General features: G+C 43.6%; 2 protein-coding genes, 1 non-coding gene and 1 pseudogene across 3 annotated transcripts; all 4 read right to left on the bottom strand.

Annotated features, from left to right (window-relative positions):
• Nucleotides 1–31,588: 31,588 nt before the first annotated feature.
• On the bottom strand, nucleotides 31,589–32,227 carry LOC147981134 (uncharacterized). Its single transcript, XM_087515878.1, has one exon. It carries the CDS (start codon nucleotides 32,225–32,227, stop codon nucleotides 31,589–31,591), a length of 639 nt encoding a protein of 212 aa, XP_087372004.1.
• A 23-nt stretch (nucleotides 32,228–32,250) lies between these two features.
• Nucleotides 32,251–33,099, bottom strand: LOC147981133 (uncharacterized). Its single transcript, XM_087515877.1, has one exon. It carries the CDS (start codon nucleotides 33,097–33,099, stop codon nucleotides 32,251–32,253), a length of 849 nt encoding a protein of 282 aa, XP_087372003.1.
• Nucleotides 33,100–33,768: 669 nt separating this feature from the next.
• On the bottom strand, nucleotides 33,769–33,849 carry TRNAL-CAG (transfer RNA leucine (anticodon CAG)). The gene has a single exon. It is a non-coding gene; the product is annotated as a tRNA-Leu (tRNA).
• A 391-nt stretch (nucleotides 33,850–34,240) lies between these two features.
• Nucleotides 34,241–40,418, bottom strand: LOC147981132 (E3 ubiquitin ligase BIG BROTHER-related-like; annotated as a pseudogene).
• Nucleotides 40,419–72,089: the final 31,671 nt, after the last annotated feature.

Genomic DNA, 72,089 nt, shown 5'->3' with positions numbered 1-72,089 from the left:
TATATAAAAATAATCCCACATATTTGGAGAGTGTTCAATCTTATGATTTTGTTGATAAAAGTGGGCTTGGAGAGGTCATGACTTTATTTGATAATAATCCCACTATTTTGGAAGAGTGTCAACTTTGCATTCATGTGGATCATAAAAAGAAAATTTTATTTGATAGCTATATTGTTGAATTTGATTATGATCCTACATGTAATTATTATGAGAGAGGAAAATATGGTTGTAGAAATTTTCATGTTGCCAAATTACCTCTCGTTATGTTAAGATTACTATTGTTTCTTTCCTCTTCCTTGCATATGCTATTTTTTGCTTGTCTTGATAATTTGTTTGCATATAAAATGCCTATGCATAGGAAGTATGTTAGACTTAACTTTGTTTTTCACATGCTACATGATGCTCTCTTCGTGTTTCAATTACTATCTTTCGTGTGAGCATCGTTGAAATCTTAAGCCTATCTTAATGGCTATAAAAAAAGAGCTTGTTAGGAGGCAACCCAATGAATGAATAAAATTTATTTTTGTCTTTTTCTTTCTGTTCTTGAGTGTTTGCAAAATTATGGTACTATTATGATTGTGTTTCTTATGTTTTAATTAGTGTTTGTGCCAAGCAAAGCCTTTGGAATCATGTTGGGTGATAGTTGATTTGATCTTTTTGAAAAAAAGATTTTTTTGCACCCAGTAAAAAATTATAATTTCACAGAAGTGCGATAAAATCTCGATTGTTGTACACAAGATTGATATACAAATTGCCCATGTTGTCCTAATTTTTCAGAATTTTGGAGCTACAAAAGTATTCGAAGTTTTCAGATTGCTACAGACTGTTCTGTTTTTGACACATACTGTTTTCTTTGCATTGTGTGCTTATTTTGATGAATCTATATATGGTTTGTATTGGAGGGTATAAGCTATTGTAAATTTGGAATACAATAGATATAATGCAAAAATAAAATATGAATGGGTTTGCAACAGTACTTAGAGTAGTGATTTGCTTTGTTATACTAATGGATCTTACGAAGGTTTGGTTGAGTTTTGTGTGATTGAAGTTTTCAAGTTTTGGGTGAGATCACGATGGATGAAGGAATAAGGAGTAAGAAGAAAGCTTGGGGATGCCCATGGCACCCCAAGTTATTATCCAAAGAGGAACAAGCAACTAAGCTTTGGGATGCCCCCGAGTGGCATCCCCTCTTTCTTCTAACAACAATCGGTATTTTACTTGGAGCTATATTTTTATTCGTCACATATCATGAGTTTTGCTTGGAGCGTCTTGTATTATATGAGTCTTTACTTGTTTTGCTTTTTATTCTGTTCCTATTTGAGAGAGCCAAAATTATGCTATGATTTGTTAGAATTGCTCTATGTGCTTCACTTAATTTTTTGAGCTATGGAATTGCTCTAGTGCTTCACTTATATCTTTTTGATCACGGTGTGCTTTAATATTTTTGAAGAAATGCTCTCATGCTTCACTTAGATTTATTTGAGAGTTAGTAAATTTTTAAGAAATTCTCTCATTCTTCACTTATGTCATTTTGATAGAAGAAATTTTTTATGCTCATGTTCTTCACTTAGATTTGTTTGAGCTATCAAAAGAAACATATGAAATTAGTCCCAAAGTGGTAAATATTCAAGAGGGGTATAATAAAAACTTTCATGAAGATCATTGGACAAAATAAACTTGATTCTTTCTAATAGTTTTGCGGTATGATGATATAATATGTGAGTCATGTCGATGAGTAATTATGCTTTAGTAAGAATATTGATGTTATGGTTTGTGATTCCTTATGCAAGCACAAAAGTCAATAGCAATTAAATTACATCCTACTTGTGGTGCATTATTCGGTGTTAGTTATGCTTAATGCTTGCTTATGATGTTTTTCATTTCTTGGTTGGATGTTTCTCAATCTTTTGCTAGCCTTCACTTATACTAAGTGGGATTACTACTTGTGCATCCAAAATTCTTAAACCCATTTTTTGCCATATGAGTCCACTATACCTACCTATATGCGGTATTTTCATGCCGTTCTAAGAAAATTTGTAATCTCCAAAATAAATTTCCTTTTTGTGTGCTAGTACTGCTCATGAAACGGTAGGGGTGGCTGATATTTTTCCATGAGAGATGTGTTATTCTCAAGATGAGTGTTTATTCACTTGTCATTGCACGAGAGTACGGCAAAGGTATTAGGGATGCCCAGTCCAGAAATGAAAAATGAATTTACTTTATGTTGTCAAATAATAAATTCCTTGGAAAGTGTTGGTATGGATGGTACCCATGGATTCGGTTAGCCGTGGAATGTGAAAGTATGGTGGAAAAAGGAATAAACTTTATTTTCTATTTGGGAACCGCCTATGATATATCTAGCATGGAAAGTATTGGGAACTACTCGATCATTTTCGTTGACAGGAAAGGCATGCCACCCAAAATGTTTTTATCTCTATCTTTTTTTCGAGCTCTGGCACCTCTACAAATCCCTACTTCCCTCTGCGAAGGGCCTTTCTATTTACTTTATGCAATTTTTTTTATTTGAGTCTCCATCTTCTCTTATAAAGCACCAACTAAGAGGCACTATGATCATACTTGAGCATTGGGTGTAGCTAATATGCGAGTGTGTTTCATGAATGGATCAATAATTGAGCATAATGGGCTAGGGATAACTTGCTTTAGTGTTGATATTTTGAAAGACATGGATTGCTTGTTGGTATGCTTGAGTATTGAAACCTTCATGTCAAAACTAGACTATTGCTTTGAATCATATAAAAGTCCAAATATCCATGCTACAAAAGAAAAGAATATGTGATCAACATGTTAGGCAGCATTCCACATCAAATTCTGTTTTTATCATTTACCTACTCGAGGACGAGCAGGAATTAAGCTTGGGGATGCTAATACATCTCCAACGTATCTATAATTTTTGATTGTTCCATGCTGTTATATTATCATTCTTGGATGTTTTACAATCATTTTTTAGCAACTTTATATCATTTTTTGGGACTAACCTATTGACATAGTGCCCAGTGCCAGTTGTTGTTTTTTTGCTTGTTTTTTACTTTGTAGAAAATCAATACCAAACGGAGTCCAAACGCAACAGAACTTTTCGGAGAATGTTTTTGGACCAGAAGACACACGATGGGCCAAGGATGCACCAGAGGCCCCCAGGCGCGCCCTGGTGGGTTGAGCCCCCCTCGGCCGCCTCCCGCACTGCCTCTTTGCTCCATAAATACCTCGAAAATCCAAAAACCTTAGGGGAGTCGACGAAACGCAATTCCAGCCGCCGCAAGTTCCAGAAACCATAGATCCAATCTAGACACCATCACGGAGGGGTTCATCATCCTCATTGGTGCCTCTCCAATGATGTGTGAGTAGTTCATCGTAGACCTACAGGTCCGTAGTTAGTAGCTAGATGACTTCCTCTCTCTCTCTCTCTTTTGATTCTCAATACAATGGTCCCTGGGAGATCTATTTTATGTAACTCATTTTGCGGTGTGTTTGTTGGGATCCGATGAACTTTGAGTTTATGATCAGATCTATATTATCCATGAAGGTTATTTGAGTTTTGATCTCTTATATGCATGATTGCTTATAGCCTCACATTTCTTCTTAGAATCTTTGGTTTAGTTAGGCCGACTAGATCGATCTTTCTTGCCATGGGAAGAGGTGCTTTGTGATGGGTTCGATCTTACGGTGCTCAATCCCAGTGACAGAAGGGGACATGACACATATGTATCATTGCTATTAAGGATAACAATATGGGGTCTATTCCTACATGAATTGATCCTGTCTACATCATGTCATCATTCTTATTGCATTACTCTGTTTTCCATGAACTTAATGTTGGGGAACGTAGCAGAATTTTAAAATTTTCTACGCATCACCAAGATCAATCTATGGAGTCATCTAGCAACGAGGGAGAGGGGAGTGCATCTACATACCCTTGTAGACCGGTAAGCAGAAGCGTTCAAGTGAACGGGGTTGATGGAGTCGTACTCGTCGTGATCCAAATCACCGATGATCCTAGTGCCGAACGGACGGCACCTCCGCGTTCAACACACGTACATCCCGGGGACGTATCCTCCTTCTTGATCCAGCAAGGGGAGAGGAGAAGTTGAGGGAGAACTCCGACAGCATGACGACATGGTGGTGATGGAGCTCGTGGTTCTCCTGCAGGGCTTCGCCAAGCACTATGGAGGAGGACGAGGTGTTGGAGGAGGGAGAGGGCTGCGCCAGGGGAAGGGTGCGGCTGCCCTCTCTCTCCCTCACTATATATAGGGGGAAGGGAGGAGGGGGAGGCGCCCTAGGGTTCCCTAGGGGAGAGGCGGCGGCCACAGGGGAAACCCTAGATGAGTTTGGGCGCCCCACCCCCTAGGAAACTTACCCCCCAAGCCGGGAGGGGCGGCTGCCCTAGGGGTGGCGCCCCCACCTCTCCTGGTTACGTGAGATGGGGTGGGAGGGGCGCTCAGCCCCTTAGTGGGCTGATGTTCCCTCTCCCCTTGGCCCATAAGGCCCCCCAACGCTTGCCGGGGCCTCCGAAACCCCTTTCGGACACGCTGGTCATCACCTGGTACCCCCGGAACAATTCCGGACTCCAATACCCTTCGTCCAATATACCGATCTTCACCTCCGAACCATTCCGGAGCTCCTCGTCATGTCCGGGATCTCATCCGGGACTCCGAACAACCTTCGGTAACCACATACTATTTCCCATAACAACTCTAGCGTCACCAAACCTTAAGTGTGTAGACCCTACGGGTTCGGGAACCATGTAGACATGACCGAGACAACTCTCCTGCCAATAACCAACAGCGGGATCTGGATACCCATGATGGCTCCCACATGTTCCACGATGATCTCATCGGATGAACCACGATGTCGAGGATTCAATCAATCCAGTATACAATTCCCTTTGTCCAGCGGTATTGTACTTGCCCGAGATTCGATCGTCGGTATCCGATACCTTGTTCAATATCGTTACCGGCAAGTCTCTTTACTCGTTCTGTAACACATCATCCCGTGATCAACTCCTTGGTCACATTGTGCACATTATGATGATGTCCTACCGAGTGGGCCCAGAGATACCTCTCCGTCACACGGAGTGACAAATCCCAGTCTCGATTCGTGCCAACCCAACAGACACTTTCGGAGATACCCGTAGTGCACCTTTATATCCACCCAGTTACGTTGTGACGTTTGGTACACCCAAAGCATTCCTACGGTATCCGGGAGTTGCACAATCTCATGGTCTAAGGAAACGATACTTGACATTAGAAAAGCTTTAGCATACGAACTACACGATCTTTGTACTAGGCTTAGGATTGGGTCTTGTCCATCACATCATTCTCCTAATGATGTGATCCCGTTATCAATGACATCCAATGTCCATGGTCAGGAAACCGTAACCATCTATTGATCAACGAGCTAGTCAACTAGAGGCTTACTAGGGACATGGTGTTGTCTATGTATCCACACATGTATCTGAGTTTCCTATCAATACAATTCTAGCATGGATAATAAACGATTATCATGAACAAGGAAATATAATAATAACTAATTTGTTATTGCCTCTAGGGCATATTTCCAACAGTCTCCCACTTGCACTAGAGTCAATAATCTAATTCACATCGCCATGTGATTAACACTCATAGGTCACATCGCCATGTGACCAACATCCAAAGAGTTTACTAGAGTCAATAATCTAGTTCACATCACTATGTGATTAACACTCAATGAGTTCTGGGTTTGATCATGTTATGCCTGTGAGAGAGGTTTTAGTCAACGGGTCTGCAACATTCAGATCCGTATGTACTTTGCAAATCTCTACGCTATATTTGGAGCCATTTCAAATAACTGTTCTACTTGGAGCTATTCTAAATTGTTGCTCCATTATACGTATCCGGCATCTCTACTCAGAGCTATCCGGATAGGTGTTAAGCTTGCATCGACGTAACTCTTTACGTCGAACTCTTTATCACCTCCATAACCGAGAAACATATCCTTATTCCTCTAAGGATAATTTTGACCGCTTTCTGGTGATCTACTCCTAGATCACCTTTGTACCCTCTTGCCAGACATGTGGCAAGGCACACATCAGGGGCGGTACTCAGCATGGCATACCGTATAGAGCCTATGACAAAAGCATAGGGGACGACCTTCATCCTTCCTCTTTCTCCTGCCGTGGTCGAGCCTTAAGTCTTAACTTCATACCTTACAACTCAAGCAAAAACTCCTTCTTTGACTGATCCATCTTGAACACCTTCAAGATCATGTCAAGGTATGTGCTCATTTGAAAGTACCATTAAGCGTTTCGATCTATCCTTATAGAGCTTGATGCTCAATGTTCAAGTAGCTTAATCCAGGTTTTCCACTGAAAAACACTTTTCAAATAACCCTATATGCTTTCCAGAAATTCTACATCATTTCTGATCAACAATATGTCAACAACATATACTCATTAGAAATTCTATAGTGCTCCCACTCACTTCTTTGGAAATACAAGTTTCTCATAAACTTTGTATAAACCCAAAATCTTTGATCATCTCATCAAAGTGTACATTCCAACTCCGAGATGCTTACTCCAGTCCTTAGAAGGATTGCTGGAGCTTTGCATACTTGTTAGCATCTTTCAGGATCGACAAAATCTTCTGGTTGTATCACATACAACCTTTCCTCAAGAAAATGATCAAGGAAACAATATTTTGACATCCTATCTGCAAGATTTCATAAATAATGCAGTACCTGCTAATTCCAACAGACTCTTAGCATCGCTACGAGTGAGAAAGTCTCATCGTAGTCAACTCCTTGAACTTGTTGGAAAACATCTTAACGACACGTCGAGCTTTCTTAATGGTGATACCTACCATCTTTGTCCGTCTTTCTTTTAAAATCCATATGTACCCAACAGCCTTACGACCATCAAGTAGTTCTTCCAAAGTCTACACTTTGTTTTCATACATGGATCCTCTCTCGGATTTTATGGCCTCGAGCCATTTTTCGGAATCCGGGCCCACCATCGCTTCTCCATAGCTCGTAGGTTCATTGTTGTCTAGCAACATGACTTCCAAGACAGGATTAAGTACCTCTGAAGTAGTATGCATCCTTGTCATCCTACGAGGTTTGGTAGTGACTTGATCCGAAGTTTCATGATCACTATCATAAGCTTCCACTTCAATTGGTGTAGGTGCCATAGGAACAACTCCCTGTGCCCTGCTACACACTAGTTGAAGTGATGGTTCAATAACATTATCAAGTCTCCACGATCCTCCCACTCAGTTCTTTTGAGAGAAACTTTTCCTCGAGAAAGGACCCGATTCGAGAAACAATCCCTATTGCTTTCGGATCTGAGACAGGAGGTATACCCAACTGTTTTGGGTGTCCTATGAAGATGCATTTATCCGCTTTGGGTTCGAGCTTATCAGCCTGAAACTTTTTCACATAAGCGTCGCAGCCCCAAACTTTTAAGAAATGACAGCTTAGGTTTCTCTAAACCATAGTTCATACGGTGTCGACTCAAACGGAATTGCGTGGTGCCCTATTTAAAGTGAATGTGGTTGTCTCTAATGCCTAACCCATAAACTATAGTGGTAATTCGATAAGAGACATCATGGTATGCACCATATCCAATAGGGTGCAGTTATGATGTTCGGACACACCATCACACTATGGTGTTCCAGGCGGTATTAGTTGTGAAACAATTTCCACAATGTCTTAACTGTGTGCCAAACTCTTAATTCAGATATTCATCTCTATGATCATATCATAGATATTTTATCCTCTTGTCACGATGATCTTTCAACTTCACCCTGAAATTACTTGAACCTTTCAATAATTCAGACTCGTGATTCATTAAGTAAATATACTCAGCATCTACTCAAATCATCTGTGAAGTAATAACATAACGATATCCACTACATGCCTCAGCACTCATTGGACTGCACACATCAAGATGTATTACTTCCAACAAGTTGCTTTCTTGTTCCATCTTACTGAAAACGAGGCCTTTCAGTCATCTTGCCCATGTGGTATGATTTGCATGTCTCAAGTGATTCAAAATCAAGTGAGCCCAAACGATCCATCTGTATGGAGTTTCTTCATGCATATATACCAATAGGCATGGTTCACATGTCTCAAGTGATTCAAAATCAAGTGAGTCCAAAGATCCATCAACATGGAGCTTTTTCATGCGTTTTATACCAATATGACTCAAATTGCAGTGCCACAAGTATGTGGTAATATCATTACTATCTTATATCTTTTGGCATGAACATGTGTATCACTACGATCGGGATTCAATAAACCATTCATTTTAGGTGCAAGACCATTGAAGGTATTATTCAAATAAACAGAGTAACTCTTATTCTCCTTAAATGAATAACCGTATTGTGATAAACATAATCCAATCATGTCTATGCTCAACGCAAACACCAAATAATTATTATTTAGGTTTAACACCAATCCCGATGGTAGATGGAGCGTGCGATGTTTGATCACATCAACCTTGGAAACACTTCCAACACATATCGTCGTCTCACCTTTGGCTAGTCTCCATTTATTCCATAGCCTTTTATTTCGAGTTAGTAACACTTAGCAACCGAACTAGTATCTAATACCCTGGTGCTACTAGGAGTACTAGTAAAGTACACATATAATGTATGTCCAATACATACTTCTGTCAACCTTGTCAGCCTTCTCATCTACCAAGTATCTAGGGTGGTTCCGCTTCAGTGACCGTTCCCCTTATTACAGAAGCACTTAGTCTCGGGCTTGGGTTCAACTTTGGGTTTCTTCACTAGAGCAGCAACTGGTTTGTTGTTTCATGAAGTATCCCTTTCTTGCCCTTGCCCTTCTTGAAACTAGTGGTTTTACTAACCATCAATAATTGATGCTCCTATTTGATTTCTACTTTCACGGTGTCGCGAATAGCTTAAGGATCATATCTATCCCTGATATGTTATAGTTCATCATGAAGCTCTAGTAGCTTGGTGACAGTGACTTTGGAGAACCATCACTATCTTATCTGGAAGATTAACTCCCACTCGATTCAAGCGATTGTAGTACTCATACAATCTGAGCACATGCTCAACGATTGAGCTTTTCTCCTTAGTTTGTAGGATTAGGAAACTTGTCAGAGGTCTCATACCTCTTGATGCGGGCACTAGCCTGAAATCCCAATTTCAGTCCTTGAAACATCTCATATGTTCTGTGATGTTTCAAAACGTCTTTGGTGCCTCAATTCTAAACCATTTAGCATTACGCACTGAACTATCATGTAGTCATCAAAACGTGTATGTCAGGTGTTCGCAACATCCATAACCGACGTTCGAGGTTCAGCTCACTGAGCGGTGCATTAAGGACATAATCCTTCTGCGCAGCAATGAGGACAATCCTCAGTATACGGATCCAGTCCGCATAATTGCTACCATCAACTTTCAACTAAATTTTCTCTAGGAACATATCTAAAACAGTAGAACTAAAGCGTAAGCTACGACATAATTTGCAAAGTCCTTTCGACTATGTTCATGATAATTGAGTTCATCTGATTATTTCATGAACTCCCACTTGGATAGACATCCCTCTAGTCATCTAAGTGATACATGATCCGAATCAACTAGGCTGTGTCCGATCATCACGTGAGACGGACTAGTCATCATCGGTGAACATCTTCATGTTGATCGTATCTTCTATACGACTCATGTTCGACCTTTCGGTCTTCCGTGTTCCGAGGCCATGTCTGTACATGCTAGGCTCGTCAAGTCAACCTAAGTGTATTGCATGTGTAAATCTGGCTTACACCCGTTGTATTCAATCGTTAGAATCTATCACACCCGATCATCATGTGGTGCTTCGAAACAACGAACCTTCGCAGCGGTGCACAGTTAGGGGGAACACTCTTCTTGAAATTATTGCGAGGGATCATCTTATTTAAGCTACCGTCGTTCTAAGCAAATAAGATGTAAAACATGATAAACATCACATGCAATCAAATAGTGACATGATATGGCCAATATCATTTTGCTCCTTTTGATCTCCATCTTCGGGGTGCCATGATCATCATCGTCACCGGCATGACACCATGATCTCCATCATCACGATCTCCATCATCGTGTCTTCTTGAAGTTGTCCCGTCATCTATTACTTCTACTACTAAGGCTAACGGTTTAGCAATAAAGTAAAGTAATTACATGACGTTTATGTTGACACGCAGGTCATAAATAAATTAAGACAACTCCTATGGCTCCTGCCGGTTGTCATACTCATCGACATGCAAGTCGTGATTCCTATTACAAGAAAATGATCAATCTCATACATCACATATATCATTCATCACATCCTTTTTGGCCATATCATATCACACGGCATATGCTGCAAAAACAAGTTAGACGTCCTCTAATTGTTGTTGCAAATTTTTACATGGCTGCTATAGGTTTCTTAGCAAGAACGTTTCTTACCTACGCCAAAACCACAATGTGATATGCCAATTTCTATTTACCCTTCATAAGGACCATTTTCATCGAATCCGATCCGACTAAAGTGGGAGACACAGACACCCGCTAGCCACCTTATGCAACTAGTGCATGTCAGTCGGTGGAACCTGTCTCACGTAAGAGTACGTGTAAGGTCGGTCCGGGACGCTTCATCCCACGATGCCGCTGAATCAAGATAAGACTAGTAACGGCAAGTAAATTGACAATATCGACGCCCTGCTTTGTGTTCTACTCGTGCATAGAAACTACGCATAGAACTAGCTCTGATACCACTGTTGGGGAACGTAGCAGAATTTTAAAATTTTCTACGCATCACCAAGATCAATCTATGGAGTCATCTAGCAACGAGGGAGAGGGGAGTGCATCTACATACCCTTGTAGATCGGTAAGCGGAAGCGTTCAAGTGAACGGGGTTGATGGAGTCGTACTCGTTGTGATCCAAATCACCGATGATCCTAGTGCCGAACGGACGGCACCTCCGCGTTCAACACACGTACAGCCCGGGGACGTCTCCTCCTTCTTGATCCAGCAAGGGGAGAAGAGAAGTTGAGGGAAAACTCCGACAGCACGACGGCATGGTGGTGATGGAGCTCGTGGTTCTCCGGCAGGGCTTCGCCAAGCACTATGGAGGAGGACGAGGTGTTGGAGGAGGGAGAGGGCTGTGCTAGGGGAAGGGTGCGGCTGCCCTCTCTCTCCCTCACTATATATAGGGGGAAGGGAGGAGGGGGAGGCGCCCTAGGGTTCCCTAGGGGAGGGGAGGCGGCCACAGGGGAAACCCTAGATGTGTTTGGGCGCCCCCACCCCCTGGGAAACTTGCCCCCCAAGCTGGGAGGGGCGGTGTAGGATCGAAAGTATGTCTAGAGGGGGGGTGATTAGACTACTTGACCAATAAAAACTTAAACTTTTCCCAATTTTATAGTTTGGTAGATTTTAGCTACTTTTAGGACAAGTCAAGCAATGATCACACAATTCAAGCAAGCATGCAAAGAGTATATAGGCAGCGGAAAGTAAAGCATGCAACTTGAAAGAATGTAAAGGGAAGGGTTTGGAGAATTCAAATGCAATTGGAGACACGGATGTTTTTGGCGTGGTTCAGATAGGTGGTGCTATCCTACATCCACGTTGATGGAGACTTCAACCCACGAAGGGTAACGGTTGCGCGAGTCCACGGAGGGCTCCACCCATGAAGGGTCCACGAAGAAGCAACCTTGTCTATCCCACCATGGCCATCGCCCACGAAGGACTTGCCTCACTAGCGGTAGATCTTCACGAAGTAGGCGATCTCCTTGCCCTTACAAACTCCTTGGTTCAACTCCATAATCTTGTCAGAGGCTCCCAAGTGACACCTAGCCAATCTAGGAGACACCACTCTCCAAGAAGTAACAAATGGTGTGTTGATGATGAACTCCTTGCTCTTGTGCTTCAAATGATAGTCTCCCCAACACTCAACTCTCTCTCACAGGATTTGGATTTGGTGGAAAGAAGATTTGAGTGGAAAGCAACTTGGGGAAGGCTAGAGATCAAGATTCATATGGTAGGAATGGAATATCTTGGCCTCAACACATGAGTAGGTGGTTCTCTCTCAGAACATATGAGTTGGAAGTGTAGATGTGTTTTGATGGCTCTCTCCACGAGTGAAGAGGAGGTGGAGGGGTATATATAGCCTCCACACAAAATCCAACCGTTACACACAATTTACCAATCTCGGTGGGACCGAATCAACAAACTCGGTCGGACCGATTTAGTAAACCTAGTGACCGTTAGTGATTTTCGGTGGGACTGACATGCAACTCGGTAGGACCGATATGGTTAGGGATAGGGCATAACATAATCTCGGTGAGACCGATTACACAAACTCGGTGAGACCGATTTGGTAATAAGCTAACCAGAGAGTTGGTCAGGTAAACTCGGTGGGACCGATTTGCTCTTTCGGTGAGACCGAAAAGTTACAAAAAGGAAACAGAGAGTTTACATTGCAATCTCGGTGGGACCGATCCGCTCTTTCGGTGAGACCGAAAAGTTACGAAAAGGAAACAGAGAAATTGCAATCCCATCTCGGTGAGACCGAGATCCCTATCGGTAGAACCGATTTGCTTAGGGTTTGGCAGTGGCTATGACATATGAAACTCGGTGGCACTGGGTTGAAAGAATCGGTAGGGCCGAGTTTGGCTTTGGGTTTAGGTCAAATGTGGATATGGGAAAGTAGCTGAGGTTTTTGGAGCATATCACTAAGCACATGAAGCAAGAGGCTCATTAAGCAACACCTCATCCCTCCTTGATAGTATTGGCTTTTCCTAAAGACTCAATGTGATCTTGGATCACTAAAATATAAAATGAAGAGTCTTGAGCTTTTGAGCTTGAGCCAATCCTTTGTCCTTAGTATTTTGAGGGTTCCACTTTCACCATCCATGCCATGCCAACCATTGAGCTTTCCTGAAATAATCATCTTGGAATAGCATTAGCTCAATGAGCTATATGTTGTTATGAATTACTAAAACCACCTAGGGATAGTTGCACTTTCAATCTCCCCCTTTTTGGTAATTGATGACAACATATAGATCAAAGCTTCGACAAATGATAATAAGAATGAAATATATCGTCGCTTTGAGAAGTATGTGATAAGTAAGAGCTCCCCCTAAATTTGTGCATATTTTAAAATTTGCTTTGGACTACAAATGCACAAGGAGTTAGAATCATGAGTTACTCTTCCATGTCACATACATCTTGGTGGAGCGCTCAAAATGATAAGAATTGAATACATGCACTCATCACCAAGAAAAGTGAATGATCACATAAGATAGATAGGATAATATCAAGCATGCATAAGTGTAGCTTATGATCAAACACATGATCATCATTGTCTCACAAGCATATCATAGTATCTCAACCAAAAGCAAACAAAGTTTGAAAAACCACCAAATAAAGCAAGAGAGAATAAAAGCAACTCTCTCTCTCTCTCTCGAAGCCTATGATCTATACATTTTTCTCCCCCTTTGGCAACAAGTTACCAAAAAGTTCTTAGAAAATGCATAGTGCTAGATCGATTCTCAGGCTTGATCTTCTGGTGGTGGTGGAGTCTGGATCACTCCAAGGACGAAGGCTTCTGTAGAAGTGGTTGGAGCTGGAGTTGAAGTGGATGCTGGAGCTGGTTGGGCTGGTGCTGTGGCTGGAGCTGAGGTGGTGGCTCTGGTGTCAGGAACTGGCACTGCAGTTGACCTCTGAGCTCGTGGCACTCTGGCAAATGCATCAGTTGTAGTCTTCCCTTTCCTCTCCTGCATGTCATCTTGAAGTTGCTCCACTGCAGACTGAATCTCTGTTACTTTGACATCCAAGTCATAGAACTTTTGTTCTACGATTCTCTCTAAGCTCTCCTGATTCTGAGTGGGGGTGGCCAGTCCTTTCTCAATCCTCAGTGTGGATGCAATCAAGTAACTAAGCTGCTCCTGCTTGGTTTTCAAGAAATACTCAGATGCCTCCTCTTGAGTTGGCATCTTGGCAGCTTTCTCCTTGCTTGCCTTCTCCTTCTTAGCTTGTGCTTGAGCTAATGATGGTTCATTCTCATTCATGACAACTTGATTGTCTTCAAAGTCTGGATGGATAGGCAAATGTTCCTTGTCTAGCAAGTATGTGCCTGTGCCCATCTTTGAGTTAATCAACTCTTGGATCTGAGGGGCATAACCACAGCTCCTCTTCTGATCTGCTGCAGTTCTCTTGATGGTCTCTACCATGAGGCTCATGACTTTGAATTTTTGTGGCACATCAAAGATATGAAGCAAATTTATTGCATGGCCTCTGATCATCTTGTGATCACCTGACTTGGGAAATAAAGTGTGCCTCAGAATCCAATTGATGGTTGGCAGCCCTGACAGAAGATAATGTACTGACCCAAACTTGAAAATATCAAGTGCCTTGTTTGGGATCTCCTTGTACATGTTGGACATGGAATTGTGATCCATCTTCTTTCTAGCATATATGTCCAAGTCATCTTCATTTTCCTCTGGGGCATTGATGAGCTGTGCCCACTCAGCAACAGTTGATTGGTACCTTGTACCTTCAGACATCCACACAATTCTGCCATCTGGATAGAAGTGTGCTGTGGAGTAGAATTGCATGATCAGCTCTTCATTCCACTTTGTGAGCTTCTGCCCAACAAAGTCAGCTACTCCACAAGCCTTGAAGCTGTCTTGCACTCCAGGATAGTGCTCTTCATTATCCTTGATGTACTCCCAGTCTACCCATCTCATGTCACAAACGATAGGCTTCTTATCAAGCAAAACTGTCTCATAGAAGTCCTGCTGTTCCTTTGTGTGGAACCTATAGTCGACAACAGTTCTTCTCCTTGAAGCATACGGGTCTACTTCTCTCCATTTCCTCAGCCCTGAATCTCTTCTAATTTTCATGTCCTCAGCCACAGGATGAGCATCGTTGTGGTCTGGGATCTTGGGCTTTAGCTTTCTGAGCACTTGTCCTTCTTCTTCTGCAATGTCAGGCACTGGGGCCTTGTTCTTCTCAGCAGCTGGTATGATCCTTGTATTCCTCTTTGGAGCTGACTTGGCCTTTGATGCAGCCTTGGGTGCTTCCTTGGGCTTGGATGCAGCAGCCCCTAATCTTATAGCATCACCCATAAGCTTTGGTGCCTTAGGTGCTGGTGCAGCAACCTCTTCTTCCTCTTCTTCTTCTTCCTCAGAAGAATGTTGTTCAAACTCAGCCATGGGATCAACCTTCTTGCACCATCTGCCCCTTTTCCTTTCCTTCTTTCCTTCAGCAGCAACTGGCCCTTTGGGTGTAGGCTTTTCAGGAATCTGAGTTGAGGCTCTGGCCTTTGGCATAGGCTGCCTACATGCTGGCCTTTTGACTTTTAAGCCTGGCTTTGTGCTCTGTCTTGAGCCATACTCCTTTTTGAGCACTACTCTCTTGGAAGTGGCTTCCTCTTCTACCACATAATCCTCATCCTCTGAGTCTGAGGTTCTCTTCTTCCTTTGTCTGGTGGCAGCTTTTGGCAAGTTGCTAGGGGTGCTCCTGCTGCCTTCATCTGAAGAACTGGAGGGACTAGTGCCCTCACTCATGTGCACTTGTTGTTCTGACATGTTCTGGCTGTCACTCTGATCATACATGATGAAAAAGCTGACTGCTGACCCTGTGAAGAGTTTATAGATGAGGTAGAATAGATGAGCATCACAAAATGCAGAGATTTTTGCAAAAGAATGATTCAAAATCTAAGTTTTAGTTTCCCATAGAAATCATTTCGGATCTACCGATTTTTAAACTCGGTGATACCAAAGCAGTTTTGGAACCTAAACTAGTGAACTCGGTCAGACCGAGTCACAGTTTGGTGGCACCGAGACTGCTAGGGTTTCACAAAGTTCCAAAATCGATCACACCGATTAGTAATTCTCGGTCAGACCGAGTCTCACTTGTGCAATGGCATGAGCCAAATCGGTGGGACCGAGTTTTTAAACTCGGTGGGTCCGAGATGGTTTCGGCGGAAACCTAACCCTAAAATTTTCAAATCAAACCTATTCTACGAAAGCATTGACTGGATAGGAGTGTTTCAATCGTGGCTAGAATCAATAAGATCACAATGTGCTAGGAATCAGATTGGGAATAGCACAAAGATCGAGTCCATACCCTAGTTCGGGAGACTCGCTACGGCGGCAACGGCGGGGTTGAATTCCGTTGACGGCGATGGAGATCAGCGACTGGAGGCGGCTGGCGGCGAGAAGACGATCCGGAGACCACGTTGGCAGAGCGAGCTATCGCGCGGGCGAAGGGGTTCAGAGAAATTTCCAAATTTTTGCCCGTGTCTATATATAGCCTGACCCTGTCGGTGTGACCGAGTGGAACAACTCGGTGGCACCGAGACGCAAAACTGTATACAGTTATTGCAACTCGGTGTGACCAAATGGTTCGAATCGGTTGCACCGAGATCGAAAACATAGATCGACTTAATGATCTCAGTAGGACCGAAAGTAGGATATCGGTCAGACTGAGAATCACAAAGAAGTTTTGGAAGTTTAAGTCTATGAAGAATCGGGGACTCCGAGTGCTCCTCACACAGAGTGGTTCGAATCTGACTTGATCAAATTTTGTGATGTAGCATGAATAGAGTTTGAGACGAGAAAAGCATAGATAGCTAGAGGAGGTTCTTAGGCATTCTTGTCCATCCACTTGGCAAGAGAAAAGAAAATCAATCAATCAAAACAACAAGTGGATGTCCTCGAATGAGTAAAATATGAAACCAACATGCTCACACAATAAAATGGCAATTGAAATATGTGGCAAAGCATGCACAACCAATTCTAGCATCTATCAGGCAATTGGCGATGACTAGGTCATCTATATATGAGTATATTGACATAGGAGTCAAATGAGAACATTTGATCATAGGTCATACTCATCGTTTAAGCTCAAGTGGGGTTACCACTTTTACATAAAGCATTGTTGTGTTCACATCATTAGAGTTGCTTTAGCTCAAGTCTTAGAGTAAAGCTCCCCCTAGATGTGATATCCCCCCTAAGAGGGATGAACTAACCTTGGGTTTTGTCGATGATGACTTCATGTAGATGTTGAAGATGTGGATGCTCAATGTTGATGTAGATCACTTGGAGCTATCCGTTGGAGTGAATTGCACTTTCAATACCTACATGGGTTAGTCCCACAAGGAACAAACAAGGATATCCATAGACATAGAGTGATGCACACACAAGATGATGTCCATGAAATCTTTTAGGTTACCTTGTCCCTTGACTTACCAACAAGAGGGTTTGTGACTCCTTGAACTAGTGCAAGATGTGGAAGTTGATTGCACTTGTTTTTGCCAAAATGATAAGAGTAAAGTATGTTAGCGGAGTCACCCTCAAGAACTCTCTAGTTCTTCTTCTTTTGGATCCACACCATCTTCATGGGAATCCTTGGAGTTGTAGTCGTACTTGATGAAGTGGAACTTGAAGTAGTTTTGGGAATCCACTTGACTAAGGTCTTAGGAGCTTCTTCAAATGCATCAATTTCCTCTTGAAGCTTGTCCTTGCCTTTTTGCTTGTAGTCTTGTGGTGGAAGATCATCTTGAGCTTGTGTCCCCTTGAAGGAAGTAGGATCATACTTCTCTTGTTGAGGTACAAACTTCGTCTTGGGGTATTGATCTTCTTCCCACTCAACTCCATTGGCATTGAACTTTCGTTCAAAACCAACACCTTGATTCTTCCGGTGCCTTCCTTGCTTGCGTACAATTTCCTCGAATTGTTTACTCCCGGCAAGGCTTTTGTACACTCCTTTCTCTATAATTCCCTTCAATAAGATATTTTCTTGCTCAAGTGTAACTTGGCTAAGAGAATCATTAGTGGAATCAAGAGAACTACTAGAAGCAACAATATTGGAGTTAACATGATCATTGTTACTACTAGAGGAAGAATATTTCTTGTTATTGTTACTAGACTTGACTTGAGGCATGTAAGTGGATAAGAGTAAACGCTTGGCAATGTAAGAAGAACTTTTCTTGCGGATATCATCATTGATTGCCTTTAAAAACTCATGCTCTTGCTCAAGATTGAGCTTTTCAAAGCGTAACTTCTCATGAGCTCTTAAAAGTTCTCGATGATCTTCGAAGATAGTTTCATGAGCTAACTTAAGAGTGTTTAGTTCTTTACTTAGAGCCTCAATCTTCTCCTTATCATTGTCATTCGTTTTATCTTGATTAGCATGATTAATTGACGTTTCATCATAGTATTCATCACTAGAGTTGTCAACAAGTAAATCATCATCACCTAACAAGTCATCTTCATCACTATTGAAATCGACATACTCGGGGTGTGTTACCTTAGGACCTTTGGCCATGAAGCATCTTCCAATTCCTTCATGTGGTGAGTCAAATATGTCGTAGGAGTTGGTTGACACAAGTGCTAGACCGGCAACACCTTCATCTTGAGTATATTCGGAATCGGAGTGATAACTTCTCTCGGAGTGGTTGTTGGAGTCGGAGCCGGATACCCATTCACCAACATGAGCTTGATGTCTTCGTTTTATGTAGCTCCTTGATGACTTTTCCTTTCTTTCCGAATCCTTGCTTCTCCGTGAGTATCTTCGTTCATAACGATCATCTCTACTCCTTCTCTCTCTTGATGGTGATTCTTCTCTTTTGCTTCTTCTTTTTGGAGAATCTTCTCTTCTTTTGTAGGGAGTCGTGCACTCATTGGAATAGTGTCCGGGTCTTCCACAATTGTATCAGTTTCGCTCTCTACTAGAAGATCTTTTGTCATTGTAGGACCTTGACTTGGAGCTTCTATCTTTGCTTCTACTCTTGTAGAACTTGTTGAAGTTCTTCACCATTAAGCTCAATTCTTCATTGAAGGTTTGTTTCTCATTTGATGATGTGGGGGCTTCACATGAGGCTTTGTAAGCTCCACTTGATTTGTTGTGAAGTTCCTCCTTATCCTTGAGTGACATCTCATGAGCAACAATTCTTCCAATGACCTCCGTTGGCTTGAGATCTTTGTAATTTGGCATCATTTGGATCAATGTGCACACGGTATCATATTTTCCATCCAAGGCTCTTAGGATCTTCTTGATGATGAATCTATCGGTCATCTCTTCACTCCCTAAGCCGGCAATCTCGTTTGTGATGAGAGCAAGCCTAGAGTACATTTCAGCGACACCTTCACCATCCTTCATTTTGAACTTGTCAAGTTGACTTTGAAGCACATCCAATTTGGATTCCTTGACGGAGTCAGTACCTTCGTGCATATCAATCAAAGTATCCCAAATTTCCTTTGCATTCTCAAGACGGCTGATTTTGTTGAATTCTTCGGGGCACAATCCGTTGAAGAGAATATCACAAGCTTGAGCGTTGTATTGCAGCATCTTCAACTCTTCCGCGGTAGCTTCACGGTTTGGTTCTTTCCCATCAAAGGAGTCACCTTGCAAACCAACACACGCAATAGCCCAAACGGCGGGGTTATGTCCGAGAATATGCATTTTCATCTTATGCTTCCAACTAGCAAAATTAGTGCCATCAAAGTAAGGACCTCTACGGTGATAATTTCCCTCGCTAGACGCCATACTCTCCTAGGTTGTGAAACCAAGGCTAAGACCACCAAAAGCTATGGAAATCAAAGCAAATGGAGACCAAAGCTCTGATACCACTTGTAGGATCGAAAGTATGTCTAGAGGGGGGTGATTAGACTACTTGACCAATAAAAACTTAACCTTTTCCCAATTTTATAGTTTGGTAGATTTTAGCTACTTTTAGGACAAGTCAAGCAATCATCACACAATTCAAGCAAGCATGCGAAGAGTATATAGGCAGCGGAAAGTAAAGCATGCAACTTGCAAGAATGTAAAGGGAAGGGTTTGGAGAATTCAAACGCAATTGGAGACACGGATGTTTTTGGCGTGGTTCAGATAGGTGGTGCTATCCTACATCCACATTGATGGAGACTTCAACCCACGAAGGGTAACGGTTGCGCGAGTCCACGGAGGGCTCCACCCACGAAGGGTCCACGAAGAAGCAACCTTGTCTATCCCACCATGGCCATCGCCCACGAAGGACTTGCCTCACTAGCGGTAGATCTTCATGAAGTAGGCGATCTCCTTGCCCTTACAAACTCCTTGGTTCAACTCCACAATCTTGTCGGAGGCTCCCAAGTGACACCTAGCCAATCTAGGAGACACCACTCTCCAAGAAGTAACAAATGGTGTGTTGATGATGAACTCCTTGCTCTTGTGCTTCAAATGATAGTCTCCCCAACACTCAACTCTCTCTCACAAGATTTGGATTTGGTGGAAAGAAGATTTGAGTGGAAAGCAACTTGGGGAAGGCTAGAGATCAAGATTCATATGGTAGGAATGGAATATCTTGGCCTCAACACATGAGTAGGTGGTTCTCTCTCAGAACATATGAGTTGGAAGTGTAGATGTGTTCTGATGGCTCTCTCCACGAGTGAAGAGGAGGTGGAGGGGTATATATAGCCTCCACACAAAATCCAACCGTTACACACAATTTACCAATCTCGGTGGGACCGAATCAACCAACTCGGTCGGACCGATTTAGTAAACCTAGTGACCGTTAGTGATTTTCGGTGGGACTGACATGCAACTCGGTAGGACCGATATGGTTAGGGTTAGGGCATAACGTAATCTCGGTGAGACCGATTACACAAACTCGGTGAGACCGATTTGGTAATAAGCTAACCAGAGAGTTGGTCAGGTAAACTCGGTGGGACCGATTTGCTCTTCCGGTGAGACCGAAAAGTTACAAAAAGGAAACAGAGAGTTTACATTGCAATCTCGGTGGGACCGATCTGCTCTTTCGGTGAGACCAAAAAGTTACGAAAAGGAAATAGAGAAATTGCAATCCCATCTCGGTGAGACCGAGATCCCTATCGGTAGAACCGACTTGCTTAGGGTTTGGCAGTGGCTATGACCTATGAAACTCGATGGTGCCGGGTTGAAAGAATCGGTAGGGCCGAGTTTGGCTTTGGGTTTAGGTCAAATGTGGATATGGGAAAGTAGCTGAGGGTTTTGGAGCATATCACTAAGCACATGAAGCAAGAGGCTCATTAAGCAACACCTCATCCCTCCTTGATAGTATTGGCTTTTCCTAAAGACTCAATCTGATCTTGGATCACTAAAATATAAAATGAAGAGTCTTGAGCTTTTGAGCTTGAGCCAATCCTTTGTACTTAGTATTTTGAGGGTTCCACTTTCACCATCCATGCCATGCCAATCATTGAGATTTCCTGAAATAATCATCTTGGAATAGCATTAGCTCAATGAGCTATATGTTGTTATGAATTACCAAAACCACCTAGGGATAGTTGCACTTTCAGGCGGCTTCCCTAGGGGTGGCGCCCCCACCTCTCCTGGTTACGTGAGATGGGGTGGGATGGGTGCTCAGCCCCTTAGTGGGCTGAAGTGCCCTCTCCCCTTGGCCCAAGGCCCCCCAACGCTTGCCGGGGCCTCCGAAACCCCTTTCGGACATGCTGGTCATCACCTGGTACCCCCGGAACAATTCCGGACTCCAATACCCTTCGTCCAATATACCGATCTTCACTTCCGGACCATTCCGGAGCTCCTCATCATGTCCGGGATCTCATCCGGGACTCCGAACAACCTTCGGTAACCACATACTATTTCCCATAACAACTCTAGCATCACCGAACCTTAAGTGTGTAGACCCTACGGGTTCGGGAACCATGCAGACATGACTGAGACAACTCTCCGGCCAATAACCAACAACGGGATCTAGATACCCATGATGGCTCCCACATGTTCCACAATGATCTCATCGGATGAACTACGATGTCGAGGATTCAATCAATCCAGTATACAATTCCCTTTGTCCAGCGGTATTGTACTTTCCCGAGATTCGATCGTCGGTATCCGATACCTTGTTCAATCTCGTTACCGGCAAGTCTCTTTACTCGTTCCTTAACACATCATCCCGTGATCAACTCCTTGGTCACATTGTGCACATTATGATGATGTCCTACCGAGTGGGCCCAGAGATACCTCTCCGTCACACGGAGTGACAAATCCCAGTCTCGATTCGTGCCAACCCAACAGACACTTTTGGAGATACCCGTAGTGCACCTTTATAGCCGTTGTGACGTTTGGTACATCCAAAGCATTCCTACGGTATCCGGGAGTTGCACAATCTCATGGTCTAAGGAAACGATACTTGACATTAGAAAAGCTTTAGCATACGAACTACACGATCTTTGTGCTAGGCTTAGGATTGGGTCTTGTCCATCACATCATTCTCCTAATGATGTGATCCCGTTATCAACGACATCCAATGTCCATGGTCAGGAAACCGTAACCATCTATTGATCAACGAGCTAGTCAACTAGAGGCTTACTAGGGACATGGTGTTGTCTATGTATCCACACATGTATCTGAGTTTCCTATCAATACAATTCTAGCATGGATAATAAACGATTATCATGAACAAGGAAATATAATAATAACTAATTTTTTATTGCCTCTAGGGCATATTTCCAACACTTAATACGTTAGGTGCATGCTGGATACCGGTCAATGTGTGGAGTAATAGTAGTAGATGCAGGCAGGAGTCGGTCTACTATTCTTGGACGTAATGCCTATATAATGATCATTGCTTGGATATCGTCATAATTATTTGAAGTTCTATCAATTGCCCAACAGTAATTTGTTTACCCGTCGTATGCTATTTTTCTCGAAAGAAGCCACTAGTGAAATCTACGGCCCGGGGTCTCTTCTTTATCATATTTGCCTTCGAGATCTATTTTTATTTGCTTTTATTTCCAGATCTATTAATCCAAAATCCCAAAAATACCTTGCTGCAATTATTATTATTATTTATTTTATTTCGCGTGTCTGCTAGATCTATTCATCCAATCTACTACAAATTTATCTATCTTTTTCCCGGGAGGGATTGACAACCCCACTTACACGTCGGGTTGCAAGTATTTGTTGTTTGTGTGCAGGTACCGTTTACATAGTGTTGCGCGGTTCTCCTATTATTTCAATAACCTTGGTCTCATCACTGAGGGAAATAACTACCGTAGATATGTTGCATCATCCCTTCCTCTATGGGGAAATACCGACGTTGTTCAAGCCGCATCAGTATCACTCCTTTTAAATTTTTTGCCTTGATGTTCATTTTTTCTATGAAAAAGGCACCTTAAGATAATGGACCACCTTTTTTATACTATGAAAATGTGGCCCAAGCTCCCAGACGTGTATGAACAACCATTTCAAGATCTCTGTGTGACATTCAACCCGAGTTTGAGGGTTCCAAGCATTTGTGTGTAGCAGTAAGGGAAAAATGCTACATCCATAACTTTCCAATCGAAAATATATAATGCCTCAAAAGTCCATATTTGAGGCATCCATGCATCACAAGAAGCGGTGGACTTCCTCAGACTCGAGAACAGAGCTCAACTGCATGTGTACAAGTGTCCCAACTATAAACTGGCAGAATGCTTTAGGTGTGATCTTTCCAGCACGAGCAATACACCACCTTGAAGTGTTAAAAAATATGTCATCGGTATGTGTGGAAAGGAGAACATTGTTTGGATTGGAAAGAACAAAGTTACTCCATTGTAGCCTTAATAGATTGAACATCTACTCAGTTTCCCAAAGGACCGCCTTGAAGGGGAAGATAACTCATTCTTTACAGAACAAGCAATCCACCGCCTTGAAGGAGAAGATAACTCATTCCAGGTACATACTATTTATTACCACTTGTTGACATAATTATTGAAGTATCCCCTTTTGTGTATTAATAGTTCATGCCACAAGAATAGCAGGATGTCCGAAATGTGATTGGCATTGGAATATTATGGCACGACACATAGGGATGTGAGGCTGGGCTAGTATTTTGTCTGCAGAAGCCTTTCATACTTGGCATAGAAAAACTGGAAGTGTTATCAACATTTACTTGGGAGTTATTCTCAATGACTCATCGTAAAGAGGTGAAATGCCAGTCACTTAGTTAGCATTAAGAAGTCAGTAGTACATAACAAGTGTTCTCTAATCTTAGTTTTTCTTATACTTTTGTTTATGATTTTGGACGAGAGATGTTAGAGAAGAATGAGAAGATCAACTCATTAGTAGATAATGAGTTTGTTTTGAAGATGAAGCTAATATAACTATTACAAGATGTGGTATCAGTCCTTTTAAAGTTGTTTCCTTGATGTTAATTTTTCTATGGAAAAGGCACCTTAAGATAATGGACCACCTTTTTGGTACTATGAAAAATGTGGCACATCCTCCCAGACGTGTATGGATGACCATTTCAAGATCTATGTATGACATTCAACCTCAGTTTGTGCGTTACTGCGTTCTAATCATTAGTGTGCAACAGCAAGGAAAAAAAGGCTACATCCATAATTTTCCAACTGAGAACGGATCACCTCTTCTTCCTCGGCCTCTGAATGCCATATTTGAGGCATCCCCTCATTACAAGAAGCGGTGACCTTCTTGGGACTCGATAATGCAGTTGAACTGCTTGCGAACAAGTGTGGCAAGTGCAAAGCTGACAGAATGGTCCAGGTGTGATCTTTCCACCACGCGCAATGCACCGCCTCGAAGTGTTAAAAAATGGTCCATCAATTAGTGCAAAAAGGAGAATCTTGTCTGGGTTGGAAAGAACAAAGTCCCTCCATTGGAGACTCAAGAGACTGTTTCCAAAAGGACCACACAAGGGGACGACAACCTAGTCCAATTTGATATTGTTGCTTACCACCTATTGATATATTGATTGAAGTGTCCCTATGTATGTTTAGTTCATGCCACAAGAATAGCAGGATGTCCAAAATGTGATTGTCATTGGAATATTATGCCACAACACATAGGGAGGTGAGGTCGGGCCAACATTTTGTCTGTAGAAGCCATTCATACTTGGCATAGAAAAACTGGAAGTGTTATAACCATTTACTAGGGAGTTATTCCCCAAGGTGTTGTCATAAAGAGCTAAAATGACAATCACTTAGTCGACATTAATAAGTCAGTAATACATAGCAAGGGTTCTCTAATCTTAGTTTTTCTTATACTTTTGTGCATGATTTTGGACGAGAGATGTGAGAGAAGGACGAGAAGATCAACTCATTAGTAGATAATGTTTTTTTGAAGATGAAGCTAATATGGCTACTACAATATGTGTTATTAGTCCTTCTAAAATTGTTGCCTTGATGATCATTTTTCTTCTCAAAGGCACCTTAAGATAATGCACCACATTTTTTATACTATGTAAATGTGGCCAAAGCTCTAGACATTTATGGACGACCATTTCAAGATTTCTGTATGACATTCAACCTTAGTTTGTGGGTTCTAAGAATTTGTGTGTAGCAGCAATGAAAAGAGGCTACATCCATAATTTGCCAACTGAGAACAAATCACCTCTTCTTCCTCTGCCTCCAAAGGCCATATTTGAGGCATTCCCTCATTGCAAGAAGAGGTGGCCTTCCCGGGACTCTAGAACAGAGCTCAACTGCTTGTGAACAAGTGCAAAGCTGACAAAATGGTACAAGTGCGATCTATCTAGCACGAACAATCCACCACCTCGAGGTGTTCAAAAATATGTCATCAATCAGTGTAGGAAGGAGAATCTTCTCTGGATTGGTAAGAACAAAGTCACTCCATTGGAGCCTCAAGAGACTGAATATTTATTCCATTTCCCAAAGGAACACATAAGGGGATGACAACTCATTCCAAGTAGATACTATTGCTTACCACTTTTTTGTATGTTTATTGAATCATCCCCTTGTGTACTAATAATTCAAGCCACGATAATAGCAGGATGTTTGAAATGTGATTGGCATCGGGATACTATGGCACGACTAGGGAGGTGAGGTTGGGCATGTATTTTGTTTGGGGAATCCATTCATACCTTTATAGAAAAACTTGAAGTGTTAATTACATTTTCTTGGGAGTTATTCTCAAGGACTAGTCATAAAGAGGTGAAATGCAAGTCACTTAGTTGGCTTACAGAAGTTAGTAATATGTAACAAGTGTTCTCTAATCTTAGTTTTTGTTATACTATTTTACATGATTTCAGACGAGGGGTGTCTGAGAAGGACGAGAAGATCAACTCATTAGTAGATAATGGGCTTTTTGAAGGTGGAGCTAATATGACTATTATAAGATGTGGTATCAGTACTTTCAAAACTATTGCCCTGATGTTCATCTTTTCTATGGAAAAGGCACGTTAAGATAATTGATCACCTTTTTTCTACTATGAAAATGTGGTCCAAGCTCCCAGACGTGTATGGATGACCATTTCAAGATCTTTGTATGACATTCAACCTGAGTTTGTGGGTTCTAAGCATTTTTGTGCAACAGCAAGGAAAAGAGGCTACATCCATAATTTGCCAATTTAGAATAGAGCACCTCTTATTCCTCTTCCTCCAAAGGCCATATTTGAGGCATTCCATCATTACAAGAAGCGTTAGCCTTCCTCGGACTCGAGAACGCAGCTCAACTGCTTGCAAACAAGTGTGGCATGTGCAAAACTGACAGAATGGTTCAGGTGTAATCTTTCCAGCACAAGAAATCCACCACCTCAAAGTGTTCAAAATTTATGTCATCAATCAGAGTAGAAATGAGAGTCTTATCTGGATTGAAAAGAACCAAGTCAATCCATTGGAGCCTCAAGAGATTGAATGTCTACTCGGCGACCAAAGGACCACACAAGGGGATGATAACTCATTCCAAGTTGATACCGTTGCTTACCACGTGTTTATATATTAATTGAAGTATCCCCATGTGTACTGATAATTCATGCCACAAGAATATCAGGATGTCCAAAATGTGATTGGCATCGAAATATTTTGGCATGAAACATAGAGAGGTGAGGATGGTCCAGCATTTTGTCTGCAGAAGCCATTCATACTTGGCATAGAAAAACTCGAAGTGTTATAACCATTTACATGAGAGTTATTCTCAAGGAATCATCGTAAAGAGCTGAAATGTCAGTCACTTAGTTGGCATTAAGAAGTTAGTAATACATAGCAAGTGTTTTCTAATCTTAGTTTTTGTTATACGTGTGTGCATGATTTTGTATGAAAGATGTTAGAGAAAGACGAGAAGATCAACTCATTAGTAGATAATGGGCTTTTTTGAAGATGAAGCTAATATGGCTATTACTAGATGTGGTATCTGATACGTCTCCAACGTATCTATAATTTTTGACTGTTCCATGATATTAAAGTATCATTTTTGGATGTTTTATACTCGTTTACTAGCAACTTTGTATCATTTTTTGGGACTAACTTATTGACATATTGCCAAGTGCCAGTTGCTGTTTTTTGCTTGTTTTTTACTTTGCAGAATATCAATACCAAAGAAGCCCAAATGCCATGAAACTTTTTGGAGAATTTTTTCTGGACAAAAGACACACAGGGAGCCAAAGAAGTGCACGGGAGGAGGCCCATGGGGCCCACTAGGCACCAGGGCGTGCCAGAAGGCCTAGGCGTGCCCTGGTGGCCAGTGGGCACCACGGGAAGCTTCTGGAGCTACATCCACCTTTATAAATATTCTAAAATCCCCAAAAACCTAGGGGAGTCGAGGAACACTTTTCCAACCGCTACAAGTTTCAGAACCACAAGATCCAATCTAGAGGCCTTTTCCGACACTCTGCCAGAGGGGGCAACGATCACAGAGGGGTCCTTCATCATCCTTGCTACCCCTCCGATGATGCGTGAGTAGTTTACCACAGACCTATAGGTGCGTAGGTAGTAGCTAGATGGCTTCTTCTCTCTTTTTGATCTTCAATACAATGTTCTCCTCGATGTTCTTGGAGATCTATTTGATGTAATGACTTTTTGCGGTGTGTTTGTTGAGATCCGATGAATTGTGAGTTTATGATCAGATCTATCCATGAATATTATTTGAGTCTTTGCTGAACTCTTTTATGCATGATCTTTATAGCCTCGTATTTCTTCTCCGAAACTTTGATTTGGTTTGGTTTGGCCAACTAGATTGATTTTTCTTGTAATGGGAAGAGGTGCTTTGTGATGGGTCCGATCTTGTGGTGTTCAATCTCAGTGACAGAAAGAGACATGACATGCATGTATCGTTGCTATTAAGGATAAAAAGATGGGGTATATTCCTACATGAATAGATCGTATCTACCGCATGTCATCGTTTTTATTGCATTATTCCATTTTTCCATGAACTTAATACACTAGATGCATGCTGGATAGCGGTCGATGTGTGGAGTAATAGTAGTAGATGCAGGTAGGAGTCGGTCTACTAATCTTGGACGTGATGCCTATATACATGATCATTGCCTTGGATATCGTCATAATTATTTGCTTTTCTGTCAATTGCCTAACAGTAATTTGTTTACCCATTGTATGCTATTTTCTCGAGAGAAGCCTCTAGTGAAATCTACGACCCCCGAGTCTATTTCTTATCATATTAAAACCAAAAGACCTTGCTGCACTTTTTCTTTATTTATTTTATTTTGTGTTTTAGTTAGATATATTTATCAAATCTCATACAATTTAATCTATCTCAATACCGAGGAGGGATTGACAACCCCTCTTACGCGTTGGGTTGCAAATTTTTGTTGTTTGTGTGCAGGTGTTGTTTACATAGTGTTGCTTGATTCTCCTACTAGATTGATAACCTTGGTTTCATACCTGAGGGAAATACTTACCGTTGTTGTGCTGCATCACCCCCTTCTCTTTGAGGTATTACCAACGTAGATACAAGCAATCACTATCTACATTTTAAAATTGTTGCCTTGATGTTCATTTTTCTATGGAAAGAGCACCTTGAGATAAAGGACCACCTTTGTTCTACTATGGAAATGTGGCTCGAGCTCCCGGACATTTATGGATGACCATTTCAAGATTTATGTATGAAATTCAACCTGAGTTTGTCAGTTTTAAGCATTTGTGTGCAGCAACAAGAAAAAGAAGCTACATCCATAATTTTCCAACTGAGAATAGATCACCTCTTCTACCTCCGCCTCCAAAGGCCATATTTGAGGCATTCCGTCGTTACAAGAAGCGGTGTCCTTCCTTGGACTCGAGAAAACTGCTCAACTGCTTGCAAACAAGTGTGGCAAGTGCAAAGCTGACAAAATGGTTCTGATGTGATATTTCCGGCACGAGCAATCCACTGCCTCGAAGTGTTACAAAATATGCCATCAATCAATGTAGAGAGGAGAATCTTGTCTGGATTGGAAAGAACAAAGTCACTCCACTGGAGCCTCAAGAGATTGAATATCTACTCAGTTTCCCAAAGGACCACACAAGGGGATGACTACTCATTCCAAGTTGATACCGTTGCTTACCACTTGTTGATATATTAATTGAAGTATCCCCTTGTGTACTAATAGTTCATGCCACAACAATAGCAGGATATCCAAAATGTGATTGGCATCGGAGTATTATGGCACGACACATAGGGAGGTGAGGCCGCGCCAGTATTTTCAATTTTATCAGTAGAAGCAATTCATACACATGGAAAAACTGTAAGTATTACAACTATTTACTTGGGAGTTATTCTCAAGGAATCCTCATAAAGAGACGAAATGCTAGTCATTTAGTTGGTATTAAGAAGTCAGTAATACATAACAAGTGTTCTTTAATCTTAGTTTTTGTTATATTTTTGTGCAGGATTTTGTACGAGAGATGTTAGGGAAGGACGAAATGCTAGTCATTTAGTTGGTATTAAGAAGTCAGTAATATATAACAAGTGTTCTTTAATCTTAGTTTTTGTTATATTTTTGTGCAAGATTTTGTACGAGAGATATTAGGGAAGGACGAGAAGATCAAATCATTAGTAGATAATGGGCTTTTTGTGAAGATGGAGCTAATATGGCTATGACAAGATGTGGTATCAGTCATTTTAATTTTTTTTCATTAATGTTCATTTTTCTGTGGAAATGGCACCTTATGACACACACACACAATATTTATTTTAAATATTGCGTGTGTGTGTGTCTCTCTCTCTCCTTCTCTCTCTCTCTCTCTCTGTGTGTGTGTGTGTGTTTGTTAAAATATTCCTAGGTGCGGATGTTCATATCCCTATATTAGTTGATTCGATTAGTGCATCACTGGTTTTAGGAGAATTTAACTTATCAGGCCACCAGGTACTTTTTGGTTTGATGTACATTGGAATAAGAAAACGCTTCGCTCTTTTAGTTTGATGTAAGGACATTGCAATATGTGTACAATTGGCAGGTTAGAGGTAGATGATTTGCTTCCTTTGGTGGGAGAAAGAAAGCAAGAATAATGGAAGAGAACAAGAAAAGGAGGAAGTTGTATGGAGGTACAACACAATGCAATTTGGATTGCAGCCATGATAAACATATATGCCTTTCCCAAAACCAATGATTGGATTTAACCTGCCCAATTATACCCCACTCATAAATTAGAATGACCAGAACGATTCTTAAACAAGATATCGGACCATCTTTTTTCTACTATGAAAATGTCGCCCAAGCTCCCAGAGGTGTATGGACGACCATTTCAAGATCTTTGTATAACATTCTACCTAAGTTTGTGGATTCTAAGCATTTGTGTTCAACGGCAAGGAAAAGAGGCTACATCCATAATTTGCCAATTTAGAATAGAGCACCAAAGGCCATATTTGAGGCATTCCCTCATTACAGGAAGTGGTGGCCTTCGTGGGACTCGAGAACGTAGCTCAACTACTTGCGAACAAGTGTGGCAGTGCAGAGCTGACAAAAAGGATCAGGTGTGATCTTGCCAGCGCAGGCAATCCGCCGCCTCAAAGTGTTAAAAAATATGCCATCAATCTGTGCAAAAAAGGATAATCTTTTCTCGGTTGGAAAGAACAAAATCACTCCATTGAAGCCTCAAGAGATTGAACATCTACTCATAGTTCATTCCACAAAAATAGCAGGATGTCCAACATTTGATTGACCGGTATTGAAATATTATGGCATGACACACACGGAGGTGAGGGTGGACCAGTATTTTCTCTGCATAAGCCATTCATACTTGGCATAGAGGAAACATAAGTGTTATCAACATTTACTTGGGGGTTATTCTAAAGGTGGACTCGTAGAGAGCTGAAATTGCCCCTCTGGTCATGAAGTGTCATTCTCTCATTTTTGTCAGACAAGACATTCCAAGCCTATGAGATGAGCACCAATTGTCCTCAGCTGGCAGCATACTTCATTGAGGGAGTGCACAAAATGTTGGGTACACGCTGCATGTGCACTCTTCTCAATGGTGCCAGATCCATCTTCATATGGTACACATTTAATTGGAAGAAAATCGAAGAAATGGCGCATGATTGCAAACAGCAGCATTCCAAAAGAAGAAAACAAGTCACTATTAACACATCAAAATCATTGCATTAAACATTAGGTTCAGTTTCCAGCCACATCCTGACTACAGGAATTAAAAATGCTACTACTAGAAAACTGGATTTGGTTACCACATTTCCAAACAGCAAGATATTTGAAGAATACGAGGTATACTCTGTATCCATTTTTTCGCGAATACGCAAAAGGCTTGCGTATCATTGCATTGATAGGGGGAGTGATAGCAGTTACAGGGGTAGTCTCACAAGCACGTACACAGGAGGGCGTGAGGGAGGACTACGGTGGCGCATACAAGGGAGAGGGGTGCGCACGGGCCCCAAGAGCAAACAAGCTACGGCATGGGGAGTAGGTTACTGAGCCCTTTGGCTCCGGCGGCGGCCCAGCCGCGGGCGTCTTCCTTAATGTCGTTGACGAGGAGAGTGACCGAGGGCGCTGCAGCGTTGAAGACGCAGGCGTTCCGTGCCTTCCAGATGCGCCAGGCCATGAGGATGACCAACGAGGCGAGGTCGCGGCGCAGCGAGGTCGACGCGTGCTGCACCGCCAGGGAGAACCAGTCGCGGAAGTCCGAAGAAGAGTCCGGGAGCGGGGTGTCCGTGATGCGGTACCAAGAAAGGATCTCGTGCCAGGCCTGCCGGGAGAAGGTGCAGCCAGCAAGGAGATGCTCCATGGTCTTGGGCTCCCGATCACAGAGAAGGCAGAGCGGTGCGTGGGCGAGTCTACGGCGTGCAAGACGGTCGGCAGTCCAGCAACGTCCCTGGAAAGCAAGCCAGAGAAAGATCTTGACATGAAGTGGAGCCCAAGATTTCCAGGTGAGCTTCCAGGAGGGCTCGATCGTGGACCCAACAAAGAGGGCCTTGTAGCAGGATTTGGCGGAGTACACGCCATTCGAGGTCCAGCGCCAGGTGATGGTGTCTGGGTCGTCGGAGAGGGTGAACTGGCCGAGCCTAATCCAGAGGTGGAAGTATTGCATAAGAGCCTCTGGCCCAAGCAGGCTCAGGATGTCGTGGATCCAGGCGCGGAGTCGAGGGCCGCAGCCACCGTGCACGTTTTACGGCGCCGACGGGGCACCGCGGCGAGGACAAGAGGCGCCAGCTCGACAATGGAGGCACCATCAATCCAGTGATCCTGCCAGAAGATGCAGGATTTGCCGTCGCCAACATTCCAGGAGGTGGAAGCCCGAAAGATGGCCTGCACGGCCGGGCTGCTGGGGATGTGGAGGTGGGTCAACGGGCGGGTGGGGTCGGTCTTTTGCAGCCAAAGCCAGCGGGTCTGCAGGGCGTGAGCACAGCGCTGGAGGTCGGGGATGCCGAGGCCGCCGAGCGGTCGGCAGATCCTGCCCCAACTGACAAGGCAGTGCCCTCCGTTGGTAGTTTTACGGCCCTGCCAGAGGAAAGCGTGGATGAGGCGGTTGACCTGTCGGAGGATGGAGCCGTGCAATGACATGGCGATCAATATGTGGGTCGGCATCGCGCAAAAAACATGGCGGACGAGGGCCAGACGCTCGCCGCGGGAGAGCATGGACGCCCACCAAGGGGATAGCTTCTTCTCTAATCTCTCCACAAAGGGTTGCAGAGCGGAGGAAGGCACCTTGTGGATGGATAGCGGGAGGCCGAGGTACTTGACGGGGAACTCGCCAAGAGGGCACGGAAATAGACCGGGGAGGGAGTCTCGGAGCTCGGGGTTGCACCGGATGGGAAGCGCGGCACACTTGTCCAAATTGGTGTGGAGACCCGAGGCGGTGCCGAAGATCCGCAAGATGCAGCGGACCGCAGAGAGGTCACGCTCGTCAGGGTGGCAGAACAGCACGACGTCATCGGCATAGAGCGAAAGGCTCGTGGACATGTGGCGATGGGTGAGCCGCTGAAGCAGCCCAAAGGGTGTGCATTTTTTTCAGTGGGGCAAAATCCAATATGCTGATAAGATTTCATATTTAAGGAAATACTACCAGCCTTGGACACATTTCAATAGAAGCAAGGTAGAATAGTACTAGCACAAGAAACTTCACAGCAATAGCAATTCTGTTTGGGAATTAACTATTATCTTTAAAACTGCTACTGAAATCTTTATGAGGAAAACAATAAAAAAAAAACTACAGCCATTGATTAAATTGCATAAGATATTTAATAAACCCGTACATCCCTCTTAATCCCACCAAACCAGTATTCGCATGAAATTCCACATTTCATGGTACACAATCAGGCTTCAACACTTCCACCATGTGAATTGAATAAAATTAAACAAAGATTGAGAAAGAAGTCACATTTCTCGTCATCGAGTGAGTTAACGAATGCTTACTGTTCCTAGAGTTAATACTTGATCTATAGCACTTAACCCATAGTCCAAATTATTAAGGAACTATATTTTACGTGCAAATTATTATTAAGGAACTATTTTTTACGTGCAAATTATTATTAAGGAACTAAGCAAAAGAGAACTATCCCCAAGAAAACTAGTATCACACCAAATTTTATCAGGCGCAGCAATGATAAAGAAAAAGAAAAAAGAAAAAGTTGTCAAGAGTGGGATTTGAACCCACGCCCTTTCGGACCAGTACCTGAAACTGGCGCCTTAGACCAACTCGGCCATCTTGACGTTAGTGCAATTTAACGAAAGTAGGTTCTATTGTATTGAACTATTGCCCAAACACTCGAACTATCATACTCGTTTCCATTCCACTTTTGAGTTATTTGGTTCTGTAAAGTTGCCGAGAGATAATGCAAAACTGCACACATAATTTAGCACAGCCTTAGCCTCCTATAATCTCAAGGTGCCCTGTATGCTTCTCGAGCTTCATATTGCCAGGGCTTTTGACTCTGCCTACCTTTGAGTCTCTACAATGTTCGCTGGACCAGCTGTCGGTCGTTGGAAACGAGATGGCATGTCCCATCTTGAATTTCCCTATCCTCTACATTGGCCTCCCCCTCTCTGTCCAAAAGGTACCCGTGTCTGCCTGTTTCCACTAGTCGACGGGCTTGAGAAGCTGTCACTTGGCGGGCTTCCATACTGTCGAAGGGGGCGCACTAGCTCTGGCCACTCTTCGCTTGGTGGGCTTGGAGCCCGTGACCTCGAGCATAATGGTGTCACCCTGCTCGTTCAATGGCCATGGCTTCAAAAGACTAATCCAACTCGCCCCCTCAAGGGACCTCCATCTCTCCTACGGCTCAGAGGTCATGGTCGTCTTCCGCGCCTCCACCGTGTGGCATGTTGGGGATGTGAACTCTTTTCAGTTCTAGAGCGATCCGAGATCCACGCCGCTCCTCTATGCCTTCGTCTCACATTTTCACCGCAATCTCTGCTCGACCCTCGAAGGTTTGCATCGTTGTTCGTGGGTCCAAGACATTGTGGGCTTCCTTTGGGTTGGCCGGAAAGAAGCCCACAGTGGCCATTGCTTGGTCAACTCGCAGAGAGTGTCTCGGCCACTTTCGCTCGATGGGCTTGGAGTCTGTGATCTCTAGCGTACTATTGTTCTCTTCCGCGTTCAATGGCTATGGCTTCAAAAGGCTGACTCCACTCATCCCTGGTAGCACCTCCATCTCCCATGCGTCTAGGAGGTCCTGGCCGTCTGCCGGGCATTCGCCGTGTGGCATGCTGGGGACGGGAGCTCTTATCAGTTCTAGACCCGATTCCAGGATCGACGGCGAGTTGTCATGCCCTACTCTGGATTGGGATCGGTTTGGTAGCTAGGGTTCATCGCAAATCTCAGGAAAGGGAAAGTGTACCACGAGAGAACCAGGTATATTCGCTATAACAGGAATTGCTGTGTTTGAGTTGGTTCTTTGAAGACTGATGCACAAGGCTGCTCGTTTATTTAGCTCAGCCGAAAACGGTAAGAAGGTAAACAATCCGACAAGGTGAAATGGAACAGTTGAAGTAAATAACGCTCCGGGAGTGGGCAAGCGTAGTGAGCCGTTGGATACTGTCGCGAGCTTCAATCTTGATCGTCTGTTAACTGAAAATTGGAATACTGGTAACTGAAGGTGTTGTTGAGGCACTGGGACAGAGTATGGTCAGACAATACCCCCTCCTGAAAATTAATTGGAATACTGGTAACTGAAGGTGTTGTCGAGGCACTGGGACAGAGATGGTCAGACAATGCCCCCTCCTGAAAACGAATTTGGCCTCAGGGAGTTACCGGAAGACTGGGAGTGCCAACGTTCTCAGGAAAAGGAGCTTGTAAGCAACATTACCGACACGAGCAATGATACAGAATGGGCTATAATACTTGCTCTAGAGATTGATACGAGTGTGAATCACGAAAGCGTTTAGGCGATACGGTCTCATCTTGAGGTAAACAATGTCGCCAACCACAAAACCGTGCTCCACTCCCTTCGCTGTCTGCACACCTTCTCATACGAGCTTGGGCTGCAACTAGATTTGCTTTCAGCTTCTGCATCATCGCTTGTCTGACAGTGAGGAATTCCTCGGCTTCACTAACAAGAGCGCCTGGCATGCTAAATTCAGAGTGCTGGAGGTGGGTAACCATACATCGACTCAAATGGTGTTTTCTTCAAAGAAAAATGGAAACAGGTGTTATACCAGTACTCAACCAGTGCTAAGTGAGATGTCCACTTCTTTCGTTCAGTTGAAGCCATGCAACACAAGTACTCCCTCCGTGTGAGCACTAGTGCATTGTCAATAAAGGCCCGAGCCACTGTCTAAACAGTGAAAGGGTGAGCTAATAGGATAAAGAGAGCAAACTTTGAAAAGGGGAAGTAGTCTCTCCGATGTACAGTACTACACTTGAGTTAGGGGGGGAAAATCGTCATCAAACAAAATCCAAAAAATATGAATTTTTGCAACATCAATCTTTATCAAATGTTTGAGGTTCTTGCAAAAATTCATCCAAAAATAACATACGAGGAGATCTCACAAAAAAAATCACTGCTCAATCTGTAAATACTAAGATACGTAAAAACTTATGTAGAGGTGTCAGATCAGAGTTCTAGAAGCCTAGTATACCATCTCTTATCATCGTCCAGTTTGACAAATAAAGCTAAATAGACCATAGAATTTTCACGGGTGCAACAAAAGTTTCATAAGCTAACATGTTAAACAGGTATAACAAAGCTAAATGACTTGAGTGGCAGTCACACAAAATGATTTACCTGAAAGCTGAGTCATGAGAAGTGTCCAAACCAATTCGTCCATTTCAGGAGATACCACAGCAACATGCTTGGCTGCAACAAGAAAGATACCACAGCAACAGGATGTTCAGAGAGCTGGATACATTTTTTTTCCGAAAAAGAACACTTTTTTTAGATCAGAGGAGCCAAGAGCAAAAAAAACCACTTCAACCCAGGTATGTTTACCCTTAAAGAAGGATGCTGCTACATAACACAACATGGGGCTATACACGAGCAGTATACTACAGGTCAAAAGCATAACCTGGTTACATATGGTACACCCTTTTTATTTTTTGCGTGTGGAACCAAAACCGTACTTCCTGAGACCAGTGGTGCCCAAAGCCCGTCCCAACGCAAGCCGCAGCGCTGGTCTCCTGCAGGCCGTTTGTGCCGTCTCATCTCCTCGGCCTACCCATTCGATCTTGTGCCTGCAGCTTCCTCATCCTCCCTGCGGGCACTACGCATCCTGGATTAATGTTCCATTACACTGTGCCGTGTTAAGCAAATCTCTGGAATGGATGCTCATTAATTGGGAGCACTTACTGTTGGCCAGCTATGGAAGGAGAGGGATAGAGATAGACGACCCAGGAGCGGTACCATCTTCGCGCAACAAAAGGAAGGTGGGCGGGGAGGAAAGGACAGAAGTCAGAGCAAGCATATGTGGCATCATCAGACTGGAACTACTTGGAGAAGTTCCTTTGTAGTTTAGGCTGGATCCAATTCATAGCATACCTTGGGGGAGCTCTGGATATGAAATGGCACCTGGTGCGAAAACCGCATCATTTCCTCCGTCGGAATCCTCTTGCTCTTTGCTGGGTCAGGAAGTGGCTTGAACACAGACACAAAACCAGGAACTTTCACAAAAATTAGAAGTGGCTTGACCACAGACATAAAACCAGGAATTTTCACAAAAAATTACTCAGATCTACCCATTGGGGCCAGCAAAAATTGCAAAGATATATCGATTGATACCAATTAACAGGGACCATAGAAGTTACAAAGATCGATCGGTAACTTCATGTACTGGCCGGATGGACCCAGATGGGCGTCCGGTAGCCATTAAGGAGCTAGAGATTGAGAACGCCAGATGCAGCCAAATGGGCGTCCGGTCGACTCGTTGGATGGGTCCTCCACGTACTGGCCGACATCTCTTTCTCTCTCTCTCTCTCTCTCTCTCTCTAAAAAGTAAAAACCTGCGGGGCCATGAGACTCTCCCGCAGAAGCGTTTGGCGGCGAGTGCTACGTTACCTCTGCTTGCTTGGCCATGCATTGACGAGCGAGGTTGGAGCCTTGGAGACGGCGTGCGTGCGTGCAGTGCATGAATGCATGCAGCTACAGGTTGAGGAGGCCAGCTGCGTCCAGATCTGTAACGATAGAAAAACTTAATTGCATATTTTATTTATAAAGTAACTTATAATCAATCGAAATGCGGCCTGAGTAACCTGCAAAACACCTAGGTGCCTACTGAAATATGCCCGGAGTAACCAAAAACCTAAGAAGAAGAACTGCCCCCGAAGCAAATCAACATCACACAAGATTTTATCAGGCGCAACAATGGCCTGCAGCGGCGGTCAGACAAGATGCTTTACCTGAAAGCTCGTGAATCATGACGAGTTGATGATCACCAATTTGTCCATTTGAAAAACATGGAAGCAACAGCCTGGAGAACACACACGGGATTACCCACTAAGAGGACACCATACAGAAAGAAGGTTACAACCAGCTTAGCAGGAGATAAACAACATCAGTATATACGGCTAGAACCTGATAAGGCAGGAGTAAACGTTGATTTCTTGTACACAGCACTACATAAGTTAAATGCTCGTCCATTTGCATATTTCTACTTCTCTATACTATATGTGCAATAATATAAAACGGGACTTCCATATATGGTATATTCAAGTCTCATGAGACATCACAATCATTACGCCCTAATTTTCAGCATTAACTGGGTGTTAGAACCTTAACTTTGAGCATTAGTATGAATTCACACACACATGGTAGCAAGATCAGAAGCTTTCAATTTAACTTGAATTTGAATAAAATTTGCTAACACAAAAGTATCATGATACATGGGATCATTTACAGTGAAAAGTAAATGGTCATGACATGTAAATAATTGCACACAAGACATCATACTGTAAATACTCACCATATATGTATGCTACTGAAACATCTATGGGCATATTACATTAAGCACTTTCAATGCAATTTTTAGAAATACTCATTTTTACATACACTGTTGGAGGTGCCAAAATTCTACAAGGAATACCAATAGCCCAGTATATAAAACCCTAAACAAAAATACAATCGCCAAACCTGAGTTCTAGAGACCCAAGACATCTAAAAATACAAATACTAAAATATGTAAAAAAAAGTGGTGCACGGGTACAAAGGAACCCTACATTTTATATTCAGGTGGCTAGATTAATAAGCATAGACGTGTGGTTGTATAGTAGAGGTACAAAGGAACCCTACATTTTCCATGGCGCAGGTGTGATTGCCCTATATGCTTCACACCATGAAAACATAGTCAATCCTCATCTATGGGGAACTATATGTTCTAACAATAACTAGGTTGAAAATGGCATTGTACCTTAATTATTTGACGCCACTGAATAATGCAATCAGGATGGTATGAACACTTGCAGGGAAGTGCAACCCAGGATTCACCTTTCTCAAATTCACTGCGACAAATTACACACCTACCAACAATAATTACATGTTCGCATTCCACTTTAATAATATATATTACTGTAAGGCTATGAAACCTAAAAGTATTTGAACGTATTGTTCTGTGTTGCCGCCTTGCATATTTTTTGTGTTGTAAGTTACTGAAGCTAAGGAAGCAAGTGTATCAGCAGAGAGACCTCTACTTTCTGTATCAACCACTTCACCCAATGCAACTAATTCCTGAAATCATGACTAGAAGTCTAGAACCATTAGCATTGCATCTTGGAACTTCATATGCAAGCCTGGGCACCAAAGGGAATAAAGCAAAAATAACTTGCCTCATAAGAGTACTCATCAGGATCAACCTTGCCATAAATCCTGTGTTTCTTCAGTAACATGCCGATTTGTAAATGTCAGGTACACTGTCAAATTTGGCTGGTTTCACTAAGTAAGCAAAAACACGATACCACAATTTGAACAAAGATAAAGTTCTCCATGCATAAATTAGACGAATTGTAGGTGCATGCCACAATCCACGGAGAAAACATGGCAGGAGTTAAATGTTACTCCCTTCGCCCGAATAGTGCTAGATACATCCATTTGAGGGAAAAGTTTTTTTTACGGAGGGAGTACTACTTATAGCATACTATCTACATCATAAGTTGCTTTTGGCTTTGATTGCTATATCAGAGAATAACTTAGCTCTACCAAGGAATTATGCCAATGCTTCAATTAAAATAAATAAGTACTCCTGCTACACTGTATGTCACATGCATTAACAAAATAAGCATTGCTATCGGTCCAAGGTCATTTAATCAAAACTCGAGTGCTCCCAACTTCCAACTTCAAATACAAAAATTAAATCCATCCAAGAAAAGGAAACATAAATTGCTACATGCGCAACGTTTATGTGATCCTCAACATGCTCCTCTGCCCACCCTACAAAGCAAAAAAGCAAAATTGCACATCGGCAACCCACACGAAATGTGAAATGAGCTGAAAAACAAAACATACTCACAATCGCTGATCCCAGCGAGGGCCATAAGCCATGTGTCAACCTGTACTCTACACGGTCTAGCGCTGGCTCCACGTCTTGCACCTCCTCATCCTAATTGAACCCCTCCTCTTCAAAGCCTCGGAGAGCTCATCCTCGCCTTCATCCTCGTAGATAGCCCTCACCCTCAGCCTTGAGATCATCGTCCCCATCACCATGGACGCCACCCGGGTGCTCCATGTGGTGGACGTGGTGGTGGTGCCCCAGCTCCTCCTCATGCTCGTGCTCGTAGCTCCCAGCCTCCGAGCTCCCATAATTGCTGCCTCACCGCCTCCGTTCATCAGCAGCATCATGTACGCCCTCTTCTGCATCGATCCAAAAGGGATGTTATATGTTGGTCGCACCCTAAAAAATTAAAACATCAGGATATCAGTCACGCACCTTGGAACCCTAGCGACGGGGATGGGACGGCCGGAGCCGCAAGATCTAGCCAACTTGCCTACTCCTGGAGGTCAGCATGGACCTAGCTGAGGGCCGTGAACGGGCGCCCCGCCGCGCTTCGTCATCGGCATCGGCTGCCGCAGCGGCCCCCTCCGGAAGCGTCGGTCGGCGGGTGCTGATTCAGGCTAGGGTTGTGATCGGCCCCGAGCCTCCCGCCACCGCTACTCCCTTTTGAATCCTCCTTGTGCGCGATAGTGCGATGCGGGATCAAAGGGATCTGGTATATATATACTCCCTCCGTTTCTAAATATAGGTGTCAGATCAGAGTTCTAGAAACCTAGTAAATCATTTCTTATGATCATCTGGTTTGATCAATAAGGCTAAATAGACGCATAGAATTTTCACAGGTGCAACAAAACTTTGATAAGGAAACATGTAAAAAGGTCTAACAAAGCCGAATGTCTTGAGTGGCAGTAAGACAAACTGATTTACCTGAAAGTTGAGCCAAGAGAAGTGTCCAGATCAATTTGCCCATTCCAAGAAACACCATAGCGACATGCTTGGCTTCAACCATAATGAAACCATGAAATATCATATTTAACTAGTACAACAAGCATGTTCAAGGAGTTGAGTACATTTTTCTCGGCAAAAGAACAGTTTAACCCAGCTATATTTCATTGTTCAAAAATCCAGCTATGTTTACCCTTAAACAAGGATGCTGCTACATAACACAACAATGGGGCATACATGGGGAGTATACTACAGGTTACCAACACAACATGGGTACATATGGTACACCCTTTTTATTTTTGCGTGTGGAACCGCCACTATACTTACTGAGACCAGTAGTGCCCAAAGTCCGGCCCAACGCAAGTCATCCCTATGAGCTCGTTTGTCCCTCGAGCCCCGTCGCCGGGGCAACATCCCTTCCGACAAGCCGCCACGCTGGTCTCCTGCAGGCCGTCTGTGTCGTCTCATCTCCTCGGCCTACCCATTCGATCTTGTGCCTGCATCTTCCTCATCCTCCCCGTGGCCACTACGCGTCCTGGACTAATGTTCCATTACACGGTGTCGCGTTAAGCAAATCTCTGGAATGGATGCTCATTAGTTCGGAGCACTTACTCTTGGCCAGCTATGGAAGGAAAGGGATAGAGATAGATGACCTAGGAGCGTTACCGTCTTCGCGGTCCACAAAAGGAAGGTGGGCGGGGAGGAAAGGGCAGAAGTCAGAGCGAACATATGTGGCATCATCGGACTGGAACTACTTGGATAAGTTCCTTTGTAGTTGAGGATGGATCCAATTCATAGCATACCTTGGGGGAGTTCTGGATATGAAATTGGACCTGGTGCGAAAATGCATCGTTTCCTCCGTCGGAATCCTCCTGCTCTTTGCTGGGTCAGAAAGTGGTTTGAACACAGACACAATGTAACGCCCCGGACACACCCGCCGGTGGTCGTTACTCCTGGCGGGATCTAGACTGGCCCCATAAATCAATACTAGTCTTTTCTGCGCACTTTGTCCTCACTCGTGCGCACCCGGGAGCAACTTCCCGGTCGGTCACCCATCCTGACACTACTCCAAGCTGAGCACGCTTAACTTTGGAGTTCTGTCCGAATGGGCTCCCGGAAAAGAAGGAATTCCTTATTGATATGAGTAGTCTATCATCCCTAATAAGCCAGGCTATCACACACAAAACCAGGAATTTTCACAAAAATAAAAGTGGCTTGAACACAGACACAAAACCAGGAACTTTCACAAAAATTACTCAGATCTACCCATTGGGGTCAACAAAAATTGCAAAGATATACCATTTGATACCAATTAATAGGGACCATAGAAGTTACAAAGATCGATAAGTAACTTCATGTACTGGCCGGATGGAGCCAGATGGGCGTCCAGTACCCATTAAGGAGCTAGAGGTTGAGGATACCGGATGCAGCCAGATGGGCGTCCGGTCGACTCGTTGCATGGGTCCTCCACGTACTAGCCGACATCTCTCTCTCTCTCTAAAAAGTAAAAACCTGTGGGACCATGAGACTCTCCCGCAGAAGCGTTTGGCGGCGAGTGCTACGTTACCTCTGCTTGCTTGGCCATGCATTGACGAGCGAGGTTGGAGCCTTGGAGACGGCGTGCGTGCATGCAGTGCATGAATGCATGCAGCTACATGTTGAGGAGGCCAGCTGCGTCCAGATCTGTAACGATAGAAAAACTTAATTGCATATTTTATTTATAAAGTAACTTATAATCAATCGAAATGCGGCCTGAGTAACCTGCAAAACACCTAGGTGCATACTGAAATATGCCCGGAGTAACCAAAAACCTAAGAAGAAGAACTGCCCCCGAAGCAAATCAACATCACACAAGATTTTATCAGGCGCAACAATGGCCTGCAGCGGCGGTCAGACAAGATGCTTTACCTGAAAGCTCGTGAATCATGACGAGTTGATGATCACCAATTTGTCCATTTGAAAAACATGGAAGCAACAGCCTGGAGAACACACACGGGATTACCCACTAAGAGGACACCATACAGAAAGAAGGTTACAACCAGCTTAGCAGGAGATAAACAACATCAGTATATACAGCTAGAACCTGATAAGGCAGGAGTAAACGTTGATTTCTTGTACACAACACTACATAAGTTAAATGCTCGTCCATTTGCATATTTCTACTTCTCTATACTATATGTGCAATAATATAAAATGGAACTTCCATAAATGGTACTATATTCAAGTCTCATCAGACATCACAATCATTATGCCCTAATTTTCAGCATTAATTGGGTGTTAGAACCTTAACTTTGAGCATTAGTATGAATTCACACACACACACACACACATGTTAGCGAGATCAGAAGCTTTCTATTTAACTTGAATTTGAATAAAAATTTGCTAGCACAAAAGTATCATGATACATCGGATCATTTATAGTGAAAAGTAAATGGTCCTGACATGTAAATAATTGCAGACAAGACATCATATTGTAAATACTCACCATATATGTATGTTGCTGAAACATGCATCTATGGACATATTACATTAAGCACTTCCAATGCAATTTTTGAAATACCCATTTTTACATACACTGTTGGAGGTGCCAAAATTCTACATGGAATACCAATAGCCCAGTATATAAAACCCCCCAAAAAAATAAGATAGCCAAACCCGAGTTCTAGAGGCCCAAGACATCTACAAATACAAATACTAAAATATGTAAAAAAAAGTGGCACAAGTACAAAGGAACCCTACATTTTCTATTCAGGTGACTATATTAATAAACATAGACGTGTGGTTGTGTAGTAGAGGTACAAAGGAACCCTGCATTTTCCATGGCGCGGGTGTGATTGCCTGATATGCTTCATACCATGAAAAAAATGCAATACTCATCTATGTGGAACTATATGTTCTGACAATAACTAGGTTGAAAGTGGCACTGTACCTTATTTATTTGACACCACTGAATAATGCAGTCACACTGGTGCGTGTCGGTGTGATGTCTACTACACAACCTTCTTATTGTAGACATTGTTGGGCCTCCAAGTGCAGAGGTTTGTAGGACAGTAGCAAATTTCCCTCAAGCGGATGACCTAAGGTTTATCAATCCGTGGGAGGCGTAGGATGAAGATGGTCTCTCTCAAACAACCCTGCAACCAAATAACAAAGAGTCTCTTGTGTCCCCAACACACCCAATACAATGGTAAATTGTATAGATGCACTAGTTCGGCGAAGACATGGTGATACAAGTGTAATATGGATGGTAGATATAGGTTTTTGTAATCTGAATTTATAAAAACAGCAAGGTAACAAGCGATAAAAGTGAGCCTAAACGGTATTGCAATGCTAGGAAACAAGGCCTAGGGTTCATACTTTCACTAGTGCAAGTTCTCTCAACAATAATAGCATAATTGGATCATATAACTATCCCTTAATATGCAACAAAGAGTCACTCCAAAGTCACTAATAGCGGAGAACAAACAAAGAGATTATTGTAGGGTACGAAACCACCTCAAAGTTATTCTTTTGGATCGATCTATTCAAGAGTTCATACTAGAATAACACCTTAAGACACATATCAACCAAAACCCTAATGTCACCTAGATACTCCAATGTCACCTCAAGTATCCGTGGGTATGATCATACGATATGCATCACACAATCTCACATTCGTCTATTCAACCAACACAAAGTACTTCAAAGAGTGCCCCAAAGTTTCTACCGGAGAGTCAAGACAAAAACGTGTGCCAACCCCTATGCATAAGTTCACGAGCGGAACCCACAAGTTGATCACCAAAACATACATCAAGTAGATCACGTGAATATCCCATTGTCACCACAGATAAGCACATGCAAGACATACATCAAGTGTTCTCAAATCCTTAAAGACTCAATCTGATAAGATAACTTCAAAGGGAAAAACTTAATCCATTACAAGAGAGTAGAGGGGGAGAAACATCATAAGATCCAACTATAGTAGCAAAGCTCGCGATACATCAAGATCGTATCACCTCAAGAACACGAGAGAGAGAGAGATCAAACACATAGCTACTGGTACATACCCTCAGCCCCGAGGGTGAACTACTCCCTCCTCGTCATGGAGAGCGCCGGGATGATGAAGATGGCCGCCGGTGAGGGTTCCCCCCTCCGGCAGGGTGCCGGAACAGGGCCCCGATTGGTTTTTGGTGGCTACAGAGGCTTGCGGCGGCGGAACTCCTGATCTATTCTGTTCCCCGATGTTTTTAGGGTATATGGACATATATAGGCGAAAGAAGTCGGTCAGGGGAGCCACGAGGGGCCCACAAGGGTGGGGGGCGTGCCCAGGGGGCGCAGGCACGCCTCCCTGCCTCGTGGCCACCTCGAAGCTTCCCTGACGTCTACTCCAAGTCTCCTGGATTGCTTCCATTCCAAAAATAACTCTCCCGAAGGTTTCACTTAGTTTGGACTCCGTTTGATATTCCTTTTTCTTCAAAACACCGAAATAGGCAAAAAAACAACAATTTGGGCTGGGCCTCCGGTTAATAGGTTAGTCCCAAAAATAATATAAAAGTGCATAATAAAGCCCATTAAACATCCAAAATAGATAATATAATAGCATGAATACTTCATAAATTATAGATACGTTGGAGACGTATCACGGTGCTATACAAACGGTTTTTAACCCCTTTTCGCGACGGCATTTGGAACCTTCGCCAAGTGAGTGTGGGCGATAGGGGGGTCCTTCCCACACGACCCAGAAACCGTCGGGGATATGCCCTCCTTGCACACACGCTTGGCAATATGAGGTCGTGTGCGATCGGCGAGCACTCAAATATAGAAATACGTATAGTAGTGCTCAAAATAATACAGTTATACAGGCGAAATCATTTATGGTCGTAAGTACATCCCACACTTAGTCACCGCTAAATGTTTCCGTTCATATATACATCCCACACAGTCGCTCCAAGGAAAACGTTTGCGGAAGGTGGCGTAACGCAAACAGTTTTCAACAGAACGTCGTGTGTGATTGTTCATTGATCCAACACGGTTTATACTGAGAAACTGTGTGCCTTGCCTGAGATCATCACCCATGGTGTTTTCTCAATAACCGTTTGCAATAGGAAAACCCAATTTGCAAGCTAATTGGCCAATTAGCAGGCTGATTGCCCTATTATTAGTAATCCATTTACTAATCTAATTGACATTCATATTAAGCACATAATATATTCCATTTCCATATTAAGGAAGCAGGATTTCATAATTGAAATACATCGGAGTACAACATGATATAGCTTCAGCACTCAGCTAGCCCATTACACAACTGCACCTGCAGCAAGTTTCACATGCAATATCTAGAACTTTTCGAAATTACCATCATAGACGGTACATAGAGAGATGCATCTCATCTGGAAAACTGCTGAAGCGGAAGGCAAATATTGAGCCTTCATTCATGTTGAAGGTCTTTGCAACTTTAGGCCAGTGCCTGTGGATGATTGACCGTCCGTCCTTCGACCTCTTCAGGAACACTTCAATATTGAACCGTGGTGTTGTATGAAAACTTTCCTCGCCTCCTGACCACAGAGGTGGTTTGAGAGGTAATCATCAGTGAAGTCTGAAAACAAGGATGTGCATAAATATCTTCTCTATATTGGAAATGGGGCAAAGGAATAAAAAAAGGCAAAGTATAATAGTTAGTACCATCTTGTAAACCTCGGTGCTTCCCATTGTTTCCCTGCAGCACATATAATGTAGTTAGTCATCAGGTTAAGTAAGGGTTCGCATGCTATCAGTAAAATAAGTTGATGATAAATAAGCACATTGCAGATTCATCAGATTAATTCAAGCCACATGGAAAACTCATTTATCCAAACTAAGCATGATTAAGAACTAGGAAATATAGCACTTGTATATGTTTCTCATGTATTAAGTGCAACCAAATTCGATTTATTCCTCACATGGTATACAATAACAGAATGCAACCATAACAATTGAACATCGCATTGCAAAATTGAACCAAGCAGTTAACTAAACACCACAACAAATGAACCAAACGTTAACTGAGCACCAAATTGCGCAATATAACATACTCCTAATAGAAGATCAGACAGTTAACCAAACCAAGCATGCTTAACAACTTGGAAATATAGCAATTGTATTTGTTTCTCATGTATTTAGTACAGCCAAATTCGATTTATTCATCACATGGTATACAATAACAGAATGCAGCCACAACAATTGAGCATTGCATTGCAGAATTGAACCAAGCAGTTAACTAAACACCACAACAAATGAACCAAACGTTAACTAAGCACCACATTGCACAATATAACATACTCGTAATAGAAGATCAGACAGTTAACCAAACCAAGCATGCTTAACAACTTGGAAATATTGCATCCTGAAGAATTGAACATCACATTTGCAGAATTGAACCAAGCAGTTAACTGAACACCACATTGCACGACATATAAAACATATACACTATAGCAGAAGATTGCATGGTAAAAGTAGATAGCACAATTCACTAGAATTTGTTAAGGAAATGCAGTAGCTAGCAAAATGAACATGGGTCCTTATAGTGAGTTAATAAGATAAGCTACTCCTCATTGTCGGAGATATCGATGACGATTGGCTCCTTGGACATGGAAGAGGGCGAGGCCTCCGCATCGTGGGTGCCCTCGTTGTAGTGGTGAGTTGCCTGAGCCGCTCCGGGCACCAACCTGCTGGCTCTCGAGATGAGGTAAGCACGTGCACGTTGAGAAAACACCTCGTAGTCTTCGTAGAAGGCACCGACGGTGGCCTCAAGAAAATGCCACGAACTGTCATTTAAAGTAGCCAACCGCGTCGCGGCGTCGGCGCGCGACGCATCAACAGTGGCCTCGACGGCGAGGTGCTCCTCCAAGATCTGGGGGTCAGCACGAATGGCAGCCATCACGACCTCATCCGCACGTGCGACCGCGATTTGCTTCTCCGCTGCCAAATGTTCCTTGAGATCCTGGCTATACTATGTGCACCATGGCTTAGGGCGACGCTTATTTGGTGGAGGGATCGGTGATTTGGGTGGAAGGTGTCGCGATCGCACCGACGGTCGGGGCATGTGGGATGTGGAAGGAGGAGGAGGATGGGGGTCGGGTGTGGATTACCTTCCTGGATAGGCGAGGCCGAGCAGCGTGAAGGAGGATCGCCGACGAGGAGGCAGCACTGCAAGCAAGGAGTGAAGGTTTCAACTTGGAAAGGTAGGCGGAAGCAGGGGAAATGTGGCTTTTGATAAGGGGGAGGGGCGGGGAGGTAGATATTTCCGTGGAAGCCGAAAATTTGGAATTGCTTCAGCGAAAAAACTGGCGCGCAAAGTGTCATCAGACACGGTCCCTTATTCAAAGCGGGCTGTGGACTGTAGCCGTCGCACCTTCTCGTGTAAGCAAGGTGGCATACTATACTCCGACGGTGCTCCAAGATATTTTGTGCTCCATCTCACATGGTTCGTTATAATAAACTGTGTGGGATCTACTTGATTTTTCATCTTGATTTGAATTACATAATGGGGTGACAGCGGCCATGGACGGTGTTTGAATTGATAGACCTTTTATCTGCAGTGAACATGCAACTATATGTGTGTCATAAAAGAATTGGAATTATGCAGGGTTCGTTTGGACATTTTTATGCATTAAGTGAGTTTTCAATGCATGTATGTGCATAATTCAAATTTGAACTACATGCACATGCTCCAGTGCATATAAATTGGTTGAAAAAACAAATCTTTGTCCTTGGGTGCATCCTTAGGTCCCATGCAAGAAATGGAAATGAATGTCAAACACCCTGCCACCGTCACTCGGTCGCAAACATTGAGATACCTGGTACTTAAATCTAGTAAATCCAAAACTCGTCTGAAATTCATGAAACTTGGCATGCTATCATGGAGCGGCATCAACATGTCGTGGTAAAATTTTTGTCCCATTTGGGGTAGGTTTGGGTATAAGCTTCTCACAAACCAGAGCTTCTCACAACAAGCATGATGGTTTCGATAGGGAATGTCCCACCTTTGGGGACGAAACGATATCCATTGCCTCTTATTGCTTTCAAAATTTTTTCTCGTGTCAACATAGAACAACAGGAGTGTTTGTGTCATTTTTTGTGATTTTTCGGGGTTCGTTTGGACATTTTTATGCATTAACTGAGTTTTCAATGCATTTATGTGCATAATTCAAATTTGAACTACATGCACATCCTCCAGTGCATATAAATTGGTTGAAAAATCAAATGTGTATCCTCGGGTGCATGCTTAGGTCCCATGTAAGAAATGGGAATGAATTTCAAACACCCTGTCACCGTCACTCAGCCGCAAACATTGAGATACCTGGTTTTTAAATTCTAGTAAATCCAAAACTCATCTGAAATTCATGAAACTTGGCATGCTCTCATGGAGCGGCATCAACATGCCGTGGAAAAATTTTTGTTCCATTTGGGGCAGGTTTGGGTATAAACTTCTCACAAATTAGAGCTTCTCACAACAAGCATGATGGTTTCGATAGGGAACGTCCCACCTTTGGGGACGAAACGATATCCATTGCCTCTTAATTCTTTCAAAAAAATTCCCGTGTCAACATAGAACAACAGGAGTGTTGTGTTATTTTTTTGTGATTATTCGGGGTTTGTTTGGACATTTTTATGCATTAAGTGAGTTTTCAATGCATTTATGTGCATAATTTGAATTTGAACTACATGCACATGCTCCAGTGCATATAAATTGGTTGAAACATCAAATCTTTGTCCTTCGGTGCACGCTTAGGTCCCATGCAAGAAATGGGAATGAATGTCAACACCCTGCCACCGTCACTCGGCCGTAAACATTGAGATACCTGGTTTTTAAATTCTAGTAAATCTAAAACTCGTCTGAAATTCATCAAACTTGGCATGCTCTCATGGAGCGGCATCAACATGCCGTGGTAAATTATTTGTCCCATTTGGGGCAGTTTTGGATATATGCTTCTCACAAATCAGAGCTTCTCACAACAAGCATGATGGTTTCGGTAGGGAACGCCCCACCTTTGGGGACGAAACGATATCCATTGTCTCTTCTTGCTTTCAATTTTTTTTCGTGTCAACATAGAACAACAGGAGTGTTGTGTTATTTTTTGTGATTTTTCGGGGTTCGTTTGGACATTTTTATGCATTAAGTTAGTTTTCAATGTATTTATGTGCATAATTCAAATTTGAACTACATGCACATGCTCCAGTGCATATAAATTGGTTAAAAAATCAAATTTGTGTTCTTGGTTGCATGCTTAGGTCCCATACAAGAAATGGGAATGAATGTCAAACACCCTGCCACCGTCACTCAGGTGCAAATATTGAGATACCTTGTTATTAAATTCTAGTAAATCCAAAACTCGTCTGAAATTCATGAAACTTGGCATGCTATCATGGAACGACATCAACATGTCGTCGTAAATTTTTTGTCCCATTTGGGGCAGTTTTGGTATAAGCTTCTCACAACAAGCATGATGGTTTCGATAAGGAACGTCCCATCTTTGGGGACGAAACGACATCCATTGCCTCTTATTGCATTCAATTTTTTTTTCTTGTGTCAACATAGAACAACAGGAGTGTTGTGTCATTTTTTGTGATTTTTCGGGGTTCGTTTGGACATTTTTATGCATTAAGTGAGTTTTCAATGCATTTATGTGCATAATTAAAATTTGAAATACATGCACATGCTCCAGTGCATATAAATTGGTTAAAAAATCAAATCTGTGTCCTTGGGTGCATGCTTCGGTCTCATGGAAGAAATGGGAATGAATTTCAAACAACAGGGCACCATTGATTTCTGGCAAAATGTTGAGATACTTTGTTTTTAAATTCTAGTAAATCCAAAACTCTTCTGAAATTCATGAAACTTGGCATTCTATCATAGAGTGGCACCCGACATGCTGTGGTATTTTTCGTGGCCATTTTGAGAGAAGGCGCACTCGAATAACAGCCAACAAAGGCATTTTGAAAAAATAGCTGCCACTTTAATATCTCAAACATTTGTATAATTCAAACCGTGTGCGTTATGTTAACCATTCACATGATGCCACGTGTCTTGGTTTTTAATGGCTATAGGTTTTAATGGCTCTTGATCACAAACGTTTTAGATAGAACACACGTATGCAAAGTGAGAGCAGCGCAGGATTTGTGCATCCCTTCAACGCAAACGGTTGTTTTGGATGACCCGTGTGCAACCACGTACAAACAATTTGGTAAGATTTGCAGCTGTCATATTGGGTATGTTGCCATTTTATGTGCATAATTCAAATTTGAACTACATGCACATGCTCCAGGGCATCGTTGATTTTACAGCGGGCGGCGCAGTTCCTGATACGGCTTTAATGCAGAGTAGGGAGAGATTAGCGGTTCCCGAAATGTTGAACGGCCAATGATGCATCCTCCTTCAATTAGCATCGTGTGAATGCATGAGGGAAGTAATGGGAGGAGGATCGGGAAAATAGGCAGCACGATGTGAATGCAACTCAGTTTGCACTCATATAAAGGCGCCCCTCCATTCAAATGCATCTACCACATCGTACGCACCTAAGCATTTGCCTAAGCACCTACACTAATAAGCGCAAAAGTGCTCACTCCAGACCCATGGAGGCGATGTGCGCGAGCGGCCAGCGGCTGTGCCAAATGGTCCATGACGCCGGCCTGCGGCGTGGCACCGTGGATCGTCTCCACACGGTGTTGGCGACCGGCTGGTGGATGGCCGCCGTCGACACCAGCTACGACTCTCAGTTGGACCAGTTGATCGTTCGCACCACCAACAAGTTCACCATTGTCAAGAAGCTCGCGGACGACATCGCCGTACTCCTCCAGCCCGCGCGCCCGGGCTCCTCATTGCCTGCCACCCTAATGTTGGAAATATGCCCTAGAGGCAATAATAAATTAGTTATTATTATATTTCCTTGTTCATGATAATCATTTATTATCCATGCTAGAATTGTATTGATAGGAAACTCAGATACATGTGTGGATACATAGACAACACCATGTCCCTAGTAAGCCTCTAGTTGACTAGCTCGTTGATCAATAGATGGTTACGGTTTCCTGACCATGGACATTGGATGTCATTGATAACGGGATCACATCATTAGGAGAATGATGTGATGGACAAAGACCCAATCCTAAGCCTAGCACAAGATCATGTAGTTCGTATGCTAAAGCTTTTCTAATGTCAAGTATCATTTCCTTAGACCATGAGATTGTGCAAATCCCGGATATCGTAGGAGTGCTTTGGGTGTGCCAAACGTCACAACGTAACTGGGTGGCTATAAAGGTACACTACAGGTATCTCCGAAAGTGTCTGTTGGGTTGGCACGAATCGAGACTGGGATTTGTCACTCCGTGTAAACGGAGAGGTATCTCTGGGCCCACTCGGTAGGACATCATCATAATGTGCACAATGTGATCAAGGAGTTGATCACGGGATGATGTGTTACGGAACGAGTAAAGAGACTTGCCGGTAACGAGATTGAACAAGGTATAGGGATACCGACGATCGAATCTCGGGCAAGTGTCGTACCGATAGACAAAGGGAATTGTATACGGGATTGATTAAGTCCTTGACATCGTGGTTCATCCGATGAGATAATCGTGGAACATGTGGGAGCCAACATGGGTATCCAGATCCCGCTGTTGGTTATTGACCGGAGAGTCATCTCGGTCATGTCTGCATGTCTCCCGAACCCGTAGGGTCTACACACTTAAGGTTCGGTGACGCTAGGGTTATAGAGATATTAGTATGCGGTAACCCGAAAGTTGTTCGGAGTCCCGGATGAGATCCCGGACGTCACGAGGAGTTCCGGAATGGTCCGGAGGTAAAGAATTATATATAGGAAGTGCTATTTCGGCTATCGGGACAAGTTTCGGGGTCACCGGTATTGTACCGGGACCACCGGAAGGGTCCCGGGGGTCCACCGGGTGGGACCACCTGCCCCGGGGGGCCACATGGGCTGTAGGGGGTGCGCCTTGGCCTATATGGGCCAAGGGCACCAGCCCCAAGAGGCCCATGCGCCAAGAGATGGGGAAAGAAAGAGTCCTAAAGGGGGAAGGCACCTCCTAGGTGCCTTGGGGAGGAGGGACTCCTCCCTGGCCGCACCCTTCCTTGGAGGAAGGGCCAAGGCTGCGCCTCCCCCCTCTCCCTTGGCCCTATATATAGTGGGGGGAAGGGAGGGCAGCCCAACCTAAGCCCTGGCGCCTCCCTCTCCCTCCCATGACACATCTCCCTCCTCCCGCAGCGCTTGGCGAAGCCCTGTTGGAATCCCGCTACTTCCACCACCACGCCGTCGTGCTGCTGGATCTCCATCAACCTCTCCTCCCCCCTTGCTGGATCAAGAAGGAGGAGACGTCGCTGCTCCGTACGTGTGTTGAACGCGGAGGTGCCGTCCGTTCGGCGCTAGGATCATCGGTGATTTGGATCACGACGAGTACGACTCCATCAACCCCGTTCTCTTGAACGCTTCCACGCGCGATCTACAAGGGTATGTAGATCCACTCCTCCCTCGTTGCTAGATGACTCCATAGATAGATCTTGGTGACACGTAGGAAAATTTTGAATTTATGCTACGTTACCCAACAGTGGCATCATGAGCTAGGTCTATTGCGTAGATTCTATGCACGAGTAGAACACAAAGTAGTCGTGGGCGTTGATTTTGTTCAATATGCTTACCGTTACTAGTCCAATCTTGTTTCGACGGTATTGTGGGATGAAGAGGCCCGGACCGACCTTACACGTACTCTTACGTGAGACTGGTTCCACCGACTGACATGCACTAGTTGCATAAGGTGGCTAGCGGGTGTCTGTCTCTCCCACTTTAGTCAGATCGGATTCGATGAAAAGGGTCCTTATGAAGGGTAAATAGCAATTGGCATATCACGTTGTGGTTCTTGCGTAGGTAAGAAACGTTCTTGCTAGAAACCCATAGCAGCCACGTAAAACATGCAAACAACAATTAGAGGACGTCTAACTTGTTTTTGCATGGTATGCTATGTGATGTGATATGGCCAAGAAGAATGTGATGAATGATATATGTGATGTATGAGATTGATCATGTTCTTGTAATAGGAATCACGGCTTGCATGTCGATGAGTATGACAACCGGCAGGAGCCATAGGAGTTGTCTTTATTTATTTATGACCTGCGTGTCAACATAAATGTCATGTAATTACTTTACTTTATTGCTAACCGTTAGCTGTAGTAGTAGAAGTAATAGTTGACGAGACAACTTCATGAAGACACGATGATAGAGATCATGATGATGGAGATCATGGTGTCATGCCGGTGACGATGATGATCATGGAGCCCCGAAGATGGAGATCAAGAGGAGCAAAGTGATGATGGCCATATCATGTCACTATTTGATTGCATGTGATGTTTATCATGTTTATACATCTTATTTGCTTAGAACGACGGTAGTAAATAAGATGATCCCTCACTTAAATTTCAAGAAGGTGTTCCCCCTAACTGTGCACCGTTGCGAAAGTTCGTCGTTTCGAAGCACCACGTGATGATCGGGTGTGATAGATTCTTACGTTCACATACAACGGGTGTAAGCCAGATTTACACGCGCGAAACACTTAGGTTGACTTGACGAGCCTAGCATGTACAGACATGGCCTCGGAACACAAGAGACCGAAAGGTCGAGCATGAGTCGTATGGTAGATACGATCAACATGAAGATGTTCACCGATGATGACTAGTCCGTCTCACGTGATGATCGGACACGGCCTAGTTGACTCGGATCATGTAATCACTTAGATGACTAGAGGGATGTCTATCTGAGTGGGAGTTCATAAGATGAACTTAATTATCCTGAACATAGTCAAAAGGTCTTCGCAAATTATGTCGTAGCTCGCGCTTCAGTTCTACTGTTTAGATATGTTCCTAGAGAAAATTTAGTTGAAAGTTGATAGTAGCAATTATGCGGACTAGGTCCGTAAACTGAGGATTGTCCTCATTGCTTCATAGAAGGCTTATGTCCTTAATGCACCGCTCAGTGTGCTGAACCTCGAACGTCGTCTGTGGATGTTGCGAACATCTCACATACACATTTTGATAACTACGTGATAGTTCAGTTAAACGGTTTAGAATTGAGGCACCGAAGACGGTTTTGAAACGTCGCAAAACATATGAGATGTTTTGAGGGCTGAAATTGGGATTTCAGGCTCGTACCCACGTCAAAAGGTATAAGACCTCCGACGATTTTCTTAGCCTACAAACTAAGGGAGAAAAGCTCAATTGTTGAGCTTGTGCTCAGATTGTCTAAGTACAACAATCGCTTGAATCGAGTGGGAGTTGATCTTCCAGATGAAATAGTGATGGTTCTCCGAAGTGATTACCACCAAGCTGCTAGAGCTTCGTGATGAACTATGATATATCAGGGACATATATGATGATCCTTGAGATATTCGCGATGTTTGACACCGCGAAAGTAGAAATCAAGAAGGAGCATCAATTGTTGATGGTTGGTGAAACCACTAGTTTCAAGAAGGGCAAGGGAACAAAGGGATACTTCATGAAACGGCAATTCAGTTGTTGCTCTAGTGAAGAAACCCAAGGTTGAACCCAAACCTGAGACTGAGTGCTTCTGTAATAAGGGGAATAGCCACTGGAGCAGAATTACCCTAGATACTTGGTAGATGAGAAGGCTGGCAAGGTCGATAGAAGTATATTGGATATACATTGTGTTGATGTGTACTTTACTAGTACTCCTAGTAGCACCAGGGTATTAGATACCGGTTCGGTTGCTAAGTGTTAGTAACTCGAAACAAAAGGCTACGGAATAAACGGAGACTAGCTAAAGGTGAGCTGACGATATGTGTTGGAAGTGTTTCCAGGGTTGATATGATCAAGCATCGCACGCTCCCTCTACCATCGAGATTGGTATTAAAACCTAAATAATTATTATTTGGTGTTTGCGTTGAGCATAGACATGATTGGATTATGTCTATCGCAATACGGTTATTCATTTAAAGAGAATAATGGTTACTCTGTTTATTTGAATAATACCTTCAAATGGTCTTACACCTGAAATGAATGGTTTATTGAATCTCGATCGTAGTGATACACATGTTCATGCCAAAAGATAATAATGATAATACCACCTACTTGTGGCACTGCCACTTAAGTCATATCGGTATAAAATGCATGAAGAAGCTCCATGTTGATGGATCTTTGGGCTCACTCATTTTTGAAAGGTTTGAGACATGCGAACCATGTCTATTGGTGTATATGCATGAAGAAACTCCACGCAAATGGACCGTTTGGACTCACTTGATTTTGAATCACTTGAGACATGCAAATCATACCACATGGGCAAGATGACTGAAAGCCTCGTTTTTCAGTAAAATGGAACTAGAAAGCAACTTGTTGGAAGTAATACATTTTGATGTGTGCAGTCCAATGAGTGCTGAGGCGTGTAGTGGACATCGTTATGTTCTTACTTCACAGATGGTTTGAGTAGATGTTGAGTACATTTACTTGATGAATCACGAGTCTGAATTATTGAAAGGTTCAAGTAATTTCAGGGTGAAGTTGAAAGATCGTCGTGACAAGAGGATAAAAGATCTATGATATGATCATAGAGATGAATATCTGAATTACGAGTTTGGCACAGAATTAAGACATTGTGGAAATTGTTTCACAACTAATACAGCCTGGAACACCGTAGTGTGATGTCCGAACATCATAACTGCACCCTATTGGATATGATGCATACCATGATGTCTCTTATAGAATTACCACGATAGCTTATGGGTTAGGCATTAAAGACAACCACATTCACTTTAAATAGGGCACCACATAATTCCGATGAGATGACACCGTATGAACTATGGTTTAGGGAAACCTAAGCTGTCATTTCTTAAAAGTTTGGGGCTGCGACGCTTATTTGAAAAAGTTTCAGGCTGATAAGCTCGAACCCAAAGCGGATAAATGCATCTTCATAGGACACCCAAAACAGTTGGGTATACCTCCTGTCTCAGATTCGAAAGCAATAAGGGATTGTTTCTAGAATCGGGTTCTTTCTCGAGGAAAAGTTTCTCTCGAAAGAATTGAGTGGGAGGATGGTGGAGACTTGATGAGGTTATTGAACCGTCTCTTCAACTAGTGTGTGACAGGGCACAGGGAGTTGTTCCTGTGGCACCTACACCAATTGAAGTGGAAGCTTATGATAGTGATCATGAAACTTCAGATCAAGTCACTACCAAACCTCGTGGGATGACAAGGATGCGTACTACTTCAGAGTGGTACGTAATCCTGTCTTGGAAGTCATGTTGCTAGACAACAATGAACCTACGAGCTATGGAGAAGCGATGGTGGGCCCGGATTCCGATAAATGGCTCGAGGCCATAAAATCCGAGAGAGGATCCATGTATGGAAACAAAGTGTAGACTTTGACAGAACAACTCGATGGTCATAAGGCTGTTGAGTGCAGATGGATTTTAAAAGGAAGACGGACAATGATGGTAAATGTCACCATTAAGAAAGCTCGACTTGTCGTTAAGATGTTTTCCGACAAGTTCAAAGAGTTGACTACGATGAGACTTTCTCACTCGTAGCGATGCTAAGAGTCTGTTGGAATTATATTAGTGATTACTGCATTATTTATGAAATCTTGCAGATAGGATGTCAAAACATTGTTTCCTCGACGATTTTATTGAGGAAAGGTTGTATGTGATACAACCGGAAGGTTTTGTCAATCCTGAAAGATGCTAATAAGTATGCAAAGCTCCAGCAATCCTTCTAGGGACTGGAGTAAGCATCTCGGAGTTGGAATGTATGCTTTGATGATGATCAAAGATTTTGGGTTTATACAAAGTTTATGAGAAACTTGTATTTCCAAAGAAGTTAGTGGGAGCACTATAGAATTTCTGATAAATATATGTTGTTGACATATTGTTGATCAGAAATGACGTAGAATTTCTGGAAAGCATATAGGGTTATTTGGAAAGTGTTTTTCAATGGAAAGCCTGGATTAAGCTACTTGAACATTGAGCATCAAGATCTATAAGGATAGATCAAAACGCTTAATGGTACTTTCAAATGAGCACATACCTTGACATGATCTTAAAGGTGTTCAAGATGGATCAGTCAAAGAAGGAGTTCTTGCCTGAGTTGTAAGGTATGAAGTTAAGACTTAAAGCTCGACCACGGCAGAAGAAAGAGGAAGGACGAAGGTCGTCCCCTATGCTTTTATCATAGGCTCTCTACAGCATGCTATGCTGTGTACCGCACCTGAAGTGTGCCTTGCCATGAGTTAGTCAAGGGGTACAAGAGTGATCCAAGAATGGATCACAGGACAGCGGTCAAAGTTATCCTTAGTAACTAGTGGACTAAGGAATTTTCTCGATTATGGAGGTGGTAAAAGAGTTCGTCGTAAAGGGTTACGCCGATGCAAACTTTGACACTAATCCAGATTATTCTGAGTAGTAGACTGGATTCGTATAGTAGAACAGTTATTTGGAATAGCTCCAAATATAGCGTAGTAGCTGCATCTACAAGATGACATAGAGATTTGCGAAGTACATACGGATCTGAAAGATTCAGACCCGTTGACTATAACATCTCTCACAAGCATAACATGTTCAAACCCAGAACTCATCGAGTGTTAATCACATGGTAATGTGAACTAGATTATTGACTCTAGTAAACTCTTTGGGTGTTAGTCACATGGGGATGTGACCTTGAGTGTTAATCACATATCGATGTGAACTGGATTATTGACTCTAGTGCAAGTGGGAGACTGTTGGAAATATGCCCTAGAGGCAATAATAAATTAGTTATTATTATATTTCCTTGTTCATGATAATCGTTTATTATCCATGCTAGAATTGTATTGATAGGAAACTCAGATACATGTGTGGATACATAGACAACACCATGTCCCTAGTAAGCCTCTAGTTGACTAGCTCGTTGATCAATAGATGGTTACGGTTTCCTGACCATGGACATTGGATGTCATTGATAACGGGATCACATCATTAGGAGAATGATGTGATGGACAAAGACCCAATCCTAAGCCTAGCACAAGATCATGTAGTTCGTATGCTAAAGCTTTTCTAATGTCAAGTATCATTTCCTTAGACCATGAGATTGTGCAACTCCCGGATACCGTAGGAGTGCTTTGGGTGTGCCAAACGTCACAACGTAACTGGGTGGCTATAAAGGTACACTACAGGTATCTCCGAAAGTGTCTGTTGGGTTGGCACGAATCGAGACTAGGATTTGTCACTCCGTGTAAACGGAGAGGTATCTCTGGGCCCACTCGGTAGGACATCATCATAATGTGCACAATGTGATCAAGGAGTTGATCACGGGATGATGTGTTACGGAACGAGTAAAGAGACTTGCCGGTAACGAGATTGAACAAGGTATCGGGATACCGACGATCGAATCTCGGGCAAGTGTCGTACCGATAGACAAAGGGAATTGTATACGGGATTGATTAAGTCCTTGACATCGTGGTTCATCTGATGAGATCATCGTGGAACATGTGGGAGCCAACATGGGTATCCAGATCCCGCTGTTGGTTATTGACCGGAGAGTCATCTCGGTCATGTCTGCATGTCTCCCGAACCCGTAGGGTCTACACACTTAAGGTTCGGTGATGCTAGGGTTATAGAGATATTAGTATGCGGTAACCCGAAAGTTGTTCGGAGTCCCAGATGAGATCCCGGACGTCACGAGGAGTTCCGGAATGGTCCGGAGGTAAATAATTATATATAGGAAGTGCTATTTCGGCTATCGGGACAAGTTTTGGGGTCACCGGTATTGTACCGGGACCACCGGAAGGGTCCCGGGGGTCCACCGGGTGGGACCACCTGCCCCGGGGGGCCACATGGGCTGTAGGGGGTGCGCCTTGGCCTATATGGGCCAAGGGCACCAGCCCCAAGAGGCCCATGCGCCAAGAGATGGGGAAAGGAAGAGTCCTAAAGGGGGAAGGCACCTCCTAGGTGCCTTGGGGAGGAGGGACTCCTCCCTGGCCGCACCCTTCCTTGGAGGAAGGGCCAAGGCTGTGCCTCCCCCCTCTCCCTTGGCCTATATATAGTGGGGGGAAGGGAGGGCAGCCCAACCTAAGCCCTGGCGCCTCCCTCTCCCTCCCATGACACATCTCCCTCCTCCCGCAGCGCTTGACGAAGCCCTGGTGGAATCCCGCTACTTCCACCATCACGCCGTCGTGCTGCTGGATCTCCATCGACCTCTCCTCCCCCCTTGCTGGATCAAGAAGGAGGAGACGTCGCTGCTCCGTACATGTGTTGAACGCGGAGGTGCCGTCCGTTCGGCGCTAGGATCATCGGTGATTTGGATCACGACGAGTACGACTCCATCAACCCCGTTCTCTTGAACGCTTCCGCGCGCAATCTACAAGGGTATGTAGATCCACTCCTCCCTCGTTGCTAGATGACTCCATAGATAGATCTTGGTGACACGTAGGAAAATTTGGAATTTATGCTACGTTACCCAACACCTAATCGGCGTCCATGGTCGGAACCTCTTTCAAGCACTGGAGGCCCTGCGACTGCCCACCGACGCCATGAAGAATGTCCACCTGGAGGTCGCGCTCGCCGCGAGGCGCCTCGCCCTGCAAGAATCTGTCGACCTACACATCCATGTGTACGCGTAAATCGTGTACATAGGTATCTACAAGGCCAGTGAGGACGCTACGACGTTGGCCTTCTTCAGCCGGCTGGAAACCTTGGATGCCTTGGCCGAGAAGCACCTTGACCTCGCCACAAAAGTCGCCGCTCCTTAGCCGCCGGTCGGTGGCTCGGCACACTGAGTTGAGGAGGAGGAGGTCGTACATTGATGGATGCATCTTTCTTCTTGCCTCATGTAACCACCACTGCGATCGCATCATCGTGGCCTTAATTCTTATTGTGCTATTGCATTCTCATTCCAGTCAATACAGACATGTGCGATCCCTTTGCTTAATTATATGCATCACTGTAACTAGTACTCTATCCATCAATTTATAAGTTGTACTGCCAGTGTTTGGGGCCAGCGCACAATCATGCATGTTCGTGTGCATGCGGTTGCGCCAGGCACGGCACGACGATGCAGTTACCTGCTGCAAAAACTGCCATGCGGGGGACGTGGCATTGACCATTGGGGGGCAATAGTCGGTCATCCGGGTGCCCAATAAAGGAAGCAAAGAGGGACCCTACAGCAGCAAGGACCAGCTTCACTACCGATAGCTCATCTAATAGAACTCCCAAAGTGTGTTGAGGCTGGAGTAGTCATCAGATGGATGACCGGATGGGAAGTGGCCTCGAGGTTAAATCAACTAATAGGACGGAGCACTATATACATTCAACGCAATTAAATGTTTTCCAAAAAAAGTGATATGATTTCTATGAAACTTATAAGTCATGTATGTCAAATTAACCTCTGTGTACTTGTTCTTGAATTAACCTCCGGGCCTTTTTGCCGCGTATCACACACATCTTGTTAAGTTGAACCGTTTATGTTCTCTTCCCTAATCGAAAACACTTCATTCGACTGAATCGTATATCGTATATCGTATATCACACACACCTTGATCTGGCTGACCGTTTCTGTTGCTTTCCTAAGTAATAAATAGTTCATCGGAGTGAACCGTATGCCGTATATCGCACACGCATTGATATGGCTAGCCGTTTCTGTTGTTTTGTCTAATCGCAAACAGTTCGTCTGGATCAACCGTATGCCCTGCTTCGCACACGGAACTAAAATCTGAACCGTGTTTGATGCATCCGTCATCGCAAACGTTTTGCAACTTTTTTGACAGTTTCTTTACACCACCATTTGCGATTATGACATCGCACACAGTTTCGTCGAAGAGTCTCTGATCGTAGTGTCGCGTTAGCAGCATCCTGCAGTAGTGTCAGGATGGTATGAATGGTTGCAGGGAAGTGCAACCAAGGATTCACCTTTCTCAAATTCCCTGCGGCAAATTACACATCTACCAACAATAATTACACATTAGCATGCCACTTTAATAATATATATTATTGTACGGCTATGAAACTTAAAGTATTTGAACGTACTGTTCTGTGTTGCCATCTTGCATATCTTTTGTGTTGTAAGTTACTGAAGCTAAGCAAGCAAGTGTATCAGCAGAGAAACCTCTACTTTATGTACCAACCACTTCACCCAATGCAACTAATTCCTGAAATCATGATTAGAAGTCTAGAACAATTAGCATTGCATCTTGGAACTTCATATGCAAGCCCGGGCACCAATGGGAATAAAGCAAAAATAACTTCCCTCATAAGAGTACTCATCTGGATCAACCTTGCCATGAATCATGTGTTTCTTCAGTAACATGCCTATTTGTAAGTGTTATGTACTCTGTCAAATTTGGCTGGCTTCAATAAGTAAGCAAAAACATGATACCACAATTTGAACAAAGATAAAGTTCTCCATGCATAAAATTTGACGAATTAGAGGTGCATCCCACAATCCCCGGAGAAAACATGGCAGGAGGTAAATGTTACCCCTTATAGCATACTATCTACATCATAAGTTGCTTTTGGCTTTGTTTGCTATATCAAAGAGTAATTTACCTCTACCAAGGAATTATGCCACTGCTTCAACTAAAATAAATAAGTACTCCTACTACAGTGTATGTCACACGCATTAACAAAATAAGCATTGTTGTCGGTCCAAGGTCATTTAATCAAAACTCGAGTGCTCCCAACTTCAAATACAAAAATTAAATCCATCCAAGAAAAGGAAACATAAATCACTACCTACATAGCGTTTATCTGATCCTCAACATGCTCCTCTGCCTGCCCTACAAAGCAAAAGCAAAACCGCACATCAGCAACCCACGCGAAATGTGAAATGGGCTGAAAAACAAAACATACTCACAATCGCTGATCCCAGCGAGGGCCATAAGCCATGTGACAACCTGTACTCTGCAGGGTCTAGTGCTGGCTCCACGTCCTACACCTCCTCATTCTAATCGAACCCCTCCTCTTCAGAGCCTCCGAGAGCTCGTCCTCGCCTTCATCCTCGCAGGTAGCCCTCACCCTCGGCCTTGAGATTATCGTCCACATAACCATGGACGCCACCCCGAAAATATTCAATAGATCACCTGCACCCCGGTCCCCTTATCCTGGACGTCGATATACATAGGGATTTGCGCCAGCTGTTTCCATAAGAATCACATGGTATGGTTATCTCGCAGGGTTAGCAGTGGTAGCGATCGTGATCGGCGCCTACTATCTATTCTAGGGTACTGTACGAGTTGGGTCTGCGCCCACAGAAAAGGACAGCTATATGGGGAAGGGAACATTTGGTTCCTGGGTACATATGTACCCTATATGGAAATAAATTAGAAATTCAACAAAAAGTCTAAAAAATCTGAAAATATTTCTGAAATAAACTTGACCTTTCATTGTACTAGTGAGAAAAGTTCCACAAAAAGAAAATTTCTCTTTGACTTCTTTAAAAAAAACAAATTTTCGATCAAAATAGCGTGAATAGTGACTTATAATAGCAAATAATTTTTGTCTTTTTTCGCTATGAAGTCAAGGTGGGTTTTTTCGTGAAAATTTGTATACTACTGCGCAAGTAAGTCAAGTTTAATCTAAAAATACTTTCAAACTATTTTGACTTTTTGTTTAATTATTTATAAAATAATCCGTATATAGAATGTATATACATGCGGGAGCCAAAGGGTATTTCCCAGATACATGGTCACTCCCGCAGGCTGCCCGTGACTCAGTTCCACTTCCACCTACGTTCCCCCTCGTTTGGTTATCCGAAGGAGCATGCTAGGCGGCAGGGGAGGCGCATTCATTGGAGGTTGATCATGGAGATGACACGGATTTGAGCGGAGGAGTGAGTTGCTAGTCTAGAGGCGGATGGGAATCTCCGGCAGGTCTGGGCCTACAGCACCGACACGAGCACTGGGGGCGGTGCTATCCTGCGCGGGGTACCCGGGCGAGCATCGCCGCTGGTTATCTCCTGGGCCGGCGGTGTCGTGCGGATCCACCAAGGTAAATATAGTCCCTTTTTTTATGTTGGGATGTAGTTTTTTGCGGAGTTCTAAAAGCAATTCGTTGTTTGGATTTGGGGCCATAACAGAAGGATATTAGCCCGGATATCTCTGTTTCGCAGGTCATAACAAGCATATGGAGAAGGGAGGGAGCTGAGTAGCTGCATCGGTTGCTGGATAGGGAAGGGGAGGGGAAACATCAGATTCCGACGGAGCGGCAGACGGACATAGAAGTGCACCGCCGACGAGGAGATCAGCAGCCGGTGGGTGTTCTCTGGAGCCATCAGGTAAATCTGTGTTCATTGACTTTGGGGCGAACCCTATATTGCAGTTCGGGGATTTAAGTTGCAGGTGCCACCGCCGGCTAGATTTGTATTGTCTGGCGCAGATCCTGGAGTTGACTAGCCCTTATGTGTCTTCTATGTATCCCGAGTTCAGGTGCATCTTGCAACGGCATCGTGCAGGTACGGAATCCAGAGAACATCCTCTGTAATGGCGAAGCAGATGACATGGGTTTGAATTGTGGGGTGCAAATCACGCAGAGCAGAACGCCGGCACCACCGACGGTCATGGCGGAGGAGGAAGGACAGGGTGGCCTGGGGTCGTCGTCGGCGAGCTCGAGTCCGGCGTGGTGGGCATGCCCAGAAGGTGCTTGTTCGAATGACTGAAATTGAAAAAAAGAAAAAAAAACAACTACCTATTAGGGAACGACTAGGAAAATGCACCCCTCCTACCAAAAATTTCGCCAGGGTAACCCTAGGAAGCCGAAAAAATGCCTCCTGGGGGACACAACGGCTGGAGATGTTGTTACCTAGCCAAGAGGATTCGAACTTGGCCGTCGCCAATAACCCCCCCCCCCCCCCCCACCCACCCACCCGCGCACTGTGGTCCAGCCCAGTGCGGCAATGCACGGCGTCCCTTTTTTTTCCTTTTTTATTCTAACAAAATTTAAAGAAATATTTGCTAATATATAAAATATACATGAATTTAAAAATGATCTTTATTTTGAGAAATATCCGTGAATTTTAAAAAATGTTCGTGAAAACAAAAAATGTTTGCGGATTTTAAAAATGTTCAATAATTCAAAACAATGTTCCTGAATTTCAAAAATGTTCGTGATTTTGAAAAATATATGTGAATTTGTAAAAATCTATGCAAATTCCAAAATTGTTCGTGAATTAAAAAATGTTCAGAAATTGAAAAAATGTTCATGATTTTGAAAAATGTTTTTAAATTTTCCAAACAAATTGTGAATTCAACTTTTTAATGAATTTGATTTTTTTCATGAATTTTAAAAATGTTCATGATTTTGAAAAATGTTCATGAATTTAATAAAAGTTCGCCAATTCAAAAAACTGCTATGAATTTAAATAAATGTTCACATATTCAAAAAATATTCCCGCATTTGAAAAGTTCATGAATTCAAAAAAATCACAAATTTTATAAATTTTATAAATTTAAATAAATGTTCATGGTTTCAAAAAAATCTGAAATTCAAAAAGTATCAACGAATATTAAAAAAAGAAAAGAAGACAGAAAAAAAGGAAAAAATAACCCCCCCCCCCCTCCCACAAAAAAAAGAACAAAACCAATAGAAAATAAACACATAGAAAATCCCAGTTCAGAACCTTCCCAAAATCGGTGGGAGGAAGACACAACGGTAGCTCAAAAATGGGCTGGCCTACACAACAACGCTAGTGCCCGTGAGGTGCGAATTTCCTCGCTATTCACCGCGCTACGCGGGAAGGCATGTTGGGAGAAGCAGCAGGCCGAGCTGCGGCACGTGGTCGAGCCGAACTAGGCTCTAGCATCGATGAGGCCCACGCCTGACAAGTTGCCGAAGGGCAGCGGCCCATGGTGTGGGGCAAGGCCCAAGGCATGTTTGCAGGATGTCGACGCAAAAGTAATATTTCGATTATTGCGAGGCATCCATTGCGAGGGATCAACTGGGCCGGTCCATTAAGTTCTTTTTTTATCGGTTTTCTTTTCCCTTTCTTTTGATATTTATATTTTTTGTTTCAATTCATTTTCACTTTCTTTATTTTCGTTCATTATATATTTTTTAAGCTTTTTGTGCGAGGCTACTCGTCCGCCGACTGATTTTCTGATTTTATCCGTCGCCTCGACGACCGTTGGGTGTCCGACCTGATAGCCGCCAGATCTACTGTCCGCACCCCGCAGCCCACTAGTCATTTCCTGCAACAACTGCTCTGTTGCAGAAACATTAGCACTCTTGCTCCCGGCTGCCCACTAGTTATTTCCCGCAACAACCGCTCTGTTGCAGAAACATTAGCACTCTTGCTCCCGCCCCCCAATAGATCTGCGCCCCGCACGGTTTCGTAACAAGAGCATTTCCTACAACAACGCTCTTGTTGCAAGATCTGGTCTTCTCTGATTTCCTGCAGCAATGCTCTTGTTTCCTGAAGCTACATCTAGCAAATCCCATCAACAAATCTTCGATGTGCTCTTGACACTAGCTTTGTTCCACTCTGAATCATGAACACCTGCGTGAAAAGACAATAGCTCTATTTCGAAAACAATAGCTCTGTTTCAGAAACAATAGCTCAGTTTCATAAACGGCTCCGGCGACTCCGGCGAAGCTGTGATGCACTGGTGGATGTTGCGACAACGGTGGAGCGGGAGCCGGGGCCACTGTTGTGCTTCTCAACTACGCTTGAAGCAACAATAGATGCAGGAGCAAAAGCGGCAGGCTGGGAGCACGTGGGCCGGAGTTGCAGCAAGCATCAGCAGCCGTGGTAGACGACTGATGGGCCGCGGTCTTTGGTTGAGTGCGGGGGCAGCGGGTACACGAGAGAGAGGAGAGGAAGAGATGAGTATGAAAATTCTCGGTATGGATAAGGTTGGGACGTGGGGAGTGGGATGGGACCACCGGGGCACGTGGCAGACACCAAAGGCGGCTGATGGAGCGGTGGAAATCAGCCAGTTGAATATGATTGTTTCCCTTTTTTTAAAATACTTCGAGACACTTTTTTTGGTACACATTGAATATTTTTTGTATTTAGGTTAACCATACTCCTATCCGCGTGAACATTTTTAAATCCCCTAAACATTTTTTTGGAATGGTAGAAATATTTTTTACAATGTGAATATTTTTTTTATTTTCATTAAAAATTTGAAAAAATGTCATGAACACATTTTAAAACTTGTGAACATTTTTCAATGGCAAGTACATATTTAACTGTCACCTACATTTTTCTGAATGGTACAAACATTTTAAAAATTGCGCGAACAATTTTTTACACTGCATAAACTTTTTTTAGTGTGCACTGTATGTTTTTGAACTTTAAGTAAAGTAATTTAAAAATATATTCGAAATATAAACGAAAGCAAACAAAAAACCAATAAGAAAAAAGAACGAAACAAAAAGAGAAACGACCGCTGGGTCGCTCCACTACATGCTCTTACTTGAGGCGAGGCGAGCTACTGTCTCGCTTCAAGCGAGACATAGCCCCACTCGACTGTGGAGGCCTAGGCGGCCAATACTAGTCGGGAGGGCCGAAGCTATGCCAGGAAGCGCGTCAGACGGATACCACGCTGCAGGTTTTTTGAAACTTTTTTTTTTGAAATTAATACCACGCTGCAGGTTTGTGCAAGTTAGGCTGGGAGGTTACACATGAGTCCGCAGAACTCAAGGTTTTTTTTTCTCGGTCGAGATTTTTGAAAACTAGCGTTTCTTTTCCCTCCAACAAAGTTTTATACCTTTCAAAGAAAAATCAAATTTATTGAATTTAAACACCTAGCTAATGTTGAATGGAATTCGTATGCGTGTTTGGGGGGCATCTTGCCTCGGCGTGGTAGCTAGGGTGGCTCGAAACCACGAGCTTCGGAACAAAGCAAAGGGCGCTGACTGCTTGAACAGAAAGTACTTTCCGTACATGTAGGGTTAAGTATAATATATTTAAAATATGTTTTTGAATTCGAAATTCATTTGAAAATTTCAGGTGAATAAAATCCGGAAATTCTAAGATTTTACGGAAACCGCTTTTCCGGTCCCTCCTAGGAAAAAATGGAATCTAGCAAAATAAACCATGGCAAAACTTTATAGATAAGCTCCATGGGCACATGGGACCATGACAAATAAGGCTCAGAGGAACCTCGAGTGCATCACAAAGTTCTTGTTTTACGAGACATCAAGCAATGCACGACAATGTGTTGAATTGATACGATGTGAGGTGGAGCATGGTTGCCGTCGGATACATTCGACTATGGTCAGACACAAAAGGTAGGCGGCCAGTTTGATGGATTGACAGTGACGTCGATCAGAATAAAAGAGGATGATGTTCCCAGCGACAACAACATAGGAGCGTGATGCTGATAGTGATGGACTTCTCGGCATGGGAACACGCGACATATTCTCGAGGGCTTGTGCGCTTTGACATGGCGATGTCGTGGTGTTGATTCAAGATAGTGCTCACATCAGAGCTTAGAGTCAACAGGCATGGGTATGGACCGATTATCTACCATGGAGTCAAGTTGAAGTTGAAGTTGGAGTTTGATGGAAGTCTTCATTCGGCTAATGGAGGGGGTACGACGTAAGAGCTCAGAGAGTTGAAGCATATTTCAGTGGGAAAGAGGGGAGACATGTTGTCTGGGTTGAATCTTGGTGGCCCGAGAAATACGTGAAACTCGACATCGTTCGGTGATGACCGGTGGTTGTCTGTAGTGGGGGTTGAGGTGATGTGAGTTCGGGTCCCTAGAAATCCGACCGAGACAACAAAGACTCGACGTGACGGTAGCGTCAAGGCGTGTGGCATGCACGAAACACGGCAAAAAAGGGAAATTGCAGGCTAGATAATGTTTGAGACTGGGATGAAGCAATGTTGGTGAGAATCAGGTTCAAGTTGGTGACTAGGTCTATCGTTACCAGGAGATGGACATGAGTTGACCATGGAGAATCTGTGAACTGGTGGAAAGTCTGAATGTCAAAATCTTGGAGAGTATATGGTGATGTGAACTAGATTATTGATTCTAGTGCAAGTGGGAGACTGAAGGAAAATACGCCCTAGAGGCAATAATAAAGTTATTATTTATTTCCTTATATCATGATAAATGTTTATTATTCATGCTAGAATTGTACTAACCGGAAACATAATACATGTGTGAATACATAGACAAACAGTATGTCACTAGTATGCCTCTACTTGACTAGCTCGTTGATCAAAGATGGTTAAGTTTCCTAGCCATAGACATGAGTTGTCATTTGATTAACGGGATCACATCATTAGGAGAATGATGTGATTGACTTGACCCATTGCGTTAGCTTAGCACTTGATCGTTCAGTATGTTGCTATTGCTTTCTTCATGACTTATACATGTTCCTATGACTATGAGATTATGCAACTCCCGTTTACCGGAGGAACACTTTGTGTGCTACCAAACGTCACAACGTAACTGGGTGATTATAAAGGAGCTCTACAGGTGTCTCCAAAGGTACATGTTGGGTTGGCGTATTTCGAGATTAGGATTTGTCACTCCGATTGTCGGAGAGGTATCTCTGGGCCCTCTCGGTAATGCACATCACTTAAGCCTTTCAAGCATTGCAACTAATGAGTTAGTTGCGGGATGATGTATTACAGAACGAGTAAAGAGACTTGCTGGTAACGAGATTGAACTAGGTATTGAGATACCGACGATCGAATATCGGGCAAGTAACATACCGATGACAAAGGGAACAACGTATGTTGTTATGCGGTCTGACCGATAAAGATCTCCGTAGAATATGTGGGAGCCAATATGAGCATCCAGGTTCCGCTATTGGTTATTGACCGGAGACGTGTCTCGGTCATGTCTACATTGTTCTCGAACCCGTAGGGTCCGCACGCTTAACGTTACGATGACAGTTTCATTATGAGTTTATATGTTTTGATGTATCGAAGGTTGTTCGGAGTCCCGGATGTGATCACGGACATGACGAGGAGTCTCGAAATGGTCGAGACATGAATATTGATATATTGGAAGCCTATGTTTGGACATCGGAAGTGTTCCGGATGAAATCGGCATTTTACCGGAGTACCGGGAGGTTACCGGAACCCCCCGGTAACCTAATGGGCCTTAATGGGCCTAGTGGAGGAAGAGGAGAGGAGGCCAAGGGGCAGCCGTGTGCCCCTCCCCCCCAAGTCTGAATTGGACAAGGAGGGGGGGCGGCGCCCCCCTTTCCTTTCCCCTCTCTCTCTCCTTCCCCCCCCAAGTCCTAGTCCAACATGGAAAAGGGGGGAGTCCTACTCTCGGTAGGAGTAGGACTCCTCCTGGCGCGCCCCTTGCCTGGCCGCACCTCCTCCCCCTTGCTCCTTTATATACGGGGACAGGGGAACGTTGCAGAAAACAAAAAATTTCCTACGGTTTCACCAAGATCCATCTAGGAGTTCATCTAGCAACGAGTGATTAGATGCATCTACGTACCTTGTAGATCGCGAGCGGAAGCGTTCAAAGAACGGGGATGATGTAGTCGAACACGACGTGATCCAAATTACCGATGATCTTAGCACCGAACGGACGATGCCTCCGCGTTCAACACACGTACGGAACGGATGACGTCTCCTCCTTTCTTGATCCAGCAAGGGGGGAAGAGAGGTTGATGAAGATCCAGCAGCACGACGGCGTGGTGGTGGATGCAGGGCGTCACAGTAGCAGGGCTTCGCCTATACTACGAGAGAGAGACGTAACGGGGAGAGAGGAAGCACCAAAGGATGAGGTATAAAATCCCTCCTCTCCCCCACTATATATAGGAGGGCCAAGGGGGGGTGGTGCACCAGCCCAGGAGATCTAATCTCCTTGGTGCGGCGGCCAGGGGAGGTTTCCCTCCCCCCCAAGGCACTCAGGGGTGCCTTCCACTAGTGGGACTCCTCCCCCATGGAAACCCTAGGCGCATGGGCCTATAGGGGCTGGTGCCCTTGGCCCATATAGGCCAAGGCGCACCCCCTACAGCCCATGTGGCCCCCCCGGGATAGGTGGCCCCACCCGGTGGGCCCCCGGGACCCCTCCGGTGGTCCCGGTACAATACCGATAACCCCGAAACTTGTCCCGATGGCCGAAACAGCACTTCCTATATATAATTCTTTACCTCCGGACCATTCCGGAACTCCTCGTGACGTCCGGGATCTCATCCGGGACTCCGAACAACATTCGGGTTACTGCATACACATATCTTCATAACCCTAGCGTCACCGAACCTTAAGTGTGTAGACCCTACGGGTTCGGGAGACAAGCAGACATGACCGAGACGACTCTCCGGTCAATAACCAACAGCGGGATCTGGATACCCATGATGGCTCCCACATGCTCCACGATGATCTCATCGGATGAACCACGATGTCGAGGATTAATCAACCCCGTATACAATTCCCTTTGTCAATCGGTATGTTACTTGCCCGAGACTCGATCGTTGGTATCCCAATACCTTGTTCAATCTCGTTACCGGCAAGTCACTTTACTCGTACCGTAATGCATGATCCCGTGATCAACCACTTGGTCACCTTGAGCTCAAAATGATGATGCATTACCGAGTGGGCCCAGTGATACCTCTCCGTTATCCGGAGTGACAAATCCCAGTCTCGATCCGTGTCAACCCAACAGACACTTTCGGAGATACCTGTAATGCACCTTTATAGTCACCCAGTTACGTTGTGACGTTTGATACACCCAAAGCACTCCTACGGTATCTGGGAGTTACACGATATCATGGTCAAAGGAAAAGATACTTGACATTGGAAAAGCTCTAGCAAACGAACTACACGATCTTTGTGCTATGCTTAGGATTGGGTCTTGTCCATCACATCATTCTCCTAATGATGTGATCCCGTTATCAATGACATCCAATATCCATAGCCAGGAAACCATGACTATCTGTTGATCAACGAGCTAGTCAACTAGAGGCTTACTAGGGACATATTATGGTCTATGTATTCACACGTGTATTACGATTTCCGGATAATACAGTTATAGCATGAATAAAAACAATTATCATGAACAAAGAAATATAATAATAATGCTTTTATTATTGCCTCTAGGGCATATTTCCAACAGTCTCCCACTTGCACTAGAGTCAATAATCTAGTTACATGATGAATCGAACACCCATGGAATTCTGGT

This window comes from Triticum urartu, chromosome 3A (assembly GCF_056163025.1).
Source record: "Triticum urartu cultivar PI428250 chromosome 3A, HENAU_Tu73, whole genome shotgun sequence".
Lineage (NCBI taxonomy): Eukaryota > Viridiplantae > Streptophyta > Magnoliopsida > Poales > Poaceae > Triticum > Triticum urartu.
Note: the sequence above shows the minus strand (reverse complement) of the source record. Positions and strands in the feature narration are given on the sequence as shown.

Coding starts and splice junctions, on each gene's coding strand:
- LOC147981134 (XM_087515878.1), bottom strand. CDS start 32,227: ATGCAATACTTCCACCTCTGGATTAGGCTCGGCCAGTTCACCCTCTCC.
- LOC147981133 (XM_087515877.1), bottom strand. CDS start 33,099: ATGTCCACGAGCCTTTCGCTCTATGCCGATGACGTCGTGCTGTTCTGC.